The following is a 72089-nucleotide window of genomic DNA, read 5'->3' as shown; positions in this document are numbered from 1 at the left end:
CAAAAGCATCAATTCTTCGGTGCTCAGCTTTCTTTATAGTTCAACTCTCACATCCATACATGACCACTGGAAATACCATAGCCTTGACTAGATGAATTCACTATACTCAACTGATTTATTCCCGATGGACTAAAAGATCAAACTAAAAAAGTCATAGCAAAATAATCAGGTGTGTGGAGCTTGAGGTCTTTTAGTTTTGAAATACTAGCAGGGTCAGTTTTGACAGATTTAAGAGATAATGGTAATGCTAGCTTTTACAATAGTATTCTACTGTAGATATTTCATAATCTAAAAAATATATTACATTTGAATAGCATTGTATCTTTCTTTTTAATTTATTAAGTCATCTTATTTTTTTCAAACAGTTTAAAATAGGTATTTTTTAATGGTTAGCTTTGCCTTTAGCACCTTTTGTTTCTGATTTTAAAATTAAAGAGTTAATAACAGGGAAAGAGCTGTAAGCTGCTCAACAGTGACATATATTCAAGCTGCAAACTTTCATGGGGAAGTCTTTAAAAGATGAAAAAAACAAACCAAAATAAAAACTTCCCAACTTGGGCTCCCCAACATTGGGTTAGGTTTTAAACTTTAGATTAATAATAAATGTAGCTCTAGAATACACAAAATAGAGTGGTTTGAGCTTGATTTGCACCCTTAAATGGGTACAAAAATGCAAAGGATAAATTTAGATTTTATTAAACAGGATTCTCAGAAACAGAGAAGCCATTTTTTTGATAATATGGAAAAATGAGAAGAAAGTGTTCATTTAAAAACTCTCTACCTGAAGATTATGAAAAGGTTTATAATAGAGACAGCCGTAGGGAAGAGAGAGATATTTTTAAATTTAATTTTTCAGAACTCCATATGGATATTTAAATTTAGAATTATCAAGAAAATTTATTTTATAAAATAACAGAAACTTCTGCAACAGGCATCTGGGGAGATCTTTATTTTGGGAGGTATCAAGTATTACATTGTTTCCTTTGGCAGTAGTTATACTTAAGAGATTTCATGCTCAGCTTTCTCCCAGATTCATCAATCTTCTTCTTCAAGGGATGGATAAGAGATGAGGCAGAGGAAAGATAGAAGTGTTCCTACCATACTATTCTGTTTGTACACAAAAATGGTGGGAACAAATTTCTAATACATGTCTATAGGGTGAGCAGATGTTCTGATGTGCTGGCTTAGTTGTTCAGCTGTATCTGACTCTTTGTTACCCCATGGACTATAGCCTGGCAGGCTCCTCTGTCCATGGAATTCTCCAGGCAAGAAAACTGGAGTGGGATGCTATTTCCTTCTCCAGGGGATCTTCCCAACCAAGGGATCAAACTTGGGTCTCTCATATTTCAGGCAAATGCTTTGTGTACTAGGGAATGTCACTATTACACCCATTATCCCAGGTGATTATTAGTAGTGCACCTTTTAATTCTTAATTTAGCTACAGTTCAGACAATAAATATGTACATCTAGCATATGTAGTAAGTGCCCTATATAGACTGAGGAGAAGAATAACAAGATCTTTCTCAATTTACCATGGGATTAAGTTTTTGTGGCTCAGCTGGTAAAGAATCTACCTGCAATGCGGGAGACCTGGGTTTGATCCCTGGGTTGGGAAGACCCTCTGGAGAAGGGAAAGGCTATCCTCTCCAGTATTCTGGCCTGGAGAATTCCATGGACTCTATAGTCCATGGAATCACAGAGTTGGATATGACTGAGCAACTTTCACTTTCACTTTCTTAAGTCTCAATAAGGCCATTATAAGTTGAAACTCCATTTAGCAAACCTAGCCTATAGAACATCATAGCTGTGTGCAGCCTACCTTAAACATACTCAGAACACATACATTAACCTCCTGTTGGGCAAAATCAACTAACAAAAGTTTATTTTATAATATAATGTTGAATATCTCATGAAATTTATTGACTACTCTAATAAAAAGGAAAAAAAAAAAAACCAGAATGGTTGAGTGGGAGCAGAATGGTTATAAGTGTATGAGCTATTTACCCCCATGATCATGTGGCCAGCTGGAAGCTGTGGCACTGCAGCTGCCCAGCATCACAAGAGAGTAAGTAGGGCAAATCACTAGCCCCTGGAAAAGATCAGAATTCAAGACCTGAAGTATGGTTTTCACTGGATGAACATTGCTTTTGTATCATTGTAAAGCAGAAGAATCATGGAACCACTCTAAGTCAGGAATCATCTGCACCAAAAACAGAAATTTCAAATCTCAAGGATCATTTCTATGAGCTTCCCTCATGGCTCAGACAGTAAAATCGTCTGCTTGCAATGCTGGAGACCCGGGTTCAATCCTTAGTTCATTATGAAAGAAGTTTCTCTGAATGTGTAGAGCACCTGAAACCCTAAGTAAGAAGCTTAGTGTTCCCTCATGAGTGTGAAGCTGCTTTTTTGGTGTTGGTTCTTCAACTGCCATTTGCCACTGATGATCATTCTTCTTTTCCTTTGGGGACAAAGAGGGAGAGGACACTGCCTGAGTAAAACAAAGGACAAAAAATAATCTTTAAAGTACTTTCTAATTTGCCTACAAACTGGAGGAATATATGAAATGGCAAAAAAATGCAAAATCAAAACAATAAATTGGTGACATCAGTTCATATGATAATTTTATTAACTTTATTCTTTATTTATGGGAATTTAACAGCTTAGAAATGAGGTTTTTTTATTTTAAAATTTAACTAGAGAATTATTAGTAATCTTCGTTAAGCCAATTTATACTTTTTCCCCTCTTTCTTCTCATGAGAGGAAAGTCTTCATATAATCTTTGGTTCAAATTAATGAGCACATTGAAATATTTTATATATTTGCAAGAGAATGTTAACATCCATTCATACAGAATAAACAAAAATTTATTTTCTCAATTCATAACTACAATGCTACCCCCAACCCCACTCAATATCACTTAAATTTAAGAAACAATAGTTTTAGACACATAAATTGATGGAACAGAATAGAGTTCAGAAATAAACCCACTTATATACATAGTCAATTAAATTATGAGAAGGGAGCCAAGAATATACAATGGGGAAAGGAAGCCTCTTCAATAAATGGTGTTGGGAAAACCAAAAAGCCACATGCAAAAGAATGAAATGGGACCACTAACTTATACCATATGCAAAAATTAACTCAAAGTGGATTAAAGTCTTGAATGTAAGACCTGAAACCATAAAACTCCTAGAAGAAAGCACAAGTCACAAATTCCTTGAATTACCGTGGCAATGATTTTTTTTTAATTTGATACTAGAAATAAAGGCAATGATGTTGAAAATAAACAAGCTGGATTAAATCAAAGTAAAATTTCTACACAGCAAAGGAAATCATCAGCAAAATTAAAAGGCAACCTACTGAATGGGAGAAAATATTTGCAAAACATATAGGATCAAGGGTTAATATTCAAAATATACAAAGAATCAGAACAACTCAATGGAAAAAAAAACAATGATTTTAAATGGGCAGAAGATCTGAATTTTAATATTTCCAAAGAAGACATAGAGAAGGCCAACAGGTACATGAAAAGGTGCTCCACATCACAAATCATTAGGAAATGCAAATCAAAATCACAGTGAAACACCACCTGACACTATTAGAGTGAATATTACTAAAAAAGCTAGAAATAGCAAATGCTGGTGAGGAAGGATGTGGAGAAAGAGAACCCTTGTATACTAATGACAGTAAAGTAAATTGGTGTAGTCACTGGGAAAACAGTATAGAGCTTCCTCAAAAATTAAATGTGCTGCTATCACATGATACAGCAATTCCACTTCTGGGTATTTATCTAAAGAAAACAAAAATACCTACTAGAAAAGATAAATGCACTCCCATGTTCAATGAAGCATTATTTACAATAGCCAAGATATGGAAACAATCTGTGTTCATGGATCAATGGATTAAAAAATGTGATACACACATATGCATATATAATGAAATGTTATTTAGACATAAAAAGTGATATCTTGCTATTTTCAACAACACAGATGGATCTTGTGGGGATTACATTAGGTAAAACAAATCAGACAGAGAAAGACAGATACAATAGGAGCTCACTTATATGAGGAATCTAAAACCAAGCTCACAGATACAGAGAATAGACAGCTGGTTGCCAGATTGGGGAGTGGGAAGGAGGAGATGGGAGAAATGGGTAAAGTGAGTCAGAAGGCAAAAACTTTCAGTTATAAAAGAAATAATCCATGAGGATGTAATGTATAGCAGAGTGATCATCCTTAATAATACTATATTTCATATTTGGAAGTTGCTAAGAGAATAAATATTAAAAATTCTCATAACAAGAAAAAATTTTGTAACTATATATGGTGACAGATAGTTAACTAGACTTATGATGGATACCATCTAGCAGTATATTCAGATATCAAATCATTATGTTCTACACCTGACATTAATATAATGTTGTATGTAAGCCACGGGGCTTCCCCAGTGGCTCAGCCTGTAAAGGATCCCCCTGCAAAGCAGAAGACCTGGGTTCGATCCCTAGGTTGGGAAGATCCCCTGGAGAAGGAGATGGCTGCCCACTCAGTATTCTTGCCTGGAGAATGCCATGGACAGAAGAGCCTGCTCCTCAGTCCATGGGGTCGCAAAAGAGTCAGACATGACTTAACGACTAACACTTCACTTCATAAGTTATATCTCAATTTCTTTTTTGTTTTAGTTTTTAAATGTTTTAGTTTAATAAGATTTTTTCAAGTGTTTCAGTATAAACCAAAAATTAATGAGAAATATATAAGTAAACATCAAAATTGATCACATCCACATGAGTCAACAGAGACAAGAAATGAGCAGTTGATAAAAGAAAATTAATGAGGCTTCAAGGGAATGAAATAGAAATACAAAATAATAAATTATGTTTCAAAATAACATTGAGATTTGAAATGGATGAGTATTATACTAGAAAGAATTTTTAAATGCAGAGAAACAGTGACTGCATTCTAATTAAATCATAACAGATGATAGACTTTTTTGACTTTTTAAGTACCAAAAGAAACATCTATTTTTACTTTATAATGAATTCATGTACCAAAAAAATATATTCAGAAAAAAATTCATATTGGGATTGAAGTCAAAGAAAGACCTAGTTTAAAATGCAAGACATTCATTGTAGAAAAATATGTCTGCTAAAAAGAACAAAAAGAACAAAAAATATGGAGCCAAAATGAATAAATAAAAAGTGTTTTACAAAAATGTTAACAAAAGAATTCATAATTGCCTTTCAAAGTAGTATATAGCTGAAAAGATCTAGGAAAATGAACTGCTCATGAAAGAGTAAGGAATTGAAAATATTACCTAAAAAGGAGTTATAAGTCATTTTTTTCTTGCCTCATAACAAGAAAATTACAGGCAATGTACAATTAAGAGATAACACATCTTTATATAAGGCCATGAGGGGAAGGAAGAGAAGAGAGTACTTTGAACGTGAATCAGTCAGAGAGAAGCGGCACTACTATTTAACAGTATGAAAGGAGTTTGGAATAAGTCTACTGATGTATTTAGAGTTAACTGATAAATATGGGTGCCTCACCTGAATGACTGTAATACCCTCTTACAAGTCTTCCATGAGCTTCTCAGTGGTAAAGAATACGCCTGTCAATGCAGGAGGCCTAAGAGATGTAGGTTTGATCCCTGGGTCTGGAAGATCTCCTGGAACAGGAAAAGGCAAGTACTGCAGTATTCTTGCCTGGAAAATTCCATGGACAGAGGAACCTACAGTCCATAGGGTCACAAAGAGTCAAATGCAACAGAGGGCATGCACACACACACACACACACATACACACACACACACACACATCTCCCAACTTATACTCCTGCATCCTCCAATCTAGCTGCAACATGGCAACCACAGAGTCCTCTTAAAACCTTAAGTCAGACAATACCCCTTCTGTGCTCAAAGCTCTTCAATGATGCCCCATGTGCCTCAGCATAAACAAGGTTTTATATGATCCTGGAAGGCCCTGCATGATTGGGACACAGTTACCTACCTCTCTGACTTCCTCCCCTTACTCTCCCCAGGATCACTCTCTGTAGTCACGTGGGCACCCTTGGAGTCATGACAACAGACCAGTGAGGTGTCTTCCTCAGAGCCTTTGCACAATAAATATTATATCTATTGTCTATCTCTACAGCTCTAGAATGCAAGTTTTGAAAGGGTGAACACCATGGTCTCTTTCGTTCCATCCCAAGAACGTGGTAGAGTCTCTGATACATACTAGATGCTTGCCAAGTGAATAAATGAATGATGAAGAGTTAATAAAAATAGATTTCTAAGATATGTTGAAGTAAGAGGTTTATAAAATAAAGCAAATGCTACACAGATTCATCAAAATTTAATAATTGGGGAAATGTTTGCACTGTGCTTAGTTGCTCAGTCATAGCTGACTCTTTTCAACCCCACAGACTGTAGCCCACCAGGCTCCTCTGTCCGTGGGGATTCTCCAGGCAAGAATACTAGAGTGGGTAGCCATTCCCTTCTCCAGGGGACCTTCTCCACCCAGGGATCAAATCGAGTATTCCACATTGCAGGTAGATTCTTTACCATCTGAGCCACCAGGGAAGCCTGTAAACACATAAACAACAAACAATAATAAAAAGCAAATAAAGGCTACATCTTTATTTGGTGAAACTATGGCAGAGGAAAAAAAATCTTTGAAAGACCTTGCATCAGTAATTATATGCTCTTGTCTGGAAATTACGTATAACACTTCCATCACAACTCATTACCCATTAACTAGAAATAGACACGTGGCCCCACCCAACAAAAACGGGGACCAGAAAGTACATTCCTACCATTTATCTGAAGGCAGGAAGCTAGAAACCCTTGATGAGTTAAGTGTTCATGATTAAGTATCAAACCCAGGTCTCCTGATTGCAGGTAGATTCTTTACCATCTGAGCTATCCGGGAAGGCCTAAGATATGTTACAGTCATCATAACGAATTTCATTAATGATTTTTACTTGAGGACATTAATTTGTTACCCACATCTTTCCTTCCTTCCTTCTTCACTTTCTTCCTTTTTCCCTTCCCTCTTCCTCCCTTCAGCAAATATTCTATGTGCAGCTAATGGTACTGGACTATGAAGACACAACAGTTCATAACAAGATTCCTACCCCCACAGAGCTTATAGCCTACCAACAGTAAATAGGACAGCAGAATTTTAAAATGTAAATAGTCATGGATTGTGGTAAATGTTATAATGGAGATAAACACTTGATAAAGAATGAGCAGGGTAGTCAGGAAAATCTGAAGAGATACTGGAGATGAGATCTGGGGACTCTGAGGCAGGTAGGATTGCAAAGATCCAGCTGAATTCTGAAGAGAATTCCAGACATAAGGCACACGATTGAGGAATAATAGAGTCCTATATGGTCTAAACTGTGAGAGGGAGAAGGAAAGTGATGAGGAATGAACTTAGAGAAGCAAGCAGAGACCAACCCATGCAGAGCCTTACACACGCAGAGCCTTGTTGATGGAGATGATGGGTTTCGATTTTGTTCCAAGATCAATGGAAAGCAATCAAATGGTTTTAAGCAGGATTAATATGATGTCTTTTACGTTTTTAAAAGATTACATTGACTTCTAAGAGAAATACAGAATGAATGGGAGACTGTTGGTAAGTCAGATGCAGAAATAGAGTAGGTTTTGATTAATTTTAGAAATGAAAATGGGAAGAAAGGAAAGGAATCAAACCAATTTAGTAAGAAAGTCAACAAGATTTCCTATTGGACTAGTTGTGGAGATAAAAGGGAAAACTCAAAGATTGAGGAAACTGAAGAGTGAGGCCATTTACTGAAAGGAAAAGACAGAAGAAATAAATCGGAATTGAGGACGATTTAAGAATTCTTATTTAACACCCTAAATTATAAAGGCTTCTCAAATGGCCAAGAAGAGATGCCATGTATGCTAGAAGTTTTAATCTTGATTTAACATTTATTAAAGAGTCCTATAAGGCAACAGCAACACACTCTGGCACTCTTGCCTGGAAAATCCCATGGACGGAGGAGCCTGGTGGGCTGCAGTCCATGGGATCGCTAAGAGTCGGACACGACTGAGCGACTTCACCTTCATTTTCACTTTCATGCATTGGAGAAGGAAATGGCAACCCACTCCAGTATTCTTGCCTGGAGAATCCCGGGGATGGGGGAGCCTGGTGGGCTTCCATCTATGGGATCACACAGAGTCGGACATGACTGAAGCAACTTAGCTTAGCTTAGCTAAAAGCATCCTAGGTAGTGCTAGTGGTGAAGAATCTGCTTCCCAATGCAGGAGACACAAGAGACATAGGTTCAATCCCTGGCTAGGACAATCCCCTGGAGGAGGGCATAGCAATCCACTGCTGTTTTCTTGCCTGGAGAATCCCATGGACAGAGGAGCCTGGTGGACTACAGTTCATGGGGTCACAGTCAGACATAATTGAAGCAATTTAGCGTGCACACACACACACACTTATTATGAGCATTGGATGCACTACTTAATGTATATAGCATGGTCATAATTTTAAGTCATATTGTGTCATACATACATTTCACACATATATATTTATGAAGATACTTATTGTCTTAAAAAATTACATAAAATGCAGCTGCTTTGTCTACAACTACTTGGGTTTTCAATCCTCTACATCTGAATAAGAAAAATTTTAACCGTCCAATTCCATTTAAGTTTAATCCAATCCAACGTCTTTAAAAGTATAATGTTTGTTTCTATAGTATAAGTCTCACCTGGTCTCCTCAATTTTGCCTCTCCCCTAGAGATGGTGTCCTTTCACACAGAGGTACGTAGGGGCAACTCCTACAATCTCACGGCAGCAGGGAGCCATCAGGGGTCTCGAGCATCATGTCCTCTGCCTCTTCTGGTTTCAGTGGAATTTCTTTATCCATCAGGAAGCTGCTGAAAGCTCTCCAGCCCAGTGTTCAATTTCTTGAGGTCAGCTCATCCTATATAGGCTCAAAGGCAACGCAGCTCTAGGACTTACTCCTCCTGACCTCGGTTCATTCTCAGGTTGGGATATGACCACCCACATGGTGCTTCCTCCCAGAGCCTCAGATGGAGAGTAGAGGGTGGAAGTGAACCTCCCCACTCTTGGTGTTCCTCTCACTTAAAGAATGCCCAGATCTAGATGGAGCCACAACCCAGAGAGGGGAAAATGTGGAGAGACATCCGCTTTCTTTACTCTTTTACTGTTCTCTTCTTCCCATAATTACCCTTTGTTTGAAAGTGGTGAGTTTTACTGCAGAGAGGGCCTGGCTGCTGTCACAGGTAGAAGGGGTAAGATCTCTCCATCACTGGTGAACTGCTAAGCCAAATCCTCCAAGCTTATAAGGCTGTCATCTTACTACACAATCCAAACATATAAGTCAAAATCAGAATTTATTAATATATTCTATTTGTATTCCTCATATAACAAATTTTAGATTTATCCTGCACAGATAGAAACTTTCTTAAGACCAAGATAAAAGTCATGAGTTCAGAGAAGCCAAAAAGAAAATTATTTAAAAATTATTCAAAATATATTTATCTAATTTAACCAATTCTCACATCAAACTTATAAGATCAGTGTTTTTGTTAATCCTGTTTTAGAAAGGAGATGAATGATATGAAGTGTCTGTAGCACAAGTTATAAAATAACTTTATTGGGATTTCAGCCAATTCTATCTACCAAGTTCCTGCTAAAATGCTTTTTCTCGAAATTTTTGTGGTTAATCCTTACAAAGAGAAGAAAACGAAAGTCAAGGATTCCAACACAATATGTAATCCAGATTAATATAGATCGATTTAAAATCTATACATTAACCAGATCCCCAAAGCTAAATAATCTGAAATGGATTCAAGTCATGTATTGGTTAGGAATGATGTAAGAAAGTCGAATATATTTGCGGAGAGAAAGCTGGTGTTATTCTGGGCATGTGCTCAAGGGTTATGATCAACCCAAAAATCTGAGTAGCTTAACATAAGAAGTTTATTTTTGGTCCACATTACATCTCCCACTATGAGCTGGCCAACTTTCTGCACCACACAGTCATTCGGAGACGCAGGCCAGTGGAGCTGCCGCCATGTTGGAGCTGCACCAGCCCGAGCATGCAGCTTCCTCAGGTGTTCTGTTAGGGGGAAAGGGGAAACGAGCCACTTGCAAGGTGTTTCAAATAATACAGTTACACCCATTAGGATTTCGCTGGTCAGAACGAGTCCCTTGGACCCATCTAATTGCGAGGTGAGGAGAAAATGCAGGAGAGCAAACGAAATGTTTGAGCTGCTCTGCAGCGGCGCCCTGAACATAATCCGTGTATCTAGCCTCCTGCCCCCTCCTGACTTCAGCTCTTTAATTTCCAAGATTGCTTTTACATTCAGGATAAATATTATTATCCTTGTTTTAGAGACTGCTTTACATATCATGGTTAAGGAAGAATACTGCAAAATCTTTACAAATCTTTGTTAAAGGCTAAGTTCTAAAATCATTGTAGGTAATATCGTGTGAGTGTTTTATAATGAAGCAGTGTTTATGGAATGAGAAGACGTTTATTTTATACATGTCAGTGGTAAGGCACCACACAAGTAGAAGAGTGGAGCCTGCTGATTGCATGGTTTCTATCCCCATAGCTTGCCCTTAACTTTAAACACACAACAGTGACTTCAGAGTTAAACATCTGAATGTGTTGCAATCGGCTTTTCAACTACAACTGACTGGGTTCCATTTACAAAATTCCTTATTACATTATGAGTCTCTAATAACAGAAGTTTGAGAATTTGAATATTAACACATGGAATTAAACCTCCTGAAAAACGTTACTTCAGAAGTTGAGGTCTTTAGGAAATGTAAGGAAGTAGCACCACCTGGTGGGTAAGAATGACAGAAGAATCTGGAAATTTGTTAGGAAGAAATGATAATTGCTATAAATATAACCATGTTCTCAAATAAAAGCCTTTAGAGAGCTTTGGAATTGAGACTTGAGGAATAAAATTCTCTTCTTAGGAAACAGGGACAAATAGAGGGTATATGACTTAAAAAAAAAATCTCACCTTTTCATTTCTGACTGACAGCTACTCAGTGGGACCTGGGGAAACCCAGGTCAATGAAAGTGGCCTATGGTAATAATGAAAGGGTGGTTTACAACTAACCCGACACCATTATCAGCAAAGAGCTGAGTGTCTTGGAAAGCTTAGAAAGTTTGCAGACGCTAGACCAAGGCACTGACCACGGGCTCCAACTCACCTAGTACCTGAGTCAGCAGGAGGTCCGTCTTCACATCTGCTTATTGGTCAGTATCGGAAATTAATGGTGAGATTTTTTTTGACAAAAGCAAGAACAGCAAAAGTTTTCAGTGTTCAAGTATCTGTGCCCCATTTATTTAGCTGACATTTTCTCACAAGGTGACGATTGCGTTGTTAACCTGAAACAAATATTTCTGCCAGATATTTCTCCAGCAAAGATAGATTTGTTTGGGATCAGTAAAGAATCTCAATTCAGGGTCTGCAACCAAGTCAAGCCACTAGAGGGGCAAAGGAAGCTGGGAGGGCTCTAGTAAACAAAGAGCCCATGACTTTTCATTGGCTGAGTCCTTGCCAGGAAAGAAGAGGAGTCTTCTCTCGTTGGAGTACAAGCTGAAATGGCTCCCACCATAGTGCAATACCATGACTCTCCCTGGTAATTATTGTACATTCCACTAATTCTATTTCTGATTAAGCCAGGTGCGCTGATAATCATGTAGACTACATTAATAGTAAGCTCTCAAGTCCTGAGGAGCTCTGTTTAACAATAGTGACCAAGAGATATTTGGATCTCAGATTTTATCACTGTAAAATCAGTTTGCTTGGCATAAAGATAAATATGCTTTATAGTCATCTGTCTAGCAAATACATCAAATTGTTCTTAAGCGAAGAATACAGAAGGGGACTTCTGTTTGCTGAGAGCTTACTATGTTGCACATTCTAGTTGCTATAAGGAATATTTTGGACCAGGTCAAGGTTCAGCATGTCATAAGGTCCTCTATGTGTGCCTAATAGCAAAACTTCTTCTCACAAAATGTCCCAGGGGGGTTGTGACCATCACAGAATGCTCTTAAGGACTGATACAGATGCGCTGACACACATTTTGTTTTGCACAGGTCCAGGATATCTGTAGGTGAGAACTTAAACCTGGTCCACATATTGTGTTCGAGCATCCAAACCAGTCTAGGGGGCTGGGATTCCTTGAAGAAGGCTGGCCTGGATAAAGGGACCTCAGACGCTATAAGAAGATATGGAAGAGCAACTCTAAGCTGGTAACTTGTCTGAATGTCAAAGGGAGGCAGGAGGTGGCACCAGGAGGCTGCACATGACCTTCCCTAATATTGCTCCTCATCAAGAGTGAGTGTGCTATGGCTGGGACCTACCTGAAGACCTGGTTCGAGGGAACTTACTTGAAATATCTTTCATCACGAAACCCGACAGGAATTTTTCTACTGTTCAGAGAGGGAACCATGAGAACAGCAGCCTGGGACTAAACACAGAGGATGTGAGGACAAAGTGACTGCAGGCAAACCTTACCCACAGGGCCCCATACAAAATTAAGTTAATGGGAAGAGCTGTCACCAAAAACCTGACTTTTTTTTATTAGTTTAGCAGCTATAGACTCGAAGCCCTGAGATTTGGGATATTATCAGAAATGTGAAATACTTATATGTCCTGTCAGCTGAAGTCTAAGGCTATAGATTACGTTTATTTAACCAATACAATTAATTTTACATTTTAAAAAAATGAGGCTGGATGAAACAAGTCATCTAAGTACACAGAGATAATAAGCAGCAGAGCCAGGATCAACACCTGAGCTGTGTGACTGCAAAAACCAGGATCGTTCCTTATATCCTTTGCTTCATGAGACACAGAAGGTTTGGTGGAGCCTAATCAACATGCATTATAGTCTTCCAAATAACACTGACAAAAAGCAACGTATGTTGAGCAACTACTCAATGCCTGTGCATCAATGTGATTACTGAATAATTAATATATTGACTTTATTGGGTTTTCACCAAAGAACAATGCCAAGGCTCTATGCCTCTGAAATTCAGATTTGTTTTAGCCTCAGAGTGAGAGTATAGGACTCATTCCAAAGTCCTCAGCCAAAATAGGGATTAAACTGGACTGTCCCAAAGGAGATGAAAATGGAGGCTTTGGGAGAGTGGCTCAACCCTGGAGGTGGTTCCTGAAACATGGGGAGGATTGTAGATTTCTTCAAGTGCCTAGACTCAGCATTGTGGAGACAACAAGCCCTTGTATGAGAATGGATGTTTGAATACCTGTGAGAATTATCTTTAAATGTTGCATCTTGAGTACTTCCAGTAAGACATTTTTGGCTATGAAGTCAGCAGAAAGGAATACTTGCAAGTATTAGTATATATTGGTTAGCTCACCCAAGGAGGCCCCTTTCAGTTTATGGCATAGAAGCAGTGCCCTACTATTGTGGAGCATTTAAAAGACTGAGCTGCCATCCATTTCTTTGAAGATTGTACCCCAGTGTATAGCAAGCAGATGGAGCCAATGGGGAAAATAGTCGTCCCTATTGACCCAGAGCCAGGCCCTTCCCCATTTTCCTAGGAATATGTAAGCCCCAGGGATATTGTAAGCTTCAGTGAAGATAACCTCATCTAATCACTTAAACTGGATTCAGTAAGTTGATCTTGATAAATTGTGATTTAGAGAAGGCTTTATTTACAAAAAGAGAATCATGACATCTCTTGCACCTTGATTGTTATGGAACTAGTCATATCCACTATACATATGGTAGGCTTCCCAGGTAGCACTAGTGGTAAAGAACCTTCCTGCCAATGCAGGAGATGTAAGAGATGTGGGTTTGATCCCTGGTCCTGGAAGATCATTGGAAGGACTGATGCTGAAGCTGAAGCTCCAATACTTTGGCCACTTGATGCAAAGAACTGACTCATTGGAAAAGACCCTGATGTCAGGAGAGATTGAAGGCAAGAGGAGAAGGGGACAACAGAGGATGAGATGATTGGATGGCATCACCGACTCAATGGACATGAGTTTGAGCAAGCTCTGGGACTTGGTGATAGACAGGGAAGCTTGACGTGCTATAGTCCATGGGGCCACAAAGGGTCAGACATGAGTGAGCGACTGAACTGAACTGATACATATAGTAACTCACTTTCTATTCACACAACACATTCTTAAGGTTCTAGTATCTTCCTCCTTTTTAAGATAAATTAGACCTTAAAGAAGCTGAGCAACTTGCCCTTGTTCACACAACTCTTGAGCCTTTCTTAATATAGATAATTTAGGCTTTTTTTTTTTTTTTACTTGCCAGCCTTATAAAAGGCACTGTATTACAGCTTCTTCCACATGCCTTGAAAATTTTATTCAAGGAGCCAGTCACTGCGAGCAAATGGTTATCCAGCATTAATAGGATTTGTATCAGAATTAATTCTTTAAAAATGTTTGATAGTCAATTATATATAGGGCATAAGAGGGTTATCTGTAATAAGGCAAGTCTTAGAATTTAGTTGGAGACAGAATACATATCAATAAAAGTACAGTTAACTAAGTGTGAGAAGAGTGTTACAGATAATAAGTACTACAGGAATTTGGATTGGAAAAGTAATAGATGGTGCAATGAAAAGATTAGATGAGTCAACAAAAGCAAGACCAGGAGCTGACTGTGGCTCAGATCATGAACTCCTTATTACCAAATTCAGACTTAAATTGAAGAAAGTAGGGAAAACTGCTAGACCATTCAGGTATGACCTAAATCAAATCCCTATTATTATACAGTGGAAGTGAGAAATAGATTTAAGGGCCTAGATCTGATAGATGGAGTGCCTGATGAACTATGGAATGAGGTTTGTGACATTGTACAGGAGACAGGGATCAAGACCATCCCCATGGAAAAGAAATGCAAAAAAGCAAAATGGCTGTCTGGGGAGGCCTTACAAATAGCTGTGAAAAGAAGAGAGGTGAAAAGCAAAGGAGAAAAGGAAAGATATAAGCATCTGAATACAGAGTTCCAGAGAATAGCAAGGAGAGATAAGAAAGCCTTCTTCAGTGATCAATACAAAGAAATAGAGGAAAACAGCAGAATGGGAAAGACTAGAGATCTCTTCAAGAAAATTAGAGATACCAAGGGAACATTTCATGCAAATATGGGCTCGATAAAGGACAGAAATGGTCTGAACCTAACAGAAGCAGAAGGTATTAAGAAGAGGTGGCAAGAATACATGGAAGAACTGTTCAAAAAAGATCTTCATGACCCAGATAATCATGATGATGTGATCACTAATCTAGAGCCAGACATCCTGGAATGTGAAGTCAAGTGGGCCTTAGAAAGCATCACTATGAACAAAGCTAGTGGAGGTGATGGAATTTCAGTTGAGCTGTTTCAAATCCTGAAAGATGATGCTGTGAAAGTACCACACTCAATATGCCAGCAAATTTGGGAAACTCAGCAGTGGCCACAGGACTGGAAAAGGTCACTTTTCATTCCAATTTCAAAGAAAGGCAATGCCAAAGAATGCTCAAACTACCACTCAATTGCACTCATCTCACATGCTAGTAAAGTAATGCTCAAAATTCTCCAAGCCAGGCTTCAGCAATACATGAACCGTGAACTTCCTGATGTTCAAGCTGGTTTCAGAAAAGGCAGAGGAACCAGAGATCAAATTGCCAACATCTGCTGGGTCATGGAAAAAGCAAGAGAGTTCCAGGAAAACATCTATTTCTGCTTTATTGACTATGCCAAAGCCTTTGACTATGTGGATCACAATAAACTGTTGAAAATTCTGAAAGAGATGGGAATACCAGACCACCTAACTTGCCTCTTGAGAAATCTGTATGCAGGTCAGGAAGCAACAGTTAGAACTGGACATGGAACAACAGACTGGTTCCAAATAGGAAAAGGAGTACTTCAAGGCTGTATATTGTCACCCTGCGTATTTATCTTCTATGCAGAGTACATCATGAGAAACGCTGGACTGGAAGAAACACAAGCTGGAATCAAGATTGCCGGGAGAAATATCAATAACCTCAGATATGCAGATGACACCACCCTTATGGCAGAAAGTGAAGAGGAACTAAAAAGTCTCTTGAAAGTGAAAGAGGAGAGTGAAAAAGTTGGCTTAAAGCTCAACATTCAGAAAATGAAGATCATGGCATCTGGTCCCATCACTTCATGGGAAATAGATGGGGAAACAGTGGAAACAGTTTCAGACTTTATTTTTCTGGGCTCCAAAATCACTGCAGATGGTGACTGCAGCCATGAAATTAAAAGACGCTTACTCCTTGGAGAAAAGTTATGACCAACTTAGATAGCATATTCAAAAGCAGAGACATTACTTTGCCAAGTGAGGTCCGTTTAGTCAAGGCTATGGTTTTTCCAGTGGTCATGTATGGATGTGAGAGTTGGACTGTGAAGAAGTCTGAGTGCCGAAGAATTGATGCTTTTGAACTGTGATGTTGGAGAAGACTCTTGAGAGTCCCTTGGACTGCAAGGAGATCCAACCAGTACATTCTGAAGGAGATCAGCCCTGGGATTTCTTTGGAAGGAATGATGCTAAAGCTGAAACTCCAATACTTTGGCCACCTCATGCGAAGAGCTGACTCATTGGAAAAGACTCTGATGCTGGGAGGGATTGGGGGCAGGAGGAGAAGGGGACGACAGAGGATGAGATGGCTGGATGGCATCACTGACTTGAAGGACATGAGTCTGAGTGAACTCCGGGAATTGGTGATGAACAGGTAGGCCTGGCGTGCTGCGACTCATGGGGTCGCAAAGATCGGACACGACTGAGCAACTGAACTGGAACTGAAGGTATCAGTTCCCTTCTGACACCAACTGTGCCACTTTTAGCTCCTTAACCTTCAAGATTCTGAATTTCTCTGGGCCTCAGATTTGTCATTTAGAAATTGTTGATAGCAACATGTTCCATGATTTCCTCATAGGGTTTTTAACATTACATGTGAAAAAATGCTTACAAAACTGCGATGAACTATAAAGATGCTATTTCTCTCTTTTTATTACTGACAGGTTTTCATGATTTGTGGTAACTATTCATATGAAGATACTTTCGTGTGTCAACTTGGCTATAATGCCCAGTTGTTTCATCAAATATCAGTTTAGATGTTGCTATTAATTATTTTGTTTAAATTTTTTACATTATTATTTAAATTAGTAGACTTTAAGTAAAGCAGATTACTCTGCATAATGTTGCCAGGCTTCATCCAATCAGTAGAAGAACTCAAGAGAAAAACTGAAGTTCCCTGAAAAAAGAAGGAAGTTTGCTTCCAGGCTGACTTCAGACTCAAGACCACAACAGCAACTCCTACTGAAATATGCAGCTTATTGGCCAGCTCTCTAAATATCAGACTTGCCACCCCCTGCAATTGTATGAGACAACTCTTAAAAAAGCTCTCTCCCAAATCAATATGAAATGTATATATATATATATGTATATATGTGTGTGAGTATACATAAATAAACAGTCTTCCATTGGTGTCCATGGGAGATTGATTCCAGAAGCCACCATCGATACCAAATCCTTGGATACTCAAGTCCCTTATATAAAATGATATAGTATTAATACAATGAATACCATTGGTGCTCCTTATCTGCAGATATGGAGACCTCACCATATGAGTATATATACATCATTGAATATGTACACATGCACACACACGCATCCTATTGGTTCTGCTTCTCTGGAGAATATTGACCAATATAATAACTGTTCTGAATGAAGAACTTGACAAGAAAAACATGTAAAGCAATCAAAGAAAATCAGAAAATACTATTTTATTCTTCACAAATTTTCTGTTGGTCAATTTTTAAATATATATGAAATAGTAATTAAAGAGTATATTTCATAATACCTTTCATTATTTAATGAAATATTTACACACATTTAATATATCCGAGTAGGATGTATGATGAAATACAAATGTTTGCTCCTGGGGGAGCTGATTCGCCTGTTGCAGCCTGAATGTGTGCCATTGCTCAAGGCACTCCTTGCATTTGAAATACCTTCCCTCCTAGTCATCTGTGTAAAGAGTATGCAACCCACTTTTCTAAGGCACAGTTGAATGACTCCTCTAAGGGGAAATGCCCAGTTGCTCTAGCTGAAAGTTGTCACTACCTCTGTTACTCTGTTCCTCTTACAGTATTCATCACGTTATGTTCTGAAGTACAGTTATTTGTGTTTGTTTTTTTTCCATCTCTGTAAATAGCAATTTTCTTGAGGACAGTAGTCACTGATAAATCATAGTTTTCATCCAGGCTTGCAGCAGCTCCTTGCCTAAGATATCCTGATAAATGCATACTGCATAAATAAACCTTCATGGGTCATTTTGGTCTCTCGATAAGCTCTTTTCTCTAATTTGTCTATAAAAAGTGGCATAAGGAGTTTCTATCAGAGTGACTGTGATCACTCACATGTGGCAGAGCTCCAGTGGTGAGTATTTATTTATTAGGTAGTGAAAGAGTGAAAAGCAGCATCATGGGGCTTTAGCTGCAAGGTTGAAAGTTAACTTAAATGACATTTTAAATGAGGGAATTTTATGAACAGAGGTAGCTGAAAGCACACAGGCTTTGAAGTGAGCTCTGGTGACTTCACAATAACCAAGGTACTTCCTTGTTGTCCCATGTTTTTTATATTCATCAGTGATATAAACTCACTGCTAAATATGTAACAAAAGCAAACTGCAAGTATCTATGTACACATCAAATATTTCACTTTCAAAGATATTTCTGTGTCCTCAATGAACAGTGTGTAATTTCTATTTGAATTTAGAACACTTTATTAACTTTTCTCATTGTTGTCACTCAGTCACTCTTTAGATCCCATGGACTGCAGCATACCAGGCTTCCCTGTCCTTCACTATCCCCTGGAGTTTGCTCAAACTCATGTCCATTGAGTCAATGGAGCCAACTCACTGTCCATCCAAACATCTCATTCTCTGTTGACTCCTTCTCCTCCTGCTCTCAGTCTTTCCTAGCATCAGGGTCTTTTCTAATGAGTTGATTCTTTGCATCGGGTGGCCAAAGTATTATAGCTCAGCATCAGTCCTTCCAATGAATTTGTTGTTGTTCAGTGGCTAAGTTGTGTTTGACTCTTCATGGCCCCATGGACTTCACCACTGCAGGTTTCCCTGAACTTCACTATTTCCTGGAGTTTGCTCAGATTCATGTCCACTGAATCAGTGATGCTATCTAACCATCTCATCTTCTGCTGCTCCGTTCTCATTTTGCTTTTGATCTTTCCCAGCATCTGGGTCTTTTCCAATGAGTCAGCTCTTCGCATCAGGTGGTCAAAGTACATGAGCTTCAGCATCAGTCCCTCCAATGAATTTGTTGTTGTTCAGTTGCTCAGTCATCTCTGACTCTGTGACTCCATGGACTGTAGCACACCAGGCTTCCCTGTCCTTCACTATCTCCCAGAGTTGGCTCAAACTCATGCCCATTGAGTAGATGATGCTGTCCAACTATCTCATCCTCTGTTGTCCCCTTCTGCTCCTGCCCTCAATCTTTCCCAGCATCAGGGTCTTTTCCAATGAGTCAGTTTTTCACACCAGGTGGCCAAAGTATTGCAGCTTCAGTTTCAGCATCAGTTCTTTCAATGAATATTCAGGGTTGATTTCTTTTAGGATTGACTTGTCTGATCTCCTTGCAGTACAAGGGACTCTCAAGAGTCTTCCCCAGCATCACAGGTCAAAAGCATCAGTTCTCTGGCACTCAGACTTCTTTATAGTCCATCTATCACATCCATACAGGACTACTGGAAAAACCATAGCTTAGACTATAAGGATCTTTGTTGGCAAAGTGATGTCTCTGCTTTTTAATACATTGTCTATGTTGGTAATAGCTTTTCTTCCAAAGAACAAGCATCTTTTAATTTCATGGCTACAGTCACTGTTTGCAGTGGTTTTGAAGCCCAAGAAAATAACGTTTGTCACTGTTTCCATATTTTCCCCTAATTATTTGCCATAAAGTGATGGGACCAAATCCTATGATCTTAGTTTTTTGAATGTTGATTTTTAAGCCAGCTTTTTCACTCTTCTCTTTCACCCTCACCAAGAAGATCTTTAGTTCCTCTTTGTTTTCTGCCATAAGGCTGGTGTTATCTGCATATCTGACGTTACTGATATTTCTCCCCGCAATCTTGATTCCAATCGCTTGTGATTCATCCAGCCCGGTATTTCGCATGATGTACTCTGCATATAAGTTAAATAGGCAAGGTGACAATATACAGTTTTGACATACTCCTTTCCTAATTTTGAACCAGTGTGTTGTTCCATGTCCAGTCCTAACTGTTGCTTCTTGACCTGCATGCAAGTTTCTCAGGAGACCGGTAAGGTGATCTGGTATTCCCATCTCTTTAAGAATTTTGCACAGTTTGTTGCAATCCTCACAGTCTAAGGCTTTAGCATAGTCAATGAAGCAATAGTAGATGTTTTTCTGGAATTCCCTTGCTTTCAGAACAGAATATAAGCTATTAGAAATCTAAATTTAGTAGAACTTTTCAGTTAAGAGCTATAGGATGAGAAGTTGGCGAGTGGGAAACCCAACAATGTATTTGTTGAAGAAAGAATGTTGCTGCTGCTTAGTTGCTTCAATCATGTCCAACTCTGTGCAACCCTATGGACTGTAGCCAGCCAGGTTCCTCTGTCCATGGAATTCTCCAGGCAAGATTACTAGAGTGGGTTGTCATGCCCTCCTCCTCCAGGGGATCTTCCCAACCCAGGGATCGAACCCAGATCTCCTGCACTGCAGGCAAATTCTTTACCACTGAGCCACCAGGGAAGCCCTGAAGAGAGAATATGCATTATAATAATATAATAACAATAGGCAAATGAGAGAAACATCCGGAATTGGCCTTGGAAAGCATATCTTTGGAAGGAAGTAAAGACAGCTTTAGGAAGAGGAAAGTGATAAAAAATGAAACCTGACATAACAAAAGAGAGTGATAGAACATGTCCAGAGAATAAAGCTCCTTGTGACCATGCTTTGCTTCCTATTCTTTGGTATGAAATAGAGTTTTAGTCATAGCCTTGGCTTAAACTGTCTTAATTGAAGTTCTTTCTCCAATGAATGATTACATTTTAAAACCTTGACTGGCATAAATCCATAACATATTATAGCCCCAACAATTGTATACTGTTAATTTCTCTCTTTACTTACAGGCTTGGTCTCTCTTTCCTATTCCTGCCCAACTAGCTTAGAAAACAAGATTGTTCAATACAGGCAATATCACCACTTGATTATCCTCTTTCTTCATTCTCAATGTAACAATTCATTTCCTTTATCACTTGTAGCTTTGTTAATTCAAAAGAAATAAAAGACAAGAGCTTCCAGACAAAAGTATGTTCATTTTTCCATGAGAAATTTACAAGTTTTCTGGTTAATATATACTTTGAATGGTAAATAATATGTTCAAAATGATCAGCTTCTGTCTTTAATGTTGCATTTTTGCAGTGGAAGTGTATTCTATTATATTATTATTGCATGCATTTCTATCACTCACTGTCATTGCCACCTTCAAAATAAACTTGTTTTATTGGCTTATGAAACTATTATGTATCAGGAGTGTCAAGAAAGGCAAGTAAGATGGGACAGGGAGCTGGTACCTGGCAAAAGCTTACCCAAAGAAAAAGGGAAAATTTTGAAGGAACTAACCTGGCTGGTTTTTTTGTTAGTTTTTGGGTTTTTGGTTTTTTTTTTTTTTTCATTTTTCAGTCACTCAGTCGTGTCTCTTTGTGACCCCATGAATTGCAGCACCCCAGGCCTCCCTGTCCATCACCAACTCCCGGAGTTCACCCAAACTAATGTCCATCAAGTCGATGATGCCATCCAGCCATCTCATCCTCTGTCGTTCCCTTCTCCTCCTGCCCCCAATCCCTCCCAGCATCAGAGTCTTTTCCAATGAGTCAACTCTTCGCATGAGGTGGCCAAAGTATTGGAGTTCCAAAGAACACCCAGGACTGATCTCCTTTAGGATGGACTGGTTGGATCTCCTTGCAGTACAAGGGACTCTAGAGGGGAGCTTTACCATTGATATCTTGATGGATCAAAATAGAAGTCTCAGCCGGGATTTAAAAATTTTGCATTGGGAAAGCCAAGATTATTTAGAAGAAAAGGAGATAGATAACTACACAATATAAAGTAGTTTCTTAGAACTCTGAACAGTCTTATTTTAGATTTTCCTTCCCTTCCTTTCTCTCTTCTCTTCCTTTCTATGTTTTTTCCAAAATTTAGACAACAAATATTTATTGAGAATCTATGCTAGGCAATGGGGAATCATGTAACTGAAAAACTGAGATATATGGGATTGCATGCACATTCAAATATCACTTACCCACATGTTCATGAGAGTAAGGAATTCTATTTGCAGTGTAATTTCCCACTTACATTTTCCATATTTTAAGAAAAAAGAGTTGGGAGAACCCTAGAGAAAAGCAAAAATAACAATGAAAGGGAATCAAATAAGAACTTAATTTGCAATATTGTGGACAAAACCATACTTACAATTTGGAGGAAAGGTTAAAGAAATATTTTGAGCTTGAGCCAAAACTTATGGTTATTATAATTTTTCACCTTCATTTATAGAGAAGAAAGAAGGCAAGTAGTCAACAGATTGCATTTAGAAATGTTAGGTAGGAAGTTAGGCATGAGTAACAAGGCCTAGCCAAAAAGGATGTAAACCGATGTCTAAACTCCATCCTAGACATGCCCATAAACCAAGTCAACAGATACAGACAAGATGTTGAAAATTTTCTGACAGAAAAAAATCAATTAAGACATATATTGTCAAGGCTAACAAGAGATTGTAAAAGGACTGGAACCCAGCAGTTCTCAGCATGGGATAGATTCTTCAACTCGTAGCTACTGTTCATTCATCTGTCCTCCTATATAGCTTCTTTTTTTCACAATGCTTTTCCACATCTCTCTCTCCCATCTTCAAAACAGTTTGGTAGTCTACAAGTTTAAAAACTGGCATTCTAGCATAAAAATTACTATCTTTCATATTTTAATAATTAGAAACTAATATGATTCTTTCTCTAGACTTGTCATTTTAAAAAATTTTGGAATTTCTCCCAAAACATTTCTGGGATACATACAGCCTACATGGCATAACTTAATAACCTAATTAGAAATTCTGCTAACAAAGAAATTATGCCCCAAATCCACCACTATATATTTGAAGAATTACAATGCAGATTCTTTACCGACTGAGCTATGTAAGGGAAGTACTTGAAGAATTACACAGGATGCCAAAAATGAAGGACAGTTTCAAAGTAGCAGGCTTAGACGCAACAAGGTAAAAATAACACTTCAACTCAACAGCTTATTCCCTTAGCTAAGTGAAGGCAGAGCAGATCACAGGAAATGATGGTCAATGACAAAACAAATAGTATTTGAGTAACAACTCTGCACTGGTAATTTACACATGCAACCTTGGTGAATTTTATAACTTTCAAGTAGGATTAATGATTTCTATTTCTTTATTAAATAAAAATTATTTTCATTTTATGGATAAGGAAGCAAACTTAGAAAAGCAACTTGGCCAAACCCATAAGGTTAAAGTGGAAGAACCAGAACTCCAATTTAGGACTATCTGAAATCTGTTTTTGTCACTATCCTGGTTCACAGGTTTGAAACTATTAGGGCTCTAATCTCTGCTTCTCAGGAATTTATAATGCTTTCCACTCTCAATGTGGCTTTAATTCATAGGAACCTCACTTTTGATGCTAGAGGCAAACTGATTCAGCTTCTAAGTTTATCTTGTTAGTTCTGAAATTCAGGGTCAACTCCTGGTTTATATTTCTAATATTTCCCTTCTAAACCTGATTATTTTATAAAAAGTTTGCTTGCTTTTAAAAAATCACTTTTTAACCTAACATTATTAATGAAGTTTAACCCAAATTTCATGTGAAAATTCCTAGGACTATATGATCTCATTTTCTTTTGTAGATTTATTACTACTTAGCTAATATCATTATGAGCAGCTTTAATTTTTTGTAATATTTCTTTTTGTCTGTGGCCAGACTTTCAGGCTGTGTGGGATCTCAGTTCCCCCACCAGAAACTGAACCCAGGCCTACATAGTGAAAGTCAGAATCCTAACCAGTAGGCCACCAGGGAACTCCAGATTTTTAACAATATTTTTAAAGAAAGTGAAAGTCCTCACTTGTGTCCCACTCTTTGAGACCGCATGGACTACACAGTCCATGTAATTCTCCAGGCCAGAATACTGGAGTGGGTAGCCTTTCCCTTCTCCAGGGGATCTTCCCAACCCAGGGATGGAACCCAGGTCTCCCATATCGCCGGTGGATCTCTGACATCACAGGTGCATTCTTTACTAGCTGGGCCACAAGGGAAGCCCAAGAAAACTGGAGTCGGTAGCCTATCTCTTCTCCAGGGGATCTTCCGGACCCAGGAATCGAACCAGGGTCTCCTGCATTGCAGGCAGATTCTTTACCAACTGAGCTATGAAAGAAACCTCATATTTTCAGAGTGGTTTAGCAATCTCTTTGGTACATTCATAATTTATAGTGTGAGCTTTCAGAAATGTTAAAATCAAATCGTTCTACCAAATTTTATTTAGCATAGATGTCTTAAGCTTAATATAGGGAACTCTTTTCTTTATTGAAATGAAATAATCGTCAAGCATAATAAAGTTTATGCAACAAACGCTAACTTGTTTAAAGTGGAGATGCTTACTCTATAATTCACAGCCGTGGTTATTATATATTATTTCCATACTCCAAAACTTCATTTTAAGGCAGTTGTCTAGTATTTAATTTACTGAACAGAGGCGGTTATCCTAGGCCGTTTTCAATATTCTGAGGCATACATACTTAAAAAAAAAAAAAAAAAAAAAACAACCTCCTGAAATTTAGTCTAAGGATTAGATCGGATGATATATTTTTCCTGAGTGACATCCCTAAATGGGTACATTCATTTTCGATATAAAGGAAAACAAGTTCTTTGGGGTCTGAGAGAAAAAGGCGAGGGGAGGGGGATATTTTTCAATTCACAGAACTAGGGGGCGCGAGATGTGTGGAGGACTCTGAGAGACATAAGCCTGAAATGCAATGTTACATTTATCCTACGAGACACACCCACTGCCTTCTCCGACACCAGCAAGCAGTAGAAACCTTTCTATGTACGTTGCTTTTTTGAAACATCCATCAGCAAGAACTCTTTCACAATCCTTGGAGAGGCCTGTTCGTCCATTCTTACAAGTTTGAACAAGGTTTGAGAAACCGCGGGGCAACTGCTAAGGAAATCGGCAAAGAGCACGGAGGAGCGCGTCCGTTCTCCCATCTTCGTCTCCAGCTTCCTTTCTGATAGGAGGTGGAAATATCCCGCTGTCACTCCTCAGAAAGAAGAGCTATCTCAGGAAGGGAGAACAGAGTCTTCACTGATGCACCGCAAAGGTGTGCATCGCGGAAGAGAGGAGGGCAGCTTGGCCGCGGAGACCTCCTGTCTCCAGGGCTCTGCTAACCGAGAACACCGGAGGAAAGAGCCTAAGACCCCAGAGCCAACAACCAACGAGTAGCCCCGCCTTGGACAGCGCAGCCGTCGTCTCGGCCGGAAGGGGCGTGGCCTCGGGCGCCGCCAGCCTTGTCGTTGGTGGGGGCGTGTCCTCCCCACGTCTTGCGTCTCGTGGTTTTACCAGTCCCCGCCTGGTTGGATTGTACGGCGTACTGTCTGCGGGGTTGGATTGTGCTGCTGCCCGCGCAGCTGCTGTCAAAGGAGGGTTGGAGTTGGGAGTTTATCCCACTCACAGGAGGAGACGACGCTGGCCTTCCTACTCCGCAGGCGAAACATGAGCTCCGGCCAGCAGCAGCCGCCGCCGCCGCGGAGGATCACCAACGTGGGGTTCCTGCTACTCACCCTGCAGGAAAACGAGTCCCTCTTCACCTTCCTCGGCGAAAAATGTGTGGTCAGTGGTAGAGACCCGCATCGCCGCCCCGACCTTAGCCTCCCGGGCCCGGGAGGGAGCGCCGGGAGGTGGGAGTCGGGAAGGAGGCGGGAGTGGCGCGGGGAGGGTCGGACTGCCGGCCAGGCCTCTCTCTGACCCGGCTCCCTGGGTGCGGGCAGTGCGGGCCGGAAGCCGCCTCCCGGACCTGCCCGGGGAGCACGGAAGTGTCAGGTTCCCAGGCGTGTCCTGGAGCCCTGCTCGCTCGGACCCGGGTCCGTTCCTCTCCTGCAGGTTCAGACTTTACTCTCAGGCCTCACGGGGATCTTCTTGCAGGAGCTGCTTGATCGTAGTAACTGGGCTCCTGGACTGGCCCTCGCTTCTTCTCCTATGACCGCGATGTAGGGGACACCTTCCTTCACCTGGGCTTCCCAGGCGGCGCCTTGGTAAAGAATCAGCCTGCCAATGCGGAAGACCCAGGAGGTAGGGAAGGGGTTGGATCCTGGGTGGGAAAGAACCCACTCCAATCTTCTTACAGGAAAAGTCTCATGGGCAGAGGCGCCTGGCGGTCTGCAGTCCATGGATTGCTGGAATGGACTGAGCACGTGTAGTGTTGTGATCTTCACAATGCCAGAGGTTTCAGGAGTGGGTAGATCGGATACTGAAACTCAAATATGAATGAATCGGACCATAAGGCGGTTTTTTAATCTCCCTTTAAGATCGCAGGAGAGAATGGAGTCCAGTGTCTCGGTTCAGAACAGGGGGCAGGAAATGCTATTGCTCCCCACTGCAGAGAAACGAGGTTTATTTCTACAGTAGTCTTGCCCAGGCCTGGTTTCTCTCCTCTCCATTCTTTTTGTTGTTGTTGTTTGTTTGTCTGCACTGGTGGGAGATGCTGCTCTCCCAGAACCAAGCTCAGGGGAACCGCGATCTCCAGCAGTTCTTGGCCTTTTGGGATCTGAGAATGGGTCTTAGGTCGGTGCTGTGCGGCGTGTTCCAACTCCAGATGGATGGTTGGAGCCAGCAGCTCTGCTGTGGGAAGGGGAATGTGTTGTTGATGGAAGTATTCATTACATTGGCTGCTGGTGCTTTTGGGAATGGGGAGGTTGTGCTCTGTGGGCACAACCAGTAAGATGTCAGCCTGCATCTTACTGGGGTGGCTGAGTTGAGCTGTGGTTGAGATTGTTGAAACGCTGTTCAGGTCCGTTTCTCCCCACTTAACTGGTTAACACCTGCAGAGTCTGTGCCACTGGCCCCAGGGAACCATCAAGGGAAAGGTCAACAGTGGGTGAACATGCTAAGTTGCTTCAGTCGTGTGCAACCCTATGGACTGTAGCCTACCAGGCTCCTCTGTCCATGGGATTCTCTGGGCAAGAATACTGGAATGGGTTGCCATGCCCTCCTCCAATGGATCTTCCTGAACCAGGGATCAAATCTGTGTCTGTTAAATCTCATGCATTAACAAGCAGGTTCTTTACCACTAGTGCAATGTGGGAAGCCCATGTTTTACATACCAGACACAATAAGTTAAGGCAGAAAGGATATTACATTTATGCACAAGTATACTGTCTAATCCTTTGTGTTTACCTGTAATATTTACTGGTTTAGAAAAAAATGACAAGTATAGAAGAATACAAGAGAGTTAGAGAATGAATTTTCATCATTTAAGTGCCTCAGTGTTGTGAAATCAAGACACCAAGGACAACTATTCACAAATAGCCCACTAGGTGTTAAACTGTTTGCAACCCCATGGATTTACCAGGCCAGAATTCTAGAGTGGATAACCATTCCCTTCTCCAGGGGATCTTCCCAATCCAGGAACTGAACCCAGGTGTCCCACGTTACAGGCAGATTCTTTATTAGCTGAGCCACCATAATTTCCTTTCTTTGTTTCTGCACTTTCTCTGTATAAGTCTCACCCCTGGCGCCTGACCTCAGAGTGCCCCTAACCATTTCTGGTTTGGTGCTACTGAATTCTCTTTGATTTTTGCTCAGATAAACTCTTAAAATTGTTCATTTGCCTCATTTTACCTTTTAGAAAGAAGCACACAAATTCACTTCCTTATTCCTAGGGAATTACATACAAGAAACTATAACCAGAAGTTATCACTGGTAGAGGGAAGAGGAAAGAGGACTTTTGATTTTCCACTGTGTAATGTTATATTATTCTACTGTGAGCAGTAATAACTTTAAAAGAATAAAAAAAGATTTTAAACCAAAACAATATAAAAGACTTATACATGTTGACACGTGTATAAAAAATTATTGGAGCTTAAAAATATACAGTAACACTGAATCATCTTAATTGCTCTTGCAACTCCATCAAAGTTTAGATATAAAGAGAAAAAGTCTGTAACAAGTAGAACATGTTCTTTTTTCCTCACAGGTAATAGAATGCCTCAGACAGTTTACTTTTAAGGTGTTAGTGACTTTGTATCACAACCTGCAAGTCTGTAGCCCCCTGTGGATTTGGCACATACCAAACAGTGCCACCGCTGTGTGCCTTCGTGTTTGCTTCTTAGAAGAAATCCAGGGCCCAAGTAGAAAGAGGTGGCAGTGACATTTGTGCAGATGAGCCCAGGTAGGGCATTCGAGTACAAGCACTCTTCAGTTTTACAGGGAATGAAGGCTAACTGTGGCTACATCTGAAGTTCTTTTCAACCCTGTGCAAATTAAGTCCTCAGTGGAATCAGAAAGCGCTATTTCTTTTTCATTGTCTCTTCTCTCCTTTCCTTTTCTTTTCTCCCACGCCTCCTTTCTTCCTTCGCCATCTGACTGCAAGCAGTGGAGAAAAGAAAATACTGAATTTTATTAATGGGTTTTGCCGATAGGTTTTCAATTTCCGAAGTTTAACCACTCCATATGAAATTTCAGTGTCATCAAGATGTCAGTATCTTGTGCAAGATAACTGTGTTGACACAATCCTGGCAGTTTTGCCTGTGAAACAGATCATGTGAGTCTCAGTCCTCTAAGCTGGGGCCACTGGTGGGCAAACTGCTGAGTGTCCTCTAAGCTGGGGCTGCTGGTGGGCAAACTGCTGTGTGTCCTCTAAGCTGGGGCCACTGATGGGCAAACTGCTGAGTCCTGAAATATCAGTCCTAGACCCAGGATTGAGATTGCACTGTTTGACGGGTTCAAAGGAAACTGCCATTCACCAGGTATAGTAATTCAAAAAGGTCTTTCCAAAATGAGTGCTCCATGAGAGATGCTCCTTTGGGACCCAATTAGTATACAAAGCACACCTTAAAATGGGCATATTGTTCATTTCAGCTACCAAATAGGCTTATGAACTTATTACAGAGGAACAAAATAGTAACAAAGGGAAAAGAATTTCTGCTTTCCCGTTTGTTCTGTGAGTCTTCATTTATAAAGGTGACTGAGTGGCTACACAGAGGACCACATGAGAAACATCAGACTTTGGACAAAACACAGAAGCAGGAGCAGGGGAGAACTTACACCAGGGTGAACAGTTTCGTACAGGCTCATTTGAATAACAACAGCTGGCTTTGGGCTGCAGGGAGGAAAACATTCTATTTGACCCTCTTACGGTCCTTGGTTAGGTCTGAAAATTAAACTGACGAGGGCAGATTACCAGAAGAAAAGCATACAGATTTATTTAATGTAAGCTTTATAGGACATCAGAGCCTTCAATAAAAATATGAAGGCCCCAAGAAAGTTAAATCTGTGTGGTTTTATTCTAGGCTGCATTAAGAAGAGCAGTGGGAGAGAAATATATGTTAAGGAGTATAAGGTAATTGTAGCAAACCAGGGGAAACAGCAAGGGCTGTTGATTAGGTTCTTCTTGGCATCCCTTTGTCTTCAATGAAAAAGCTGCTGCTTTCCTCCAGGTCCACAGGGGACAACTTTCACATAAGGATTCTAGTGTCTGTTTTGGGGAAGAAGGGTGAGATAGGGAGGTTCTTAACGTGATCTCCCTGCTTCTGCTGTTTTCTCAAAACTTCAGCTTAAAATTTTCAGTATGCAAAAGTAACGTATTTAGGGAAGTATGTTCTGAACCACATCAGGGCTATTGAGGTGCTCTCTCGTTGCCTGGTACCTGGCCCTGAGATAAGGAAGGCAGAGGAGTATTGCCTCCTGGGGCTTCCCTGATAGCTCAGTTGGTAAAGAATCTGCCTGCATTGCAGGAGACCCTGGTTTAATTCCTGGGTCAGGAAGATCCCCTGGAGAAGGGAAAGGCTACTCACCTGATTACTCTTGGGCTTCCCTTTTGGCTCAGCTGGTAAAGAATCTGCCTGCAATGAGGGAGACCTGGGTTTGATCCCTGGGTTGGGAAAGATCCCCTGGATAAGGGAAAGGCTTCCCATTCCAGTAGTCTGGCCTGGAGAATTCCATGGACTGTATAGTGCATGGGGTCACGAAGAGTTGGACAGGACTGAGTGACTTTCACTTTCACTTTTCTGTGCAGGCTGCAGAGAGGAGGTAGGACTCTGGATTGGTTAGTTTTTCATATCAAATAACGTGTTTGTTGCTACCTCTCAAGACTGACTAGTTTTGGAAGAGGCAGTCCCTTCCCTGCAAGAAAGGTGTTTTAAGATGTCAGAACATCCAAGTATGCAGAAAATGAAAAATACAATTAATCTGTTTTTATTAAACAGGAATTCAGGAGGGAGATTATTTTCAGCATGTGCCCAAAGAAAGAGGAGAGTGGTGAGGAGCATTTCCAAAGTCGAAAAACTATTTTTAAATGAAGTAAAAAATAATTTTAAATGAAATGTTTCAAAATAAATACCTTTCTAGCAAAGAAAAAAATGCATTCATCACATGGTAGCTAAACAACTAAATTAGAAACGTATCAAATTGGCTCTCAATCCATAGTAATTATGTTCAGTAATCATTGCAACAGTTTTTCAACTTTTTATTGAGCACCTATTCTGTGCCAGGAACTGTGCTGTGTCATAGAATCTCAGCACTTGGTTGTACCTTCACTAAGCTTATCTGGGAGTAGGGTGGAGAGAATACAGGTCAGAAATCCCTAGAGCAGTGCAGTGCGAAGATACATGGCAAGAAAATGCCCTCACCATCCTCAAACATCTAGTCACACAACAATAATATGTGCCTAACTGTCCTCCTCCTCAGTGGCCGGTTATGCACCTTCTAATGTGAAAAGTGAAAGTGAAAGTCGCTCAGTCGTGTCAGACTCTTTGCGAGCTCATGGAATTCTCCAGGCTAAGGATACTGGAGTGGGTAGCCTTTCTCTTTAAAGATCAATAAATTTGCCAGCAGCCAATTTATTTTTAAAAATTGAAAAATTTCTTTTATTGCCTCTACGTTACCAAATAAAGCTCAGAATTTTGAAAATACTTCTTGTTTCGTGGCCTTCTACTCTTCCTTTTATCATATCTACTCCTGTGGCCTATCATTTTCCTGCTAGTCATTTTTGTGTTAGTATAATCCAACAACTAATTTTCCTAAATGAGTATATTTATCCAAAGTTCACTCTTAGAGGTTTTTAACACTATATCTCATTACTACTTAATTAGTGAATGTCTGTTTACTTCCCACAATATTGAATTATATCTGTGCAGTAAATCCAGAGATCTACTATATATTATTCTCCTTTCAAATTCACTTGCAGAAATAAAAGCATATATTCTCTGTACTAACTTTGGGACCGAGCCCTCTGCTGGAAAGGAGATAGGTTTTGTATGATAGTTGAAAGTTCAGAGATGCCGTCTACACCTAACAAATTAATTCCCTATCTTTTGAAATGAAATTACACAATTCCTTTGTACTCTGTTAATTAGATGGATCTGTGTTCTCATAGCACATCTTTTATACTTCACAATTATGCCGCATTCTATGGACAAGTTCTGTTTCTACACCTAGCATCTCTATCATTGCGCAAGTTCATGAAGAGCAGGGGTACTCTTCTACTATTCTCTTTGTATCTCAGATACAAGGATGATTCCTGCAAAAATCCTGGATCTAAATGGAAATGCAACTTTGCCTCTATGAACCTAACTATATACAACATTGTATATTATATAGAATATTCCTGCCAAGTCTCTCTCTCTGTTTAATGGCCTCTTTTCTCATGGGGTTCATGGCTAAGTCTGCCATGATGGAAGTTTACTGTTTTGACATTCCCCCAACAATAGTAATATAAGCATCTTCCATACTCATTGAGAATATTCATCCCTCCCACAGACATTTACTGTGTTATTTCTAGGGCCAAATGCTTTTCATGTGCTATTCAGTAATCTCAAGAAACCCTAAAAGGTATAATTATTGCTGTTAAAACCTAGAGAGCATATTTAAAAGCAGAGACATCACTTTGCCAACAAAGGTCTGTGTAGTTAAAACTATGGTTTTTCCAGTAGTAGTGTACAGATGTGAGAGTTGGGACCATAAAGAAGGCTAAGCACCGAAGAATTGATGCTTTCGAACTGTGTTATTGGAGAAGACTCTTGAGAATCTCTTGGACAGCAAAGAGATCAAACCAGTCAATCCTAAAGGAAATCGATCCTGAATATTCATTGGGAGGACTGATGATGAAGCTGAAGCTTCACTATTTCAGCCACTTGATGCGAAGGACCAACTCATTAGAAAAGACCCTGATGCTTGCAAAAATTAAAGACAGGAGGAGAAGGGGACAACAGAGGATGAGATGGTTGGATGGCATCACTGACTCAATGAACATGAGTTTGAGCAAACTTAGGAGTGAGTGAAGGACAGAGAAGCCTGACATGCTGCAGTCCATGGGGTCTCAAAGAGCTGGACATGACTGAGCAACTGAACAACAACAAAATATAGTAGGAACTGATCCAAGTTAACATCAGGTTCATATAGCTAATCAGTGTTGAAAGTTTTTTGCCCCTGTAACTGTCCATCTCCAAAATTCATACCTTTTTCAACTCATCTTGCTGTCTCCATTCTATTACCTGACAACCATTTATGTATTCTAAGGAACCTAGTCCATATATAGCATCCTTTCCAGAGCATTATCAAATTGTCTCTTTTTGTGGCTTACTTGTGAAAACATGGCTTTCACAGTAGAATCGTAATTGGAGCAAAAACTGAAGGACAGAACTAAGGAAAAGGGCAGCATCAGTTCAAGAGGATTCAAGTGACCATGACAACTCCCACACTTAAAATTCTTTAGTGGGTCCCCATTGGCTTTGATATGTTCAACAAATATTCAGTGGGCATCTGCGAAGCCCTGGAGAAGGAAATGGCAACCCACTCCAATATTCTTGCCTGGGAAATCCCACAGACAGAGGAGCCTGGTGGGCTACAGTCAGTGAGGTCACAAAAAAGAGTCCAACATGACTTAGCAATGAAACAATGATGACTAAGTTTCAGATGCTATTCATTACACTGTGGATTAGAGCAGCAAGATATTTCCCTTATAGGAAGGTGATGGGAAGTAAAAATGGAGGAATATGTCATGCTGTGATATATGTGCATGGAGAAAAAATGAGGTAGGTCAAGAAGTTTGGGAGCATCTTCCTTATAAAGTCTGTACATCTTAGTATATTTACAGCAGCCCTCACCAGGTGGCTACCATCTACCTCTACTGAATACCACTGTAATCACCATATTCAGTATTCTGTTCTACTGAAATTTCCATTTTTCTCATGTCTTCACATGAGCTAACTGCCGTTCAACCTACGCGAAGGACACATCATCTCTTTCGTGATGTCTCTGAAATCCTGCTCTGACACCCTCAGATTCTTGTTTGTATGCCAGAGCATACTGAACTATATCATAGCACTTCCCACACTTTGTGTTGTAATTTTCCACTTTCAATGTCTATCTTCAAATATATGGCAAGAAGCATACTATTTCACCTTAAATCTGGGACTCTTAATATTATGCCTGGCAGAGAATAAATACTCAATAAATGCTCTATGAAAGATGGGGGTGCTTAAATGAAATAAGACATTTTAATAAGATATACAAGATTGTCAAATTTGACAATCAAAGATGAAAAAATTAGAATAATTTATATAAGATTCTAAAGACATATTAAACCATGTACAAAAGTTGACAGGGTAATCACTTTTTAAAGATTATCTTTTTATAAAGCAGAACTTGAACACATTATCAAGGTAAAATAAAAAACATTCCATGTTTCAGACAGACTAGTACATTTAGGATATTACATTTTAAAAGATAAGATATTGGAATGAATATTTTCTTGACACTTTTATTACATATTACAAACTACTTGTAAAGACATTTATTTGCAGTAAATTGGTATTATTCACATCTTTACTTTTCTCAGAAGAAAATTAGGCCTCTAAGTATTCTAGGCCTTATAATCAGTCTTTGGTAGAATCAAGAATATAACAGGTACCTCTTAGTATATATACATTCACACCATGTGAAATATTTGCAATACACTCATTGCAATTGGGCTTCCCAGGTGGCTCAGCTGGTAAAGAATCCACCTGCAAAGCAGGAGACCTGGGGTCAATCCCTGGATTGGGAAGATCCCCTGGAGAAGGGAAGGGCTACCCACTCCAGTATTCTGGCCTGGAGAATTCCAGGGACTGTATAGTTATGTAGGGTCGCAGAATCAGACACAACTGAGCAACTTTCACATGGCAATTAGAAAATACAAAATTGGATATCTTACAAAGCATATTCTATCTTTATCAAGTGTCTGCTTTGAGTTTCAAAAGCGAAATGTGCTATCAGTGGATTTATTAACACTGCCCCAACTATGAGTTTGAAACTTAAAGGCACTGGTCACAGTTCTTTATCAATTAATAATTAACTTCAATTTGATCATGAAAAACAATCTTTGCTCAAAAAATTAAAATACTCTCTTGGCCATGAGTTTTGATTCACATTTCAAATGTAAAAGTTTCTATAGGTATCATTACTTGCCTAAAATCATCTGGCTAAATATTAAATATAAAAATGTACAAAATATAAAAGCACAAAGCATGTAGACAGGAAACTTAATAAGCACTGAATTTATATTTTAATAGGTTGTTTGATTTTTAATATTTTGAATACTTGACTGACTGGAAGTGTTCTTCCATTTAACACCTTGACACCCCATTTGGGTGACGTTGGAGATGGCTTCCAAACACCTGACTTTGAGGCACTCAGGGGACTGTTTCTCAGGAGTACATGGAGATACTGTGGCAGCTGTAGTGGAGGGTGAGATACTGCTGACGGTGGTAGTAGATGCCTCATTCTGGCTAGAGGAATGATCACTGGGTTGTAACTTCACAGGGCCCTCTATACAAATGTCTTCTGCCATACATACATTAACACTATGAACATTTTTTATATCAACTCTCTTCTTACAGTTGATGTTGGCATAACAACTGCAATAAAATTTATCAGAAAACGTTTGCAGGTCTTCAAGTGTGACTTTCCCAGGTACTGTGTATTTTCCACCTTTCCCAGTTTGAATAGCAAAATTCATTGGGTTCAGGTGAAGATAGTCGCTTGAATTCCATTGTTTCCTTGTACACACTCCTTCATCGTGGCAAAGCACTTGGCTGCACATTTTGGCTGCTAGGGTGACGTTGATTATGTAAGGATTCAGTGTAGTGTTCAAGTAATTGCCTAGGTTCATGCAAGATTGCTGTAAAATTATAAGATCAGATTATTAAGATCTAAGTAAGTTAGTTAATATATGAATTAATTCACCACATAAGGCAATTTTAAAGGAAGTACCAAAAAACCAGTAAGAGGTAGGAAATATTTCATCTTTTTTGCTTTATCAAGACCATTCCAGCTATTTTTTTGTGTGACATTTCTAAGTTTCACATGCCATTTCATGTCACTAAATCATTGACCAATAGAGGTTTAATATACCCTGGCCACAGTCTCCTCAATAATTCCTACACTAACGGATGGCAGGGGTGGAACGGTACAGTGGAGTGGGGGTGGAGGGATTAGAGCATGGAGTCTGGAGTCCGTCTGCCCAGATTGGAGTTACAGTTCCATCACTGGCTATGTGACCTTGGGAATCCCTTAAGCTTTCTAAGTCTTGGTTTCCTTTCTGGGTGACCTTGGGAAAATTAATTAATTAACCTGACCATGCTTCAGCTTCATCACCTAAAGATAATTATAGAACCTACCTCATAGGGTAGTTGTGAAGATAAAAAGATACAGTGTACATAAAAGGGCTAAGCACAGGGTCCAGCATATCATTTTTTACCTCAATGTATAGATAATATGAAGTGCAAATAAAGATAAGAAGTATCACATTTCTCAGATACTTTTAAGCCCTGGAAAGAGTGGTTTCTGAATTGCTAGCTCACCAGCTATCCCATCTTAGCACCTGATAGTGTATGTATGCTGGTGCTGCCTTCTCCCTTCATCCCACTCTCTCCCTCCCCCACTGCGTGCACAAGTCCGTTCTCTACATCTGCATCTCCATTCCCTCCCTGCAGATAGGTTCATCAATACCATTTTAGATTCCATACATATGTGTTAATACACTATATTTCTTTTTTCTTTTTGCCTTTCTTCAGTCTGTATAACAGGCTCCACGTTCATCCACCTCACTAGAAGTGGTAAGAAGTTGCTGTGTAGGTCAAGGAGCCCGATCTGGCGCTCTGTGATACCTGGAGGGATGGGATGTGGGGAGGGGAAGAAAGCTGAGAGAAGGGATCTATATATAATTATGGCTGATTTGCACTGTCATATGACAGAAACCAACACAACCTTGTAAAATAAAAATTTAAATATTTAAGTTAAAAAAAGGAAGAAAATCGCTAGCTCAAAACACCTAAACAGATTCAACCGACTGTATATTAAATGTTATTATAATTCAAGTATGGTTGAACTATGACAGCTGTTTTGCAGATATACTTATTTGGCAGAGTATGAGTGATGAGTCACTAAAATGATTCATCTTGAAATGAATAGAAAATGGATACTTCTTAAAAATAGGAATCCATCATTTTCAAAATACAGAAGGTAGTTGCTTTCTTTCATGATCAACAGTTCCATTGAGTGAGTTGGCTGTGCTCATCTTTCATTAAGATCAAAGGAAGTGTTTGTGGCAGGTTGGCAGGCAAGTTGAGGAACCTTGGCAGCTTCTACTTGAATCTATTTCTTGTTACCTTCTTGAGATGATGCCATCAATGGTAGGCAGAATAAGATCCTTCCAAGGATGTTCATACTCCAGTCCCTGGGAACCTGTGACTGTGTTACTTTACATGGTAAAAGGGACCCTCTAGATACGATTAAGGCTGTGGATCTTGAGATCGGGAAAGTCTAAGACCAAACTACCCTGAATGTACCCGATCTCATGTGATCTTGGAAGCTAAGGAGGGTCGGGCCTGGTTAGTACTTGGATGGGAGGAGATGGGGAGAATATCCTGAACCATCTGATGGACTCAATCTAACCACGAGTCCTTAAAAATGTAGAAACTTTTTCTATTTGGATTTTAAAAATGAGCTGGAAGAAAGAGACAACTACAAAGGTGAGGGAGACTAAACCAGCATTGCTGGCTTTGAATGTAGAGGAAAAGGCCAAAAGCTAAAGAATATGGTGACCTCATGAGAAACGAAATCACCCTAACCATAGCCAGACAGGAAATAGAGATCTTGATGCTACAAACACAAGAAAGTGAATTCTGCCAACAACCCAAATGAGCAAATGAGGCTCTTTCCATAGAAACGAATGCAGTCCTGCTGACATCTTGATTTTAGTGCATTAAGGTCCATGTTGGACTTATGAACTACTGAATTGTAAGATAATTTTCTGCTGTTTAAACCACTGTTTGTTGCAGTTTTTATGGCAGCAATAGAAAACCTCTTCTTAACCCTCTAATAGCTTTACATGGCGTTTAGAATACAATTCAACTTGTATACAGCCTGCTGAGGTGTAACCTCTCCCATCTCTTGTACCCTCACCCACTTGGCCTTAGACATACTAGTTGTTTCACAAGCATGGCAGGTTCATTTCAAGCTGCACTTACTGTTTCCTCTGCCCAGAGTGCTCTTCCGTCTCACTTTTAACATTGCTTGTCCATCTTGTCATTCAGATTGCAGGTTTCATTAGACCAGACCCTTCTTAGACACCTTTCCTGTTCACTTTCTTAAATCTTTCTATTTAAATTTTCTGCATAGAACTTACCACATAAAATAATTTTATTGTTTTGTGTTGCCTTTATTGGGCTTACCTGGTAGCACAGTGGTAAAGAATCTGCCTGCCAGTGCAGGAGACGTGGGTTCAATCCCTGGGTAGAGAAGATCCCCTGGAGTAGAATATGGCAGCCCACTCCAGTATTCTTGCCTGGGAAATCCCATGGACAGAGGATCCTGTGGCCTACAGTCCATGGGGTTTCAAAAGAGTCAGACACAACTTAGCAACTAAACAAGAACAATTGTTTTTATCCCTCCAACTGTATGAGCTTCATGAAGGCAGGGACTTTGTCAGTATTCTTCAACACAGTATCACCAGTGCCAAGGGTATATGAGAATTTATACCAAGATCAAAAGACATTGATCTGGGCTGCCCAGGTGGCACTAGTGGTAAAGAACCTATGTGCAAATGCAAGGGACATAAGAGACAAGGGTTCAGTCCCTGGATCGGAAAGATCCCCTGGAGAAGGAGATGGCAACCCACTCCAGTATTCTTGCCTAGAAAATCGCATGGACAGTGGAGCCTGATGGACTACAGTCCATAGGGTCGCAAAGAGTTGAACACCACTGAAGCGACTTAGCACAGATGACATTAGAGTTGTCTTCAGAGACAAGAACTAGGCAGGAAGAGGAGTGAAAGGATGAGAATGTTTGAGAGTCAGTAGCCTACAAAAGATGCAGTCTTTGTAGGCTTAAAGTCTTTCTCTAAGACATAAAGTCTAGTTTATAGCATTTGTCAAAATCCATGCTGTAAATCCTCCTACCATGGCCAATTTTAAGCTACCAACATGACATCATCATTACATAGGACAGTATCATGGTAGGACGAAACACACCATTGCATAATACCATTTCCACTTATACAGATATGATAGATATAAATAAGAAGTATGGATAATAGGAAAATGAAGTAAATAACTGATACATTTTTAGTATTTATTTTGTTTTTAGCATACTTAACATAGTTTTGTTTTTGCATACTTATTCTAAGTTTTTATAATTTAATTTTTAGCAAACAGTTCACAAAATTTCTGAATATTTAACAATGAGGTCTCAGGAACTAAAGCCAGTAGAAGCTGACTCTGCCTCACAGTTGGGTCTAGTAAGATGAAATGGAAGGAATGGTTTGCCTACATTTGATAACCATTGTTCTAAGTCAATTCCAGCCATTGCAAGTAAACTTGCAATTACCAGTTTTTTAAGTTGTCAGTGGATCAGAGAAAACATAAGCAATCCATGACAGTATTGATGACATAGGAGAAAGGCAAAGTAATGATAGAATTAGCATTCAGAATGATTGTAAATTGGGAAAGGTCTACAGAGAACAAGTTCAAATCAGTGTCATTAACTAGTTAGTCTTCATATTAAAGTTGAAGGACTGTCTCTATGTGAATAATACTGAAGGTGATTTGAGAGTCATGGTGGAAGAATGCGAATCTAAGATTGAAGTGCAATTTTTTTAAAAAAGTGTGGCAGTTAAATTCTATGCCATGTCATACTGCTAATGTCATCTTACTAATTGGAGAATGCCTGATTCATTCCTCCCCAGAGTAAGTGTGAAGTTCTCAATTTTTAAAAAAAATTATAAATGGGGAATTTATAAATGGTTCCATCAAAGAATTAATGGGATCCTTGAGGAAAGAGTTTATACATTTGAGAAAACAACTGATAAAAATTAGGAATACTCTTAGGAGAATTATAATTCTTAAATAATTTTCTGACATATAAAAGATTTTACAAAAGGGACATATCCCATTCTCTGAACTTATAGTCTATATTATTTCTCTTTACTGGTGATCAAACCAGAGATAATAGAATCTACCAAATAGGTATGAGGGCTCAGATAATCTTGAAAAGAATTTCAAAAAGCTAAATACCTTTATAAATGAAGAAGAAATATGGCTAGTGTATCTGATGGACAAGATAGAAAAGATCTCGTTTGGTCTTAGAGTGTAAATTCTGTTCTTTCTAAGTCCTAGGATGAAACCTCTGGACCAAGAGCTTCATTAGACGCACTCCATGACACCTAGGTTACTAGTATTTCCACATCGATCGAAGAAGGAAAGTTCAGCTCCAACTCAGCAGTGTCCATGTGACAGCTCTATTCATGCTTTGAGTCAAGAATACTGAACAGGTGAAGGATAAAGACCTGATACAGAGAAGGAAAGAAAGAAAAGAGAAGGAGAGAAAAGGAGGAGGTCATGATAGAATGGTTTAAGGCTTTTTGAAGTAAAGAAAATGCATTAGGAAAAAAGGAATACAGTTCATAGTATGTAGAGCTAAATAAACCTTCCTTCCTAATAAAACAAGTTTTGCTTAAAATAGACACTATTAAATACAACCTGTGGAAAATAAAGTGTTCCTTTTCCTCTCCCTTAGGGAAGCTTTGAACAATCTAAAACATTTTCAAAAACTAACTGCCAACTGCCCACATCTCTCCATCCCAGTTGCTGACCCCCCACAGTAAACTGTCATTAACTTAGTAAATAAATGAGTGCTTAATAAAACAGTAATCGGGTGAATGAAAGAATGAGTGAATGAATATTGACTAGTTGAGCTCTTCTTTTGAGAAGCAACACGGCAGAATAGAGTAAAAAAAAAAAAACACCAAGACTATAGTCCTATTTTTGCTACTTCTCAGCATAGCACAGAGAATTTCAATTAATCGCAACAAATTTCTGTTTCCTCACTGGAAAACTGCCTTACAACACAACCATACAATTGATAGTTTGATTTAACCACTATTAATTGAGCACCAACTACTTTGTGCCAAAGATCATGTTTATTACTCAATCCCACAACAATTCTCATGAACATTCAAAGTAGAAATATTTTCATCTGTTTCCACATCTATTTTCATCATTTCAACTTACCATAGTTAGGCTTAGATTGAGACTGCCCCACATTATAATCCCAGAGGCACCTAGAGCAACGATCTCACCAACCGAATTCACAAGGTCACCCTGGCAAAGGTGATAGGGAGAGTTAACAGGGAGGAATACAATGAAGTGTTATACATAGGACAGTAACACCAAAGCCAAGAATGCTGACCCAAGAATAATTATGTAAGTATTTCTCCACTATTCATTTCTATCTTTTATGCCACCACTGTCCTACTATAACAAAAACATGAATTTTCTGCTACTATTTTAATTACTTTTATTGGCAAGAGAGTAGGCCCATAAAAGGAGCTGAATTAATAGTCTATACTACCCAATTGTCTATGGTTGCTAAGATATTGTATGATTACATTAAAAATGAAATATATTATTATTTTACGTTCATATAAGGATGAAGAACTACCTGAGTGCATATTCCTAAAGATTATTAAAAGCTAAGTTTTACTCCTTTCAAAAATGATGTTCCATTCCACTAAACACCATTTGTGGACAATATTCCATAGCCTTCTTACCTTGCTTTATTTACTTACCTGAGAAAGGTATGTTGAAGACCCATCAGTAAAAACTGGACGGTGATATACAAAAACCGGAAGTGGACTTTCAACACTCGCTATTTTAGACAACCGAATGGCTTCCTGGACACGATTACGAACATAGAAGGCAGCTTTTGGAGTAGATTTTAACTTGATATTCAAATAAACAGAAGGGAAAAGGGCAGTGCTTTCCTTCCACAACCAGTCGAGATCATCATTTCTCCTTTTTTCTAAATCAGAGCAATTTCCATTGTAAGTAGGCTGGTTATAATTATGATTGTAACAATCAGGAAAAAGATAATAACCCCATAAGTGATTTGGCCGAAGTAATTTTCCCAGTTTTAAAGTCTCTTGCATGAAACTCTTTCCTGCTGTCTCAAAATCCACTTTTGCAATCTTGGAAGCCTCTGGGAAACTGAGTTGTGGATTTTTTTGCAGAACCAACTCAACAGACTCATCCCTGTAAACATCTTTAGGTTTCCAGTTTCTTGCCCAGGTAGGCCTCCAGTTTTCCCAGTCAATGACCGCCAAGCCCACGCTGTCATTTGGTATGTAATACGCAATGTCTTTTTTGGCTTTTTCCAAATGATTTTTTAAGTTTCCCAACTGGGGAATTCCTCCATATACGGTGTTGCCTGTTTTTTCATCTATATGAGGATAGTAGCCAAGTCTATCAGCATAAAATAATGTAATAAATTGTCCCGTAGCACTTTTTTGGGGGCTTCCTTTTACAGAGAAGAGTCTCAGATCTGGAGGTAGTTTAAAGATTTTAACACAACGTTCAGCTGGGGCATTCCAGGCCCAGAGGAAAGAAGTGTTTGAAATAAGAGGGGGTGCTCTGAAGTCCAGAGCCAACCAACATGGAAGCAGAAGGAAGGCGAGCGCCGCCTGGGGTGTTCCACTGGCCCCAACAAAGCTCCTAAAGGAGATATGGCGGCGCCTTAGCATTCTCTTCACAAAGAGCGATGACTATGAAAAGCACTTTTTTCTCCTACACACTTTGGTTTACCTAATATTTGATGCAAGATAGGAACACAAAATGAAGCTACTTTGATGGATAAAAATGAATAATGATGATTTACATTTAAATACTCTTCTTCCTTCGTATTTAGGAATGTTTTGCAAGTTGCTTCATCTGTAACTGGAAAAAAAAAAAAAGTGTAGAATGCGTCATTATATTACATTTCCATGTCAGAGATTGTAAGCTTCACAGTCAAGTTATTGACTTTAAGTGCAGGGAGTTTAATTCAGTGTTTGAAGATGAAGGACTCCTGTGCTTGAATTAATAAAATTATTTTCTCTTTATGTGTGATACAGATTGTATAGTGACTAATACTTGTCTCATGTTTCCAAATCACTGTTGAACCTACAAAGAAATGAAGGTGGCTATTTTATCTTGTGCCTTCCTAGCTGTGCAGAATGCTGTACCAAACAATGCCTTAGCAACAAACTGTTAAATAAAAATAAATTCCAAGTTGAACCTCTCATTTTTTTATTTCTTGAAAGAACATTTTTTAGTGTTCTACCAAAAAGTGGGAAAAAACCTCTCATGGAATGGTGAGATCTTACCATTATTTTTTTTTTCCATTTCTTAAGGAGGGCAGGTAGAGGAGGAGGTAAAAGTCACTTCTGCCAGAGGAAATAAGTCAAAAGTTTGCTCGAAACTATTGAATCAAATAAAATCGCCTTTTGAGGGGTACGTTGAAGTGCTATTTTACCAGTGCTCCATACTATATCAAAGTAATGTACATTTGTGTTTAAAGTTAATAAAATATTTTATGACTTTATATCTTCCAGTAAAAGGATTGGTTCTGGCCTACCTCATGAAAAGGAATATATGAACTTTGGCCTCATGTGAAGAGTTGACTCATTGCAAAAGACTCTGATGCTGGGAGGGATTGGGGGCAGGAGGAGAAGGAGACAACAGAGGAGGAGATGGCTGGATGGAATCACCGACTCAATGGACGTGAGTTTGAGTGAACTCTGGGGTTGGTGATGGACAGGGAGGCCTGGCGTGCTGCAGTTCATGGGGTCGCAAAGAGTCGGACACGTCTGAGCAACTGAACTGAACTGAACTGATAGTTGAGATTGTATTATATCATTTTGATTGTCACAATGTGACGTGTTAGGGCACATTTTGTGGTACAATAAAACAGTCTGAGTCAAGGATAAGAAATTAAGCTATGTATTATTTGACATTTGGTATTTGTAAAAATCACCTGCAAGAAGACATATTTAAATGTTCTGTGATTCTAGGAGGAAACTAGAATGTTGAATTGGATTACTAGCATATTGCTATGTAACTGTATAAAGAGAATTTAACGTTTTTCCCGTGAACATGTGGTCTTACAATAGATATCCAATTATTCCCATTGCTGAAAAGCAATTACTCTAAAGAGACCACCGCAGACAGAATAAAATAAAATCTTCAGAATCATTACAGTCTCATGCTTTGAAGAAAATGGATTTTCCCTGCTAATGTTTAAAACATGTAAAAGAACTAAAAATGTTCACAGTTTAAGCCCTTATAAACTTTCTTACTTAGGACCTAGAAAATGTTCACCTAAAGTAGCGTTGGAGGAAACACTTACTCCTTTAAACTACCAATACAAACGCCTGAATGGCAGCTAGTGAGACAACTACATGGAATAAAGAAAGGATTAGGTTAAACTTGTTGAAATAATGTTCATACCTAGTTTCCACATGGTCATTTTATATAAGAAAAGCTTGGGGAAGAATGAACGTAATGGGAAGATCTCTACTCATAGAAATTGTCAAAAAAGAATGGACACTTCCATCCTTAATTGTGAATTTAAATTTTAAAAAGTAACAAAGCTGTGACATTTAAAGGATAGTTACTCTAATGGTTTGAACAGTGTGCCCCCCCGCAATTGCATTTCTACCTCAAACCTCATAAGAATATGACCTTATTTGGAAATAGTCTTTGCAAATATAAATAGTTAAAGATAAAAGATGATATCATCTTGGAATTAGGGGAGGCCCTACATTCAGTGACTGGTACCCCTATAAGAAGAGTAAAGGACATGTGACTATGAAGACAGAGGCTGAAGTAACACAGCTACAAGCCAAGGAACGCCAAGGATGCCCTGAGCCAACAGAAGCTAGGTAAAGACAAGGAAAGACTCTTTTCCGGCGTCTTGAAAGGGAACACAACCCTGCTGACACCCTGATTTAGAACTTCTGGCCTTCAGAACTAACTCATAAATTTCTGTAGTTTTAACCCACTAAGTTAATTGCAGTTTGTTTCAGCAACCCTAGAAAACTCATTCTAATCACTAGAGGTAAAAAGGATTGTAGTTTCTACAAGTTTCTTTTCTCAAACCAGTTTCATCTTCAAGATTAAAGATTAGCATGTTTATATGCATCATAATGTAACTCTTTTACTCAAACTGACCTAATTTTAACAAACCAGTGACAGAGCCAGAACCAGAAACTGCATTTCTGTGGAATAAAACCTTCTTGAAGTCTTCAGAGTTTTTAAGTAAAACTCCATCCTTTGGGCCACCAGATGATTGTCAACCTAACCTCAAATGTCACTGTTTCATACACAGCAAGATGTTTGGTGTCTGTGTGAGCCAAGGCAATGACCAGAGGCAAAAGCCCGTGAGGCCAGGAAGACTCACTTGAGCTTAAAACTGATTGCAGGTTTGAGTTTCAGTGAGAATAGCTCTGTGTGTGTGTGTGTGTGTGTGCAAGCGCACGCGTGCGTGCATGCGTGTGTGTGTGTGTGTGTGTGTGTGTCTGCTCAGTTACGTCAGACTCTGTGGCCCACCAGACTCCTCCATCCATGGAATTCTCCAGGCGAGAATACTGGAGTGGGTAGCCATTCCCTTCTCCGGGCAATCTTCCCAACCCAGGGATTGGACGCACGTCCCCTGAATTGCAGGTAGATTCTTTACTGTTGACCCACCAGGAAAGCCCGAGGAAGAGATCTACAGGAATTTAATTTTTCCAAGCAAATAGACAGATAGTTGGGAGACTACTGTGTTAATACATAGGTGAGAGAAAATAATGGAAACAGGAACATTTTTAGGTCTAAAATACAAAGGCAAGATTGAGAAATCGTAGATCAGAGGTTTCTGACTATAGTCGGAGAATTAAATGGATTACTTTTAGAGCAGAAACTTCGAGGTTCTCAAAATTCACTTCTGAGACCCAGTTAAAGGAACTAGCCTAAGTCCTTCCCTGGTGGCTCAGACGGCAAAGTGTCTGTTTACAATGCAGGAGACCTGGGTTCGATCCCTGGGTTGGGAAGATCCCCTGGAGAAGGAAATGGCAATCCACTCCAGTACTATTGCCTGGAAAATCCCATGGACAGAGGAGCCTGGTAGGCTACAGTCCATGGGGTCGCAAAGAGTCGGACACGACTGAGCGACTTCACTTCACTTCACTTCAGCCTAAGAGCTTTATAAGTAGCAAAGAGCATATTTGGACTGGCTGGTATCTTCATTGTCATAAGCAATTCTTGTTAATAAGAATAATTTATGATGTTTTATAAGTAATGTGGCCAGAAATAGATAATAGACTTGATTCAATAAGAGAAGGTAATGACATTTGTGTCTGCGTTCCATTGACTCCTTTCCCTTTTCCGTTTATCATTATCGTCACCGGTATTCTTTATTATTCGTTCCTTCTCCTACTTTGTCTCAGGTTTGTCAGTATCTCCCACAGATTAAATTTGCACAGACTGGAGACCCTCAAGGCTAAAGAAATTGCTAATTCTTAATCTGTGTATCCCGTGTAAGACAAGTTGCTTCAGTCATGTCCAGTTCTTTGTAATACTATGGACTGTAGCCCACCGGGCTCCTCTGTCCACAGGATTCTCCAGACAAGAATACTGGAGTGGGTTACCATTTTGTTCTCCAGGGGATCTTCCCAACCCAGGGAATCAAACATCTCTTATGTCTCCTGCATTGGCAGGCAGATTCTTCACCTCTAGCACCACCTGTGAAGCCCCTAGCAAGCACAATTAAATGCCAAACAACCTCCAAACCCAGAGCGTTAGTCTTAAAAACAGCACATTACGGAACTTTTCATTTTTTTTCACCAAAAGCCATACCTCATTTTCCCTATAAACTTATACAATTTAAAAAGACAACTTATTTTTGAAGCACCTATAAAAGTTTTCCTCTAAGAAGTCAGTAGGTTAGAAACTGTTTCAATCTATTATCTCTGCAGTGTTTAACCTACTGGGTGAGAAAAGGCAGATCTTTGCCCAGTCAGTTAAAGACTTAAATCTTTTGAGATGTTATTGTTTGATAGGGGGAAAGGGGCCTTTTTGTGTGTGCCTGTACATGTGTGTATATGTTTGAATATGTGTGTTTGAATCCTGGAAACTCAAGTGCCTTCTAAGAGGGTTAGCAATGATGGTAAATTAACATAAGAATGCTATGAATTTTTCTATTAGCATTTGAAATGAATTTAAGAATGCAATGATAGAACAAATTCTCATTTGCAGTAATTTTGATGTGTTTTGTTAAATAGTGACTAATTTCTGTAGTGTAATATAGATGAAGAATGGACTCAAGGCACCCATTTCAAGGAAGTACAGCATTCACTGCAAAGGTAATCTCTCCTTACAAAATTAGTAAAAAGAATTAGATTTCACATTTTCAAAATGTAAAGCTATACTTGATATTTGTTAGCTAAAGGAAAATATTAATTTTCTGAATTCTGCTCCTTAAAATGGGAAGGGAGAGGAGAAAAAGAAGAGCCAAGTAAATAACAAAGTTCCTCAAGAGGAGTTCTGAAACTCTTAACTTTATTTAATGGCTGTAGTGGAACACAGAGATGTGATCTATACATGCTCACTTTATGCAAAAAAAAGGTTTGTCCTATTGTGCCATGATAAAATCAGGGAGCAATATAGCTAAGAAGCTAGAAAACCACTGTATTGTTAAACATGAAAATTCTAAATATTGAAACTGCAAGCAAAGTTATATTGTTACTTTGTAAAAGATATAAATATTTCAGCTTTGGAAAATGCTTGGTAGGTCAATACCTAGGACAATGTTTAATTGAAAATAAGAAAGCAATTTCATCTTATTCTTAGACAAAAATCCATTTGGAAAGAATATGAATGTGCTTATAAGGACTTTCTGTGTCCAGAATACCTTTGCAAAATCCAGAGGCCTTGTAAAAGAAGTACATAATATACCTTTAACTGTAGGATTAGGTTATTGTCAACTTTCTAAGCCACTAGTTGATACACAGTAGATACACACAGGAATTAGTTATTAAAGGAGTGAATGACATACTTTGAATTTCAATAAGCTCAAAATCATGGCTTATGGTAACACTTTAAAATGAAGATGTTTAAACAAGAACCAAAATATATCATCCAGAAGCCACAGAACTATTAAATAAAAACCAGAACAAGACAGTAATTAAAGCAGTAAAAACAAATTTTGTGAAGACAAACTACTGCAATAGGGGAAAAGAGACCTCAGCATACAACTGTGCTCCATTTTTGAATACAGCAAGGACTCTGAGAATCTGTAACTGGGAAACAGGGGGCTGAGGGTGGTCAGTGGGTACAAAATTACTAAAGGAAACATCAGGGGTGAGGGGAGAGTCTGGCTAAAGTCACCTGACAGGATTCTTGCTGAATGCAGGCCAGGCGGTCAGAGGTCATGTGGAGAATGGTGGCAGATGAGGAAGCTGCTACACTTCCAGGGGATCAGAGAAGGATGGGGGATTCGTGGTAAACTGCCTTCAGAAGATTCCTGCTAGAATTGGACTCTACAGGGAAAGCTACAGAAGAAGCCCAGTGTTTGAGGCAATGACGGAAAGATACCTCAGTGAGCCTGACACATAGGGTCCAGTGGAGAATCTTTGTCAGCCCCCTGTATGTGGATGCACAGTGAGTTAACCAGTTAATGAAATAAATGACTTTCATGTACCTGGAATTTCAGTAAACTCAAAGTCATAGCTTGTGGTGACTCTTTAAAATGAAGATGTTCAAGTAGAATAAAAAGTGTGGCATCCATAAGCCAGAATTCAAACATTACTCAGAAAACAAGTATGTCTTCTACAGCCAAGCAGACTTCCTGACACACCCAGATATGACTGAAATGAAGTAATTGAACAGTAGAATAAAGCCATGAAGAGTCTCTCAATCCTAGAGGCTAAAGAAGTACAGCTTCCCTGGGGGTGCTCCTATCAGACCCCAGGCTGAGCTCCATGACGCCTAACTTGCAGTCATCCCACTCCATCACATAAATCTGGAACCAGGGCTGGTTCTTCTGTGGTTCCAGTGCCTCAGTTGCCTGGTACTGATGGACAAAAGGAGCTTAGCAGTTGGAGTTCAGGGCACACAGCCTGCCCCCAAAGATGCCAAAGCTGTATATTGATTATTTCTAATTAAAGTTACTTGGAAAGCAGTGCATATATGAACCCTTTGATCCTTCTTTGTCTCCCTGAATACAGGAGATAAATCTCCCCTCTGAAGGCTGCTAACAGAGACATCTTTTTCACCAGAGATAATTCTTTTCAGGGTTGAGAAGCCCATATACACAAACCCTATTCCTTCTCCAATAATTTACTACTCATGTCTAAACTTTCCTTAATTTTCTTATTAATTACGGCTCCAAACCTAAACTTCTTTGTCCTATCCAATGCTCACAAATTTATTCTTTACATAAAAGATATAAAAGCTGCCCATTTTTGATCACTAAGCATCATTTTATGATCTCTGGTGTACATGAAATTAATTTTTCTCCTGTTAATCTGTCTTGTGTCAATTTTATTACCTGTCAGTGTACAAAAACTCAAGAGGGGTAGCAAGGAATAGTTTCCCCTTCTGGACAATACCAGTCAAGTTCAAGTTCAGGAAGAATAATGAACACCTCCAATCTTACCAGTGCTTTGCACAATGAAATTCACAACAGTAAAATAGATATAACATGGGCTATGAGTTTGCACTTGGTCTCCTATTAGCCATAAGCATTGTTTCTCCTCCCTTGATGAGTCAGATGACTTTTGGGTTTTATTTCTCTGAATCATCAAAGTCCCAGTTACTAAATCTTCTACATATGGGATTATAGCAGAGGTCCAAATGGTCGCTATACTCTTAACATAAACAGAAAACATCTGTCGATTCATAAATTTCCTTTCTCCAAAGACAAGAGGGACCCAATGGCATTAAATATACATGAGTGCATTTACTAAGGGTGAAGATAAATACTGTTAAAGAAAAAGATGAGCTCAGCTTCAGAAGACAATACAACAGACAGATGTTTTCATCATATCTGTTTAAGATACCTGAAGCCTACAGAGATATTGGGTTTCTACATGGAGCACCCAGGATGCAGACTGAATTTTTTTCTCAGAATAGAGGACTGATTCAAAAATGTCAGAATTTTAAGTGATTTAACATTTATCACCCTAAAAAGCCACGCTCTTCAGTCTACCATAAGAATGCATAACCGTGCTTTGCTTTTGTGAAAGCAAAACCACGGCTGAAGTCTCAAGCACCTAGATGATTTCCCAGCAGGAATGTGTAACAGTCCAGTCTAGGCCAGCTTTTCGGCCAGCATGTAAACAAAAGTAAAACTCAAATTTTTCAGTGTACGTGAAAGTTCCTGTTCCTCTGAAGGAGAAGTTTGGGGAGTTACAGGTTCTCACAGACAGAATTAATTCTATATGGAAATTCTATATGTCTTATTCCAGTGAGATCCTGCTGTGCACCTCTCATGTTAATCTTTCTTAGATTTTAAAAATCTCTATTACAAGCCTAGGGATATAACTCTATATGAAGTTCCCACTGTGCAGACTTTCCAAATATCAACAGAGCTGACTACTGAAGTGTTAATCTCTGATTGCCACCAAGGCTATTTTAAGTGTACCAAAGTGGTCAGAAAAAAATGTACTTATTTCTTAGCACCAGCCACAATTTCTGTTCAAATTTGAAATGTCTGCCTCCCTGACAGACTATAAATTCACTATTATGTTCCAATTTCCAGTACTGTGCCTGTCATGTAGTAGGAGGTCCCTAAGTACTTAATTAAGTGGGTGAATAAATGAATCTATCTATCCGTTAATCCTTTTATCAAATTATTTTTTCCTTTGCCTAGGTTTCACTGCATCAGTTTTATTGTCCTACCATTCTCCCTGACTTCCCTGGTGGTTCAGTCAGTAAAGAATTAGCCTGCGATGAAGGAGACCTGGGTTCGATCCTTGGGTTGGGAAGATCCCCTGGAGGAAGGCATGGCAATCCACTCCAGTAATCTCCAAACTTGGGGAATCCTTGTGGACAGAGGAGCCTGGTGGGCTATAGGCCAGGGGAGTCACCTAGAGTCAGACATGACTGAGCAACCAAGCACAACACAGCACATTCTCCCAAAGGCAAGTTATCTATTGGGTAATATTCAGTTTATCTACAGCCACTATGGAAAACAGTATGGAGAGTCCTTACAAAAACTACCTGGGAAAGGAGTAGGTCAAGACTGTATATTGTCATCTTGCTTATTTAACTTTTATGCAGAGTACATCATGCAAAATGCCAGGCTGGATGAAGCACAAGCTGGAATCAAGATTGCTGGGAGAATATCAATAACCTCAGATATGCAGATGACACCACCCTTATGGCAGAAAGCGAGAGGAACTAATAGCCTCTTGATGAAAATGAAAGAGGAGAGTGAAAAAGCTGGCTTAAAACTCAACTTTCAGAAAACGAAGATCATGGCATCTGGTACTATCACTTCATGGGAAATAGATGGGGAAACAGTGGAAACAGTGACAGACTTTATTTTCTTGGGCTCCAAAATCACTGCAGATGGTGACTGCAGCTATGAAATTAAAAGACGCTTACTCCTTGGAAGAAAAACTATTGAGAAACCTAGACAGCGTATTAGGAAGCAGAGACATTATTTTGCAAACAAAAGTCTGTCTAGTCAAAGCTGTGGTTTTTCCAGTGGTCATGTATGGATATGAGAGTTGGGCCATAAGAAAGCTGAGTGCTAAAGAATTGATGCTTTTGAATTATGGTGTTGGAAAAGACTCTTGAGAGTCTCTTGGACTGCAAGGAGATCAAACCAGTCAGTCCTAAAGGAAATCAGTCCTGGGTGTTCATTGGAAGGACTGATGTTGAAGTTGAAGCTCCAGTACTTTGGCCACCTGATGTGAAGAGCTGACTCATTGGAAAAGAACCTGATACTGGGAAAGATTGAAGGCAGGAGGTGAAGGGGAAGGCAGAGGATGAGATGGTTGAATTGCATCACTGACAGATGGACATGAGTTGAGCCAGCTCCAGGAGTTGGTGATGGACTGCAGTCTGGCGTGCCACAGTTCATGGGGTCACAGAGAGTCAGACATGACTGAACTGAACTGAACTGATGACACAGAAATCCCACTACTTGGCATATAAGCTTGAGAAAACCATAATTGAAAAAGATATGTGTATCCCAATGTTCACAGCAGTACTGTTTACAATAGCTAGGGCATGGAAGCACTCTAGGTGTCCGTCAACAGATGAATGGATAAAGAAGATACATATATACAGTGAAATATTACTCAGCCTTACAAAGAATGAATTTGAGTCAGTTCTAATGAGGTGGATGAACCTAGAGTGTATTCCAAGTGAAGTAAGGAAATAGGAGAGCTCACTGAGTGCTTCCATAAGAGCACAGCTAATCTGTGCACTGAGATCGTCACTGGTCAAAATCTACTCACAGCATTTCAGAGCAGAAACTAAATCACCTAAGTAGTCTGTGCATTTTAGGCACAAATGCAGGGTAACTATGAACATGATTATCTAAGAAAGTGATGTTGAGTAGGCTTATCCCTAACATTTCCCCCCCAGATTGTAGGTCACAAACTAACAGTGGACCTCGGAATTGATTTAATTGGTTGGAATGAGCATTTAAAGAAAATAAGTGAAATAGACAATAATAGAGTGGAATACAATAAGACAGAATACAATGGGACAATAGGAAACACAGAAAGTAGTACACCCCCATACAGTAAGCATGAGTATGAATTTACAAACCTTTTCTATATATATTATACATGTGTGCACTGCATCACAGTATAAGATGTATTTTTTACTGTGGAATGGATCAAACCACTTTGATACTGGAAAGCTCTGACACACCTGGATACTGCATCCTCAGTGCAGCTGTTTTCTAATTATGTGGTCTTGGCTAAGTTATTAGGAGAAGGCGATGGCACCCCACTCCAGTACTCTTGCCTGGAAAATCCCATCGGCAACCGCAACAGAATTCTGAGCTGTCTCAGGGCTCCTTCGTGTCTGTAAATGAATAAACTACTGGACTAAGCAACTTAGTTTTCTATGTGAGGACCAGCAGGCCTGAAATCTGGCTTCTCAACTTGGGAGCAATGTGACTTTGCCCAGACTATTAAACTTCACTACACTTTAGTTTTTCTTGTCTTTAATTTTTTTTTCCAACTAAAAAAAATTTGGGTATTAATAGCAGCACTCTCGGGTCTGTTGTGAAATTTTCGTTAGGTAAAGTGCACTGAACACTTAACACAAAGCCCGTGAAGGGTTCAGAGCATGCTATCCCCAAATGTGCCACTTTCCCATATTATTGTGATTATTTTGAGCTGAAGGTGATACAGCAACAGCAAATACAGACAGTCTCTCTAACTTCCCCCTTTCTTCCTGAAGATTTCCCATGTGAAATGTGTACTCTGTACCAGGATGCAGGGAACATCTTATCACCAGAGGAAGGTAGTTGATGCCAAAATGGGTCTGCACAAACCTATGAAAATGACCCTTATCTTCCAGTGGTTTCCCTCAGATATTTCCTAGTCACAATTACTGCTCATCAAAGCTCTTTCTCTTTGTCTTGTCACTCCTTCGTAATTTATCATTCTCTATTGAAAAGATCTGTAAACTCTTGATTGTGACTTCTCCTTTGGGTCTCCCTTTTTGCTATGGAAGCTTCCATGTGCATATAAAAATATTCAATAAAGTTAATATGCTTTTCTCTTGTTCATCTGGTTTTTCGCCAGTTGAATTTGCAGGCCCCAGTTAAAGAACCTAAGAGGATAAAGTTCCTTTTCCACTATTACACCAGACACATAGTACATACCAAATACATGGAAACTGTTCCTGTTGTCCTTATTAATAAAATCATCTCATGTCTACACCCTCTTCTATATGAAAGGAAAGAAGAACATGAAAGAAATGGAAACCCAAAGACCATTTAATGCTTCACAGACCTGCTGATATTAAAACTTCCCTAGGAAACCACTGCCCCCTCCCCTCCAAGTTTTTAATGTAAATGTGTGACCCACAGGCAGTTGCCCTGGTGGAAATGAAATACTAGACACAGTCGTAGTACAGAGAAGCCAGATCTCATGGTGGCACTGTGCCTCAGTTTATCACTGCACCATGTGCCCTGAGAGGCAGCCTACATGAGGTCTCCATGGATTCTGAGGTCTCCGTGTGCTTTATCAGCACATCAGACTAACTCAAGCCTTAGTGTGTGTTGTGTGTTGCCTTAATATGTCTTCCTCTCTTTTTCCTTTGTTTGCCTCTTTGAAACTGGTGGGAAAGACTGGAATGTTTTTCTGACCTGTCAAATATGACTTCTTTTCAGTTTTTTAAATTGGATTATGGAACAAACAAGTGGCATATAAGTAAGTAATATTTTAAAACAAATAGTAGCAGAACAAATTAGTATAGATTCCATATCTTTTTACAATGTTAGTAAAGTAAGTAAAAAGTCCCTCAGTCGTGTCCGACTCTTTGTGACCCCGTGGACTGTAGCCTACCAGGCTCCTCCGCCTATGGGATTGTCCAGGCAAGGATACTGGAGTGGGTCAGTATGGCCAAACAGGCTTCTATTTCACAGAAAAGAAGGAAGAGTAGTTACCAAAAACCAAAGCAGCAATAGTTAACAGGAGTATTTCTCAGCATCAAACCTACTTTGGCTGTTAGCAGGTTTATTACATCTACACAATAGGAGTCATCATTAATAACCATTATTATTGCTGTTATGAAAATAAATAATATACCTAGCATATCACATATATATCAAAATATGTGACAGGTGCTATCAAAAAGAAAAACCAACTATGATGTCCACCTTCTAGTGGCATTACAAAGGTGCGTGAATAGTCCTTGTCATCTCTGCCCCTCTCCACTACTCCATAAAAAGCTGAGCACATTTACCCTGGTGGATGAGCACAGCAGTCAATTCTGTCTGTCTCCTCACCAAGAACAGAGATAAACAGGAGTCCCCTATGATTCCCACCGGAGACCAGAGAATTAGGAACACGGAGCTATTGTGACAGGCGACTAAGAATCTGGCCAGTTTATGACAGGATAGCAGTGTCCTTGAGGTTCACCAACTGGGAAAAGGCACAGGGAAGACAGAACTCTGAGAAGACGGGGATATAAGCCATAGAAATATCCAGAAATATTCATTAGGATGGTAGGCTGTTCCGCCTACCATTCTAAAGCAGGATTAGAATTTTTGAAGAGTTTGAACCTAGTTTGAGATTGGGGGATGGATCAACTGTGAGTTGAGGGATGGGGATAAGAGCTTCATAAGACCAACAGTTCTTGCAACAACAACAACAAAAAGCCAGAATAGATGGATAATAAGATAACTTCAAAGACTAAAAAGAAATTCCAAAGGCATGTGCTCACTAGTCAGCTTAATCATAAGACAGTGGGTCTCCCAAGGCTGCATCTGTTTAATACTTTAGCTCCTTAATGAATGTTTATAGTTTGGACAAAATTGTTTCTATTCATTTTTATGGCTTACTTGATTTTAATGCTTAACTTATAATAGTTTTGAAAAAAGTAATATTTATCGATGGCCTAAACTGCCATCAATCAAGTGTGAAATATTAGATTTTAAGTGTTAACATGAGAATAGCAAGAGTTTCATCAAAATTAAAAGAGTGTGTTCACAGGGAAGCGATTTCAACCAAATCTCTAAAAATCAGACAATCAACAATCGATCATGAAATTATCTAAGGACTTCCAGTAAACAGTTAATTGTGATATTTAAATATTTTAGTAATGCCCTGGTATAGGAATTATCCTCATTTCCCAAATGAAGAAATAAGCATTAGAGAAAGATTAAATAACGGGCCCACCCATCCTAGAACTAGAAAACCCAGTTCTAACTAATTCTCATGTTCAAGCTCTGCCCAGTGCTCTCTATTATATGAGCCACTATCATAGAGATGAAAATATAAGACAAACATAGGACATTTTCCTGAATGGATGCTTGAATATTTTAATTATCTAAGTGTGTAGATGATGAACATATTTCTGTTTATATGTTTAGCCATCATATGGCTATTAGAATTAACCTCACTTGAAAAAGGAATCAAAACTGTCTAAATATCTTCAAAGGTATGCGTTTAGTTAGACCCTAGTACAGTTCTCTTGCACCTAAACTATTATCTGCCTGTTTTTGGTTTAGATAACTTTTATAGAATTGTTAGTTCTTTTATTAATTTTTTTTTCACTCAGCTATTTGTGTGTGTGTGTGTGTGTGTGTGTGTGTGTGTGTATGCATTTACTCCCAGTGATTAGGAGTGTTAGTGTGGCAATTATGTCTTATGTTTTAAGTTAGTTTACTCAGTCTTGGTTCAGAAAATGGAAATGCTATATTCATATTTACTAACTTTCCACATCCTGGGACCCAGGAAGTTAGAACATGAAGTCCTTTAAACTAAGAGACCAACACTTTACCTAAAGTAGAAGTGAGTTGAATGATTAATCTTTGTGGAGGTCTTTCATCTCCTGGTTAATGTTGTGACCTTCTAACTTTGCCAGTAGTGATTAATTAAAGTTATATATTGAAGCTTTGTTCTATCTTCAAAGACGTAGAATAACATTTTTATCATTTTTAAAATGTTGGCCACACCACTCACTTTGTGGGATCTCAGTTCCCTGACCAGGGATTGAACCTGGGACCATGGAAGTGAAAACACCAAATCCCAGAAGCCTTGTTCTATAACTTTCTCAGAAAAAAATGCCATGGAGGATGGGCAAGTTTGGGCCATCAGTACCGAGCCTACACACCTTTGGGGTATGAAGCACCACAAGGGAAAGGGAAAAGTATACTAGCTCAAGTCTGGTCTTAGCCCCAAACCTGAGAGGAGTTGAAGGGTCATTAATATTTTAACTTTTCTCCTTTTTCATTCCCTCCTCCTTGCTTCCTTCCTTCTCTCTCAAACACTCTACACATATTAACACCTTTAATATTAATAACAACCTGATGAAGTTGATTGTCACTCAACAGATGTCACTCAACTTCTTTTTACCTCAGGCTGGGCAAATTTCAGTTGAATCCCTTGGATTCAGATTTCGGAACCATTCTTAGTCCATTGGGAAAGTCCTGGAGAGCCGTAGTGCAGAACATCAGGTGAAGAAAAGAAACCAGTTGCATGAGGCCTGTGGGTTCTTTAGCTCAAGAGATTCATTTTAGCAAAAGACTGGTTGGGGTGATGTCTAAGATGTTTCTGGCGATCTTAAAAGTCATAGAATAAAATTTTTATCATTTTTAAAATGTTGGCCACACCACTCAGCTTGTGGGATCTCAGTTCCCTGACCAGGGATTGAACCTGGGGCCATGGCAGTGAAAGGCCAAATCCCAATCACTGGACCACCAGGAACTCTCCCTTAGAATATATATATATTTTTTTAATCTGAGGAAGACAACTCTAGAAAGTGCCTGAAGAGCTGTGACTGGAAGCAAAATGCCAAACCAGTGGTTTGGCGGAGCCTAGGCTGTGTCCGGAGCCCTCTGTCACCTGTAGCATTGGTCTGCAGTCAAGTGTAGCCCTGGCGGCCTCTGGATGATGACAGAGGGTCCTACAAGGAAGGACAGAGACTGCTGCACACCTCAACCCTGCCCCTTCCATATTCCTACTAGAGGTGAAATTGGGGAGCTCCGTTGTTTCAGTCTAAAATCACTGGCACCTCAAATGCTTCCCCTTCACCCAGAAAATGGATTCTACTCTCAGCCCCACTGTTCTCTCTAGGCTCTCGCTCTAATCTGCTGCTTCTCTCTGCCTGAACTGTCCCGGTGCGTTCAGTTTTCCTCTGTGTCCTCGCCTTCACTTCCCTGTTCAGAGCATCCTGATGGACACTGTCTGTAGTCTTCCATCTGCTCTGGTTTGTAATCTGGCTTCTCTTCTGTACTATCTTAAGACATCTTTTGTCCTACTTGGGTTGGATAATCTCCACAACCTAAGTGAGGCTCCCTACCCTCCCTCCAAGATCTGTCATCTACTCGTTTGCAGTCAGTTAAAACCTACTGCATGATTCTGATCTCCACTTGTCCACAGCCTCAGTTAAAGTTTACTCCTTTCTTGCTGCAGTTGCTTAGCTAATGTACTTCTGTTTATATTTTCGTGAAGGAATAGTTTAATAGGCTCTCTCTGTGTGTTCATTGACTGCCTAAATGAGAATTTCAGACACTGCAGGGAGCTATAGAGGAAGTGTTCTAGAACCATTGGGCCATTTCAAACCACACTACAAGTGCCAACTGCTTAACGATTCAACTATTTAAAGTGGAGCATTCATCACATCCAAGCACAGACATGGAGGATACCACATAGACCAGGATCTATCTTTCTGGAGTTTGCATTCTAATAGGAAGAAACAAGCAATAAGAAAAACAGTAAACAAGTATTTTCAGACTGATAAGTGCTGACTTAATCCATTTGACCTGCTGTAACAAAATACCCACAGACTGGGTAGCTCATGAACAACACAGGTTTATTTCTCACAATTCTGCAGGTTGGGAGGCCTCAGATCAAGGTTCCAGCATGATCAGATGAGGGCCCTCTTATGGGTTGCAGTCCTCACTTGGAGGAAAGAGTCTTGCAAACTCTTCGAGCCTTCTTTATAAAGGCACCCATCCTTCATGATCTAAACACCTCCCAAAGGCCCACATCCTAATATCATCACAAAAGGCATTAGGAGGTCAGCATATGAAGATTGATGGGCGCAGACATTCAGAATGCAGCAAATGCTGTTACAAAATTCAAAGAGAAAAATGAGAAAGGGCAGTCAGAGTTGAAAAGACAATTCTTACCTATTTTACAGTGTATAATAAATATATAAAGCTGAATCCTAAAGAGATTGTACCAGTTAACACTTCCTCCAAAAATTAGTGCTTACTCCCCACACCCAAACTACACTGTATTATGATGCTTTGCAAAACCTCTGCCAATCTGAGTAATGTAAAAATGATATCTCATTTAATAATAATTTATTTTATTTTGAGAAATTGGGCTATGCATCTTTTCTTTGCTTTAATTTCTGGTCCATGTCCTTTACCCATGTTAGGTTTGAGTTGTTTTGAACTGATTTGCTTAAGAGCTCTTATCACCTGCAATGCAGGTTCGATTCCTGGGTCAGGAAGATTCCCTGGAGAAGGAACAGGCTACCCACGTCAGTATTCCTGGGCTTCCCTTGTGGCTCAGCTGGTAAAGAATCTGCCTGCAATGTAGGAAACCTGGATTCAATCCCTGGGTTGGGAAGATCCCCTGGAGAAGGGAAAGGCTACTCACTCACTCCAGTATTCTGGCCTGGAGAATTCCATGGACTATATAGTCCATGGGGTCACAAAGAGTCATACAGAACTGAGTGACTTTCACTTTCAAGAGCTCTTATATATCAGGGAAATGAGTGTTTTGTCACATGTCCCAAATGTGTTTGTCCAATTTCTTTTGACTTGTCAGTGGTATTGTTTCCATGCAAAAGGCTAGCTTCTTTTTTTCATGTTTGCTTGTTTGTTTTCCTAAATATTTGGAGAGTAAATGAGATTCAGTTGGTATTCCCCGTAGCAGACCCAAGGATGAGGTTTCATGTGCAAGTGATTTGTGAGGGAAGGTTTTTCAGGAAAAAACCTCTTAGAGAATAAAAGCCACAGAAGAAAGGGCATGAAGCTAAGAAAGGGTGCAGCTTCATGTAAAGTCCTGCAGGAAGCAGCATTAGCCTGACCATATCAGGGATACATGCAAGGACTGCAGGAAGCAAAACCACACTGAATGGGAGAGAGGGAGGAGGGAAGCCCAGTGAATCTGGGGGAGGGGATACACAACAGGCAATAGAAGGGGCCTTGGGGGAATCTGCCAAGCGTCTGTTAACATTGGGTGGGTCAAGAGTCAGTCAAAGGATAGAATTAGAGAAGTTCAAGCCCACTGTTTAATTTCAATCTGGATACATCTTAGTATTTACTTGTGATTATTAAATGAGATGACAGAAGGAATCCACCCAGTCAGGACAGTTTAGTCCATCCCGCTTTAGCCACTAATGATTAATCATGTATAATGCATTTTCTCCTCTTCTTCACCTCTTTTTGGATTTCCACAGTCAAGCCTGATGATGACAAATTTATTGGGAAAATCAGTTCTCAAAAAGTTGAAGGCCAAATAAGTAACTGTAGATGTTGATCTTGAAAGTTTACAAAAAGAGGTACTGGATTGAAAAGAAGATGCTTGGTCTTGGTTAAGGTACATGGAATGTGATCCTGCACTATCACTCATAAAGGACATCCTTGCTATATTTTTGGAGTAACTAGAAAATATTCCCTGATACTGACTTTAATTAGTATCACAGATTATTTTCTTTCTGAAGGATGTGTAGGGTCCACTAAGTAAATGTCTTCGTTTCCTTGTGGAGAAAATTTTGATCTGTAAGGTATTAAGTAGAAAGCATTGAAAGACTTACAACTCTTTTAGTTACAAACAGCTGTATAGCAGAACATATTACCCAATTAGGCCCAGTGGTCTCTCTCAAATGTTATTCCCACATATGCCCAGGTGTGTTTATGCAGATAAGTGATTCCCTAAGGAGGCTAGGGGTTGGGTACAAATAGATAGTGACTGCTAATGGGCTTGGAATTTTTTGCTGGGAGTGATATCAGGATCAGTTCAGTCACTCAGTCGTGTCCTACTCTTTGCGATCCCATGGGCTGCAGCACACCAGGCTTCCCTGTTCCATCACCAACTCCTGGAGCTTGCTCAGACTCATGTCCATCGAGTCAGTGATGCCATCCAGCCATCTCATCCTCTGTCGTCCCTTTCTCCTCCTGCCTTCAATCTTTCCCAGCATCAGGGTCTTTTCCAGTGAGTCAGTTCTTCACATCAGGTGGCCAAAGTATTGAAGCTTCAGCTTCAGCATCAGTCCAATGTTCCAAAATATGATGGGGTGATGAATGCATAACTCTGTGAATAAACTAAAAACCATTAAATCATGCACTTTAAATTGATGTAATATGTGAGTTTTATCTCCATTAAAATATTATAACTTTAAAAATTCTTTCTGAAGGAAAGCAACCCAAATTTTGACACTTAGAATTCCCACACACTAAGTTTAACAACATAAAAACTCATAATCAAAGGTTGGGCTTCCTGGATGACTCAGCAATAAAGAATCCATCTGCAATGCAGAAAATACAGGAGTTGCCATGGGTTTGATCCCTGGGTTGGGAAGATCCCCTGGAAGAGGGCATGGCAACCCACTCCAGTATTCTCACCTTGGAGAATCCCATGGATGGAAGAGCCTGGCAGGCCACAGTCCATATGGTTGCACAGAGTCGGACACAACTGAAGCAACTGAACATACAAAGGTAGCCAAACACATAAATAAATAAACTCATGACTGAGGTCAGCAAGAATTTAAGATGTGATAGCTACAAAGTCATTCAGCATCTTGAGAAGCAGTGAGTCTAACAGCTCTTGTCCCTCTCTTCTTTGTAAAGCAGAGCCTAGAACTATCTGCCTCCAGAGGGAAAAATAAACTAATATTTTTTAAAAAGAGAATGAGAGCAGATTTCTTAAATCCAGGGGGAAATATGGATTGCTAGAATATAGGCAAATTAAAATTGACAAATGCTCCTAGGTGAAAAAGTGTAGCATCCTATTACAGTTAGGTATACAAACACAGTGCAATCATTAGAAGATTAGAATACATTCACTATATATATATTTTGTCTTGACAAAATAATTTTGAGTTATTTGGGGGTTACAATAAATTTGACTGCAGAAAATTCCTTTCTTTCAGTGTCTGAATAGAACAAAATGTAATAAGTGGAGGAGGTTTTCCCTGGTGGTCCAGTGGTTAAGAATTCGCCTTCCATTGCAGGGGACATAAGTTCGATCTCTGGTTGGGGAACTGAGATCCCACATGCTGCAGGGCAACTAGGCCTGTGCATTGCAACTACTGAGCCCACTCGCTCTGGAGACCATGCCAACACAAGTAGAGAGAAGTTTCAATGCAATGAAAGACCCAGCATTCTGCAGCGAAGATCCGATATGTCACAGCTAAGACCTGGCACAGCAAAATAATTAAATATTTTAAAATGGAGTAACTGGTCTCAATAATGACCTAAGACTTCTGCTTTCCAGACACAGAACAGAGTACCCTGTTCTAAGTCTGCACAATAAAAGTGGAACTTGAAATGAAAAGTTGATGGCTCTTGGGCTCGCAGAGAGGAACAAAGTGTCAAGTTCATAAACGAACATTCAGTAACATTAAACATTTTCCAAGTTCTTAAGATTAGTAATAAAGACAAAGGAAGAAGTAACTTTTTATATATTTAGTCCTCTGATAGAAACAAAAGGGATAATATTAATATGAGCATTCACTTTGATAAAATATTTTCCCAGTATTAGATTTTATTCTGTAATTTTAAATTATAATAACAATAGAGCTGCTGCTCAACATTTAGAATAAGCAAATAGCTTAAAAATTGATAGCTCTATATATCACTTTTTATTTGATGTACATGGCTTGGTAATGGTTTCTTCTGGTTCCCTTCTCTTAATGAGATTATTATGTCCTTGAACTTAGTTGGCCAGTCACTTATGGCTTTTATATTTGTGTACTTTTGAGTTCCACCCCCAATAGATGCTTAAGAAACTTTAGATTAGTTTAACTATCTCTGGGAATTCTTTCTAAAATGTAATTGGAAATGGGTAAGATTGAGTCTCCCTCAATATGATCAGAGAGAAGTCAAAATAAAACCTAAACAAAACACTTGTATTTTAGACTTCTTTGACATTAGCAGATAGAGAGCTTCCTCATTCCTTTTTAAGCTGAATGCTATCCCACTGTACTATTGAAAGTGCTTGGTAATACATTTGGCAGGGGATTTCTATGTGCCGGGTATTATGCTAAGTATTTTATCTACTTGATATGATCAAAACTGTATACAAGGGGAAAAGATACCATTATGATCTTCCTTCTGTCAAGGAGAACACTGAAGATCAGAGAGCCTGAACACTTTGCTGTTTCCATAAAGGGAAGTTAGGACAGTCCCAAGAAGCTGGCCATCATTAAGCAGCTTCTAGAGGTAGACTTCCTGTCCAGGAGCATTGAGCCAAATTAAACAGACTGTCTGCAGCTGGGAGATCTGGAGACTGACAACATAACCAGTAGTCACAGCCCCAATTAATAAACACATATTAAGTTTATGGTCAAAAGCTGAATGGATATATTTGGATTGTGTTGCAACAAGAATTATGGTGAAGAGAAAATGTGGCAACTCAGATTTCATATTGGTCTCTTTTGCAAACTGGCTCTTTGACTTTGCTGAGTGATTTATTCTCTTCAGGCCTCAGCTCTTCACAGGGGAGTTGAACTATGTGATTTCAGAGGCTCATACACTAGGATAAGAAGAGAAGAACGCTGGAGAATGATTTGCGGTAACTGTCAATGTGCAGAATTTTTTTAAAAAATCTGTAACACATAACTTCCACTGATTCAGGTTTCTGAAACACTCATTTATTCATTCACTCAAGTACTTATTGGGCATCTACTGTGTGCCAGGTACTGTACCAAGTAGTGTTCTGGAAGTGAACAAAATGAAATCCTCATTTTCCTAGTTTACATTCTAGTAAGAGAAGACAGAAAATAAGCAAATATATATAACCTGTACTATGTCAGATGGTAATAAATGCTAAAGACCAGAAAATGAACAAGGGAAACTGATGGTAAGGGAAGTATCCCACCACAGTGCACTCTAGGCTCTTCCTTGAACATACCAGGCCTACTCCCAAATGTGCACTTCTGATACATTTGCCTGCAATACCCTCCGCCAAATATCCCCACAGCCAACTCTCTATCATTCAAACATTATCTGCTCAAAGCCACCCAACATATGAAAATCCACCCTCCCCAACTCTGTTCTGTTTTTCCCGTAGATCTAACATCTGATGCAAACTGCTTATTTGTGTGTTGAAAGTCTGTCTTCCCAGAAAGACTATGAGCTCTATGAAGGCAAGGCCTTTTGTTTTGTTCAGGATATATTTCAAAGCCTGATGAAAAGTAATGTTTAATATGTTGATTAATGTCCAAATTAATTAATAGGTGAATGAATGAATGAATTAGAAAGATGATCAGAAATTGTCTTCTCTAATGAGGGGTTGATATTGTTGTATAAGTTGCTCAGTCCTGTCCCACTCTTTGCAACCCCATGGACTACAGCACGCCAGGCCTCCCTGTTCTTCACCAGTTCCCAGAGATTACTCAAACTCATGTCCCTTGAGTCAGTGATGCCATCCAACCATCTCATCCTCTGTGGTCCCCTTCTCCTCCTGCCTTCAATCTTTCCCAGCATCAGGGTCTTTTCTAATGAGTCAGTTCTTTGCATCAGGTGGCCAAAGTATTGGAGCTTCAGCTTCAGTCTTTCCAATGAATATTCAGGATTGATTTCCTTCAGAATTGACTGGTTTGATCTCTTTGCAGTCCAAGGGACTCTCAGGAATCTTTTCCAAAAACCGCAGTTCAAAAGCATCAATTCTTTGGTGCTCAGCTTTCTTTATAATCCAACTCTCACATCCATGCATGACTACTGAAAAAACCACAGCTTTGACTAGATGGACCTTTGTTGACAAAGTAATGTCTCTGCTTATTAATATGCTGTCTAGGTTTGTCATAACTTTTCTTCCAAGAAGCAAGAGTCTTTTAAAGTCATGGCTGCAGTCACCATCTGCAGTGATTTTGAAGCCAAGAAAATAAAGCTGTCACTGTTTCCATTGTTTCCCCATCTATTTGCCATGAAGTGATAAAAAGAATAAATAGTAAAAGTTTGATATTTAAAAGTCAGAATTTAAGGAAAATTGCTATATCCAGATGTGACCTTACAATAATTTAAATAATACTTATTGACTATGAATTAGCATGAAAACTGTAATGTATAGATAAATGAAAAACACAAGATGCAAAGGTACACATGTATTTTTATTTACAATCATGTTTAAAAAAGCATTTTTAGAAGAAAGATTGGAAGGAAATATACCAAAAGTTACCAGTATATATTATAGTGATTATTGGTGATTTCCATCATTTCTTATAGTTACAAATTTTCTATAAGGTTTCAAATCTTTGATATGAAAATTTAAAAATGAAAAATTTTAAGAAGTTAATCTACATGATGCTACCTGTCTTTAGTGGTATTATAAAATTTTTTATCTGGATTTGATTGTATTTTACATTTAGAAATTAGACCTTCACAGTGTCACAATATCAGTAGCCCCTGACAAGCAGGGACCCAGAGTTGGAAAGGGCACACCTGTATCATCTTTCACAGAAAGACAACAGAGGCAGAGGCGGAGGGTGAATCAACTCTCACGCCTTCCATAAGAGCATCATACCTTCTTGAGTTTACCTTCCAAGTAGATCGTCTCCAAAAGAAGGAAATCCTATCAACTGAAACAGGCCTTTCAAGAGAACACATGCATAAGTGATTATATATAGAACATAGCATCAGAAAGACAAAATTGCCCAAGACTCTGCTTTTTCCGATGTGTTTCCATTACTTTGGTGGTCAAGAAAGATAACTGAAGATCAGCAACATGGTATTAATAGCTGAAGTGTGCATGGGATGTGTTATCCCATTTATTCCTCAGAAAAATTCACTGAGTTAGGAATTATATTAACAAATTTCAGATGAAAAAGGGCTATAAGTAACCTGCCCAGAGTTACAAGGCCAGAAGGATAGTGATTCAAATTAAACTTAAACTGGTTCTAAAACCACTACTCTAAACATATATGGGGACCAAAATATTGAGTATTTCTTAGTAGGATCCCTTCACAATTGCACTTCTGTGTCCCTTAAATGCTGTTTACTAAAATATTTTTTATTAATGATTTTGGGTTAGTAGCATGGCTCCAGTTTCTACATCTAGAGCAATGTCAGACTAGGCAAGCATGAATACTATCCTGAAATCTTTCACTGTATCTACGTGATCAGCATCTGTGCGGGAGAGACTCACGGTGGGTAAGAGAGGCGTCATATTGGAATGGATGTCTTCGCAAGGAGTTGACGACAGCTCCCCCTGCCTCAGTTCTCATGCCCTTGTGAGAGGTTACATTAGTCACTGGTTCTGCATTCATCGAGCCCAGGCAAGGAGAAGAAGCCAGAAGAAGTTTGAACATAGGCTTGAATGGGAATTCTGCATTTGATCCTCTTCAATGGACCAGATGACCAGGTCACACCCTGAGGTGACCCCATTCGTTAAATCAGATAATTGCTTAGTAATATATACTTAAGTAAATTGCTAGCTGGAAAACCAGTCTTTGAACTCAATAATTTAGTATTTATGTGGATACTTTTATGTACCTATATTCATGTGAAGACTAAAATATAGTAGTTCTAGGTTAAATACAGCTTAAACATTCCAGTAAGGAAGAAGAGTGCATTGATTTTACTCCTGGCTCTGGCTTCTTAGCCAAACTGGAGCCAAAGAATGCAATGTTTCCTGTTTATATCAAGGGACACACATGTCTACTTATAGTGCCTCTCAATGGATTTCATGTGAGAAAAAAAACTGTCACAAGTTTCATCTCTTCCCTAAGTGACTACTCTAGAGGCCACACAATTCCCTTTAAGCTCAATTATCTCACCACTGACAGCTCTGATAACCTGTGGAAACCAGCAGACACAGTGTGAGTAGTGAGCCTGGCAGAGAGGAAGGCCCCGAGCAGCCGTCAGCCGTCTGCATTTCTCTGCAGTCAGCCCCCTGGTATCCCTGATAACAATGACAGGAGAATCTCTCCGCCAGCGCTGCCAGGTCTGTGTCAGATGCTCTGCCTTTCACAGTAAATGCTCCATCCTCGGAGGCCTCTATGTGGTAACTCGCAGGGTTCAGGTGAAGGTAATCTGGCGTTTTCCACGCCTTCCTTACGCATCTCCCGTTATTCCTGCAGACATGAAGGCTGCACACCTCAGCGGCTCTGGTCACATTGACGATGTAGCTCCCTAAATCAGAACTCACAAACTGCTTCACCTTTGTACAGTTGCCCTAGAAATGGAGAAACAAATGGGATTTAGTGTTTTTTCTAATACTGGTAGGGTCGGTATATCTAGACCCACAAGGCAGCTCTTTGAACTGGATTGAAACTTAATGGCTTGGTTCCTGCCTGTGAAGTCTTAGGCTCAGGTGCTGTAACACAGGGGACCCAGACCTGAAAAACTGAGAGATGGTCGTGACAGGAGATGGAGATTAGGTTACTGTAAGCTAACTGAGCTTGGAAATGGGCCCTAGCGTCAGCATACGTGACCATGCCTTCTTACAATTTACATCCTTGTTTCTTCTTCCTTCTAGATCCCAAGTTAATGGGTGTGAAAAAAAAAAAAAAAGAGGAACAAGCTGAAATTTAGAAATCATGCCAAAGTTCTGTCTTCTGGCCACCTTTCAGGTGTGTGTACCTTTCAGGGTTGTGTTAGAACATGAATCCTCCTGTTCTACCAAATTATTGTTGACTATCAACCTGAGCCTTCCAGATTTTCCTGTTAGTTATGCTCTAATATCTACCGCCCTGGGATCTAGCCACCTCTGCACAATTCAAAGACAGGGATGCCTAGAAGGCTGACCAGGTCATTTGTGTATTCTTCCATTTGTGTGTTCTAAATGGAGGCCTCCTGGTTGTGTACCCAGCTTCCTGAGGACCATCTTTTCAGGAACCACATGGACTGGAGGGGAAATATCACAGCTGGAGAGTCAGGTACTGATCCTCTCAGTGTCTACCTAATTCATATGTGGACAGAGGAGACTTTAACTTTATATTGTCACAGTTTCACAAGCAGCATCTCAGTAGCAACAACTTGAGCATGTGAAATTTAAAAAATATCAAATCACCATGAACTTGCAAAAATTCAATTTAACAAAATTGTTGAGGAAACAAGTAGTGTAAGTCAAAGCAAAGTGTATTACACTATAGAGATATGAACAGACAGCATCTGGAAATACAGAAGAGATTGCAATTAATGTGGATTGGAGAAAACTAGAAAGAGTAGATAGTATTTGAGCTGGAAGAAATTTGAAAAAAAAACATAAACCTTACTTTAAATACTATTAATTTTTAGCTAATTTCTCCAAGGAAGAAAAATAAGTTCAGTGTAGATATTAAAAATTACCAATTCCATTTTTAAAAATATGCTATCACACATTTTATATAATGGCTAAATGTAAGGGCTCCAGAGTTGTACCATTTGTGGTTAGTGGCAGCTTCACCATTAGCAAGCCTAAGTAGCTCTTATAGTTAGATTTCCTTCCATTTCTTCATCTATAAATGAGGATGCTAGTCCCTACCTCATAAGGGTTTTATGATCAGTGAGCAAATCCAAAACAAAAAAGGCACTTAGTACAATCTTCAGTTCAGTTCAGTCACTCAGTTGTGTCCAACTCTTTGCAACCCCATGAATCGCAGCACACCAGGCCTCCCTGTCCATCACCAACTCCTGGAGTTCACCCAAACTCATGTGCATCAAGTCGGTGATGCCATCCAGCCATCTCATCCTCTAGGGTCCCCTTCTCCTCCTGCCCCCAATCCCTCCCAGCATCAGGGTCTTTTCCAATGAGTCAACTCTTTCAATGAGGTGGCCAAAGTACTGGCGTTTCAGCCTCAACATCAGTCCTTCCAATGAACACCTAGGATGGTCTCCTTTAGGATGGACTCGTTGGATCTTCTTGCAGTCTAAAGGACTCTCAAGAGTCTTCTCCAACACCACAGTTCAAAAGCATCAGTTCAGTGCTCAGCTTTCTTCACAGTCCAACTCTCACATCCATTCATGACTACTGGAAAAACCATAGCCTTGACTAGATGGACCTTTGTTGGCAAAGTAATATCTCTGCTTTTGAATACGCTGTCTAGGTTGGTCATAACTTTCCAAATAGTAAATGCTCAACAATGGTCAGTATTATTATTAATATCTTAGCAAAAGTTCACCTTTATCGCACTCCTTCTATGTCAGTTCAGTTCAGTTCAGTTCAGTCACTCAGTTGTGTCCAACTCTGTGACTCCATGAATCACAGCACGCCAGGCCTCCCTGTCCATCACCAACTCCTGGAGTTCACCCAAACTCATGTCTATAGAGTCAGTGATGCCATCCAGCCATCTCATCCTCTGTCATTCCCTTCTCCTCTTGCCCCCAATCCCTCCCACCATCAGGGTCTTTTCCAATGACTCAACTCTTCGCATGAGGTAGCCAAAGTACTGGAGTTTCAGCTTTAGCATCAGTCCTTCCAAAGAACACCCAGGACTGATCTCCTTTACAATGGACTGGTTAGATCTCCTTGCAGTCCAAGGGACTCTCAAGAGTCTTCTCCAACACCACAGTTCAAAAGCATCAATTCTTTGGCACTCAGCTTTCTTCACAGTCCAACTCTCACATCCATAGATGACCGCTAGAAAAACCATAGCCTTGACTAGACGGACCTTTGTTGGCAAAGTAATGTCTCTGCTTTTCAATATGCTAACTAGGTTGGTCATAACTTTCCTTCCAAGGAGTAAGCGTCTTTTAATTTCATGGCTGCAATCACCATCTGCAGTGATTCTGGAGCCCCCAAACATAAAGTCCTTCTCTGTATCAGGTGGTAAATTGGACTTTAATCATAAAACAGGTTTACTATGGGAGACCTGAGAGATCTGATTAAAGTTTTATTGGAGAACAGAGCAAGAATTTAAATAATAGTAACTACACCCCTAAGGTACTGTCTTACCTCAGATGAAGTCAAATTCATGTCTCCCCAAATAACAATGCCCGCAGCTCCCAAGGCAGCACTTTCTCCAATAGTACTGATTAGATCTTGCTAGATTGAAGACAGTAGAGTTCATTATTCATTTGAATATAAAACAACATGCCAGGAATTAGGATTGGAAGCTAAATTCAGTAAAATAGGATGACCCTATTCTCCAACTTCTTAGAGTAATGCAAATGCTATAAATAAATGAACCAGGGCTCAGAAATTATACTCTATAATCATACAGAAAACATATTAAATATATGTTTTTAAAGTATATTTTGCCAAACGGGATATTATTTTTAAGACAGCCTGTAAATAGCCATTAAAAGTTGTTTAATCAAGTTACATGAACAGACGAACCTAGAGAGCTACAGCATAAGGGGTCTCAAAGACTTGAATACAACTGAGCAACTAGTACTTTCCATCAAAGTTGACCAGGGGCATACACACACAAATCAACAATAAGTATATGACCTGGAAACAGAATCCAAAAGTTTTCCTTCTCTAAATGTGAGGAATGCCTTGCAGTCATCTCACCCAAGTTCCCTTTTCAGTTTGCAACTCTCCTGAAAACTTTGCTTCTGCAGTGGCTTGGGGTGGAGGGTGGGGAGAGTTGGGGTTTTTTTTTTTTTTTCATTTTTATTTTCTATCGGAGGGGTTTTGTGTCATTTGGATTCCCTGTCTAAGCAAAGGAACACAGTGTTATAGATCTGCAGGATCTGATTTGATCTGGCGCTTATATTTGGTCCGTGAAATGATTTGTATTTAATTATTTGTACCTGATTAATGGGTTTATTTATGATCATCCAGTCAGGGTAAGGCCACTGGGATTTTTCTCAATATGGTTAAGACAGACGAAAACAAAATTTCTGCAGAGAGAGTTTTGGTTTTGTAATCCTAAAGGATTACTGTTTTAGTGTTTAAAGATTAACATGAATCTAGGTAATTTCAGAGGGAAATTAAAACTTGAATGTGTACAGTTGGCTTCCTAAATTAAGTTTCTGCAGTTGATTTTCTAAATAAGTTTGCTATGTTATATTCTCTCATTCTTTTGAATGCTAAGCATTAACCTTTTACTTCACGGATTAATTTCCATCACTATTGTGCTGGAAATATAATTGGGCAATCTGGTAGAAATTAAAGGCAGAACTTTCAAATGGTGTTTTATCTTAGACATTTTATATTCATATCACCCGCACTTTTATAGTCCACTAAATGAAAGATTTTACAATCTCAGTTTTTTTAAAAAAAATTTTTTTCTGGGCAATTTTCTGGTAATTTTGGTTTAATTTGTTTTCAGGTTCACATCTCTTTCCATTTCCCAGGACCACAATGTCTGCTGAACAGATCAGAGATGACATGACAGGAAGGGGAGGAGTTTTTGTGAGGTTCAAATGAGATAGTGTAAATGAAATGGTTTTGAGAATTATATATGATATGAGAAATACTGGAAAGAGGAGAGGTAAGTGATGCAGAGCTCAGAATGAGGACTCTGCTGGGTCCAGGTCCATTGCCTCTTTTAACAAAGACCTAAAGGAGCAGAGCTTCTCCCTCCACTCACATTGAAACTTTCCTGAATGTAGAGATGTCATAGTCACACGACATGATCAGAGGGGCAGAATCCCCAACAGTCTCCCATGATTTCCTGTTATGTGTATGTTACACCTTAGCTCTCTCACAGTCCTTAGATGTTCTGTTCTGTTGTGTTGTTTTTTTTTTTTTTTCCTGTCTTTGCTCTCTCTGCTTTTTCGGTTTTGGAGGCTTCTACTGAGATATCTCCAAGGCCAGAGATTCTTTCTTCAGCTGCGTCTAGTCTAATAATAAAGCCGTCAAAGATATCCTTCCTTTTTGTTACAGTGTTTTTGATTGCTAGCATTTCTTTCTGCTTCTTTCTTGCACCTTCCATCTCTCTTATGTAGCTTATGTTGTCTGTTTTTGCATTTGTTCTGCTTCATCCATTAGAGCCCTTAGCATATTAATCATAATTGTTTTAAATTCCTGGTCTGATAATTCCAACATCCTTGCTGTATCTGAGTCAAGCTCTGGTGTTTGCTTTGTCTCTGCAAGGTGTGTTTTTGCCTTTTACTATGTCTTGTAATTGTTTCCTTGATAGCTAGATATGATTTGATTTTTCTCCATAAGTAGATAGCTCATACTAGGTAAAAGTGAAAGTGTTAATCACTCAGTTGTCTGATTCTTTGGGACACCATGGACTGTATGTAGCCCGCCAGGCTCCTCTGTCCATGGGGGTTCTCTAGGCAAGAATAATGGAGTAGGTTACCATTTCGTTCTCCAGGGGATCTTCTCAACCCAGGGATCAAATCCAGGTTTCCTGATTGTAGGTGGATTCTTTACCCTCTGAGTCAAGAGTAGCTGCTATAAATAGACCTTTAGTAATATGCCAGTAAGGTGTGGGCGTAATGAAAGACTTTACAGTCCTATGATTAGATCTCAGTCTTAGTGAGGTTTTGCCTCTGGACTGTGAACTTCACAACTGCTTCTCAGTTTTTGCCGCCACTCCCTGTTAGGTGGGACAGGCTGGCTAGATGGGGCTAGAGATGGGTATGTTCCTTCTTCCAAGTGGAAATCTAAAACCAGGTGGAGTTGGTTTCCTTTTCTGCAGACCAGTTAGGTTCTGGTAAAACCTCAGCAATTTGG

The 72089-nt window shown here is 39.4% G+C and overlaps 2 protein-coding genes, 1 long non-coding RNA gene and 1 other non-coding gene across 4 annotated transcripts in view; 2 read left to right on the top strand and 2 right to left on the bottom strand.

Moving 5' to 3' along the window:
- Positions 1–2273: 2273 nt before the first annotated feature.
- Positions 2274–2494, top strand: LOC138439945 (small nucleolar RNA U3). The gene has a single exon (XR_011256884.1). It is a non-coding gene; the product is annotated as a small nucleolar RNA U3 (small nucleolar RNA).
- A 28799-nt stretch (positions 2495–31293) lies between these two features.
- LOC138439472 (hyaluronidase PH-20-like) lies at positions 31294–42383 on the bottom strand. The gene is made up of 3 exons (XM_069588297.1): positions 41433–42383; positions 40876–40965; positions 31294–35486 (listed from the first exon to the last, which is right to left on the bottom strand). Exons 1-3 carry the CDS (start codon positions 42381–42383, stop codon positions 34872–34874), a joined length of 1656 nt encoding a protein of 551 aa, XP_069444398.1. The 3' UTR covers positions 31294–34871.
- A 2827-nt stretch (positions 42384–45210) lies between these two features.
- On the top strand, positions 45211–52833 carry LOC138439471 (uncharacterized). Its single transcript, XR_011256737.1, has 3 exons — positions 45211–47021; positions 48071–48303; positions 50531–52833. It is a non-coding gene; the product is annotated as an uncharacterized lncRNA (long non-coding RNA).
- An 11790-nt stretch (positions 52834–64623) lies between these two features.
- Positions 64624–72089, bottom strand: part of HYAL4 (hyaluronidase 4) — a 12102-nt gene continuing 4636 nt past the window's right edge. The window contains exons 2-3 of the mRNA XM_069588296.1: positions 69408–69497; positions 64624–66707 (exon numbers count right to left, since the gene is read on the bottom strand). Coding sequence (XP_069444397.1) covers positions 66306–66707; positions 69408–69497 — 492 coding nt within the window. The 3' untranslated portion in view covers positions 64624–66305. The remainder of the gene's footprint in view (positions 66708–69407; positions 69498–72089) is intronic.

This window comes from Ovis canadensis, chromosome 4 (genome assembly GCF_042477335.2).
Source record: "Ovis canadensis isolate MfBH-ARS-UI-01 breed Bighorn chromosome 4, ARS-UI_OviCan_v2, whole genome shotgun sequence".
NCBI classification, from domain to species: Eukaryota; Metazoa; Chordata; class Mammalia; order Artiodactyla; family Bovidae; genus Ovis; species Ovis canadensis.
This window is presented reverse-complemented; position numbering and strand designations above follow the sequence as displayed.

Excerpts from the sequence above, each read along its gene's own strand:
- LOC138439472 (XM_069588297.1), bottom strand. The coding sequence starts at position 42,383 with ATGCTAAGGCGCCGCCATATCTCCTTTAGGAGCTTTGTTGGGGCCAGT. Across the intron at positions 40,966-41,432 it reads CTTCAACATACCTTTCTCAG|GGTGACCTTGTGAATTCGGT; the intron begins GTAAGTAAATAA and ends CACCTTTGCCAG. Across the intron at positions 35,487-40,875 it reads TCAATCTAAGCCTAACTATG|CAATCTTGCATGAACCTAGG; the intron begins GTAAGTTGAAAT and ends ATAATTTTACAG.